The sequence below is a fragment of the Cololabis saira genome, chromosome 18 (genome assembly GCF_033807715.1).
Source record: "Cololabis saira isolate AMF1-May2022 chromosome 18, fColSai1.1, whole genome shotgun sequence".
In the NCBI taxonomy this organism is placed as follows: Eukaryota; Metazoa; Chordata; class Actinopteri; order Beloniformes; family Belonidae; genus Cololabis; species Cololabis saira.
The window spans coordinates 15,127,305-15,199,393 of record NC_084604.1 but is presented as its reverse complement, the minus strand read 5'-3'; the positions used below and the strand labels follow the sequence as shown (position 1 = coordinate 15,199,393).

The 72,089-nt window shown below is 43.3% G+C and overlaps 2 protein-coding genes across 4 annotated transcripts in view; one reads left to right on the top strand and one right to left on the bottom strand.

Annotated features, from left to right (window-relative positions):
- The window catches only part of hnrnpub (heterogeneous nuclear ribonucleoprotein Ub), an 11,529-nt gene extending 10,030 nt beyond the window's left edge, over positions 1 to 1,499 (bottom strand). Inside the window, exon 1 of the mRNA XM_061707449.1 lies at positions 936 to 1,499. Coding sequence (XP_061563433.1) covers positions 936 to 1,359 — 424 coding nt within the window. The 5' untranslated portion in view covers positions 1,360 to 1,499. The remainder of the gene's footprint in view (positions 1 to 935) is intronic.
- Positions 1,500 to 15,891: 14,392 nt separating this feature from the next.
- kif26bb (kinesin family member 26Bb) lies at positions 15,892 to 64,166 on the top strand. Of its 3 annotated transcripts, none has more exons than XM_061707140.1 (15): positions 15,892 to 16,123; positions 16,338 to 16,694; positions 19,379 to 19,786; positions 31,033 to 31,154; positions 33,535 to 33,706; positions 41,711 to 41,920; positions 43,979 to 44,072; positions 46,210 to 46,481; positions 48,554 to 48,731; positions 52,323 to 52,461; positions 52,693 to 52,852; positions 53,048 to 55,883; positions 57,741 to 57,910; positions 59,427 to 59,577; positions 63,540 to 64,166. In XM_061707140.1, exons 1-15 carry the CDS (start codon positions 16,064 to 16,066, stop codon positions 63,737 to 63,739), a joined length of 5,529 nt encoding a protein of 1,842 aa, XP_061563124.1. In that variant the 5' UTR covers positions 15,892 to 16,063; the 3' UTR covers positions 63,740 to 64,166. The 3 variants fall into 3 exon arrangements, with proteins under 3 accessions (XP_061563124.1, XP_061563122.1, XP_061563123.1); XM_061707138.1 differs by having other exon boundaries at positions 57,741 to 57,896; positions 63,540 to 63,668; XM_061707139.1 differs by lacking the exon at positions 57,741 to 57,910 and having other exon boundaries at positions 63,540 to 63,668.
- Positions 64,167 to 72,089: the final 7,923 nt, after the last annotated feature.

Here is a 72,089-nt window from a genome sequence, read left to right as displayed (position 1 = left end):
TATTTTGAACACTGCCAAAACTCAAAATCTTAAAGACTTTAACTTAAAACTTAACTAGAACTTAAAATTTGCTTGACACAAATGAAAGTTCAATTGAAACACATGGGAAAAACACCTAACCTTTTAAGTGATGCGTGTTATCAGGTGTAATGGCATTTTAAGGTTAGAAATAAGAACATTTCTTGGTAAGTTTTTTGAGTGAAGGCAGTTAATTTGGTCAACTGGTGTAAGTTCAGGGTTTTTAAATGCACAGCCATGAACCTACTGTATTATATAATTTAGTCTTAGTAATGTCAATTAACATCTTATGTATATTTATAATTGCTCTTTAACTAGACAAAAATATGTTTTATCCGATTAATCGATGGAATTTCCAATAGAATACTCGATTACTAAAATATTCGATAGCTGCAGCCCTAATTCTATATTATTGTATTCTATTCTATGTTATTGTATTATATTAAATTATGTTGTATTGTATTTTATTGTATTAAATTATATTCTATGTTATTGTATTCTATTTTATTCAATTCTATTGCATTGTATTCTATTGTATTCTACTCTAACCGGCTAATTAGCACTGCACCAGACACAAAGGAAATCGTGCTAAAAGGCTAACCAAACGGAGAAAAATGCGGTTTAGTGTCTAGATATATCAGAAATGATGTCAATTTCTACTTTCGCGTATAAAAAACGACTAAATACGGTAAGAGCGTGGATTTAACTCGACTTATTGTGGTTTTAGAGCTGCGGTGAGCGCGGGGCCTGCCTCCACATGGACGCCCTGCCGGTCGGTCGGCTCGGGTCGGCGGTGCGTTCACACCAGCCGAGCCGATTCCCTCCCGATCTCCCGGGGGGTAATAAAAAATAAATAAAAAGAATAAAAAATTAAAAAAAATCCCCCTTCCTTCCTTCCTTGCATCCAAGCGACTCACCCTCAGCGGGCGGGTCCCCGGGCTTGTCCTCCTCCTCCTCCTCCTCCTTCAGCATGGCGTCCATGTCGTCCTCCTCCTCCACCATCTCCTCGTCCGCCGCGGCCGCGCCGTTCTCCGGCTCCTCCTCGGTGGCGTCCATGCTCTCCTCGGCCTGCGGCTGCTCCGGCTCCCCCTGCTCCTCCTCCTCCTGCTCCTCCTGGTCCTCCTGGTCCAGCTCCTCCGGCTCCCCCTCCTGCTCCCCTTCCTGGTCCTCCGGGGCCGCCTCGGCCGCGTCGGCCGGCTCCCCGGCCAGCGCCTCGGCGTCCAGCGCGGCCTGCAGCCGGTCCATGAGCTCGGCCTTCAGCCCCTTGTCGGAGAGCTGGCGCCGCTTCAGCTCGTCCTTCAGCTCGTTCACCTTCAGCTTCTTCACGTTCATCGCGCTCATCGTGGTTTAGCTCGATTTAGTTATCTTAATTTGGATTCTTAGTTCTGAGTTAAAGCGTGTATTTTAGCTGGAGAGAAGAAGAAATGCGCCCAAATGGCCCCCGACCGACCAAAGCTTCCCGGCAGGAGCTGCGCTGTGTGTGTGCGGGGTGGGGGGAGCTACCGTAACGGCCCGCGCAGCCGCGCACCGCCTTTTGTAGCCCACGACCATCTGTCCTACCACACCACCTCTAGAGCAACACAGAAACAACACATGGGAGTCGTTGAGGCTGGAATATTCTTAAAAAATATCGTAAAATATTCTTAAGCCACCCCTAAATAATTATATATATATATATATATATATATATATATATATATATATATATATATATATATATATATATATATATATATATATATATATATATATATGTGTGTGTGTGTAAATATATACACACGACACGTACATATACATATATGAAACATACATATACAGGACTGTCTCAGAAAATTAGAATATTGTGATTTTCTGTAATGCAATTACAAAAACAAAAATGTCATACATTCTGGATTCATTACAAATCAACTGAAATATTGCAAGCCTTTTATTATTTTAATATTGCTGATCATGGCTTACAGCTTAAGAAAACTCAAATATCCTATCTAAAAAAAATAGAATATTCTGGGAATCTTAATCTTAAACTGTAAACCATAATCATTACATTTTTGTTTTTTTATTGCATTACAGAAAATAAAGAACTTTATCACATTATAACATTATATATATATACATACATACATATATATATATATATATATATATATATATATATATATATATATATATATATATATATATATATACACACATACATGTATGAAACATACATATATATATATATACATATATATATATATATATATATATATATATATATATATATATATATATGTATATATATGTATATATACACATACATATATGAAACAGACATACATATATATATATGTGTGTGTGTGTATATATATATATACACACACACACACACACACACATACACATACATATATATATACATACAAGTGCAGATACAATACAAAGACGCAGTAATATGAGTTGAAATAAATAACAATATAATCAAGGCCAAGCTTTTGAAATAATGTGACTCATAAAATGTTTCCCAAGCACTTGAACCAAGTAATCAGAATCAGAATCAGGTTTATTGGCAGAGTCAGGTCAAACAAGACAGGGAATTTGACTCCAGTTATTTTTGCTCACTGTACAGTAAATAGACAAATGACAGCTCTTATTAACATATATACAATTTTTTTTTAAGTGAAAGGTGCAGAAGTAAGAGGTAGACATGGTTATTGAAAGGTGCATTATTACAGCATATGATTGTGGTCATTATTATTATTGCACAGTGATTGATTACTCTGAGACTCTGAGATGATCATCCCCTGTACAGCTTTGAGAAGTAGCAGAAGTAAATGGCTTCTTTTGCCCAGATGCTCCACAGAGAGATTTAGGAAGTCCTTTGTTCCTGCAGGAACCAGACTTTTTAACTTGGACTGCTGATGTCATGTCTTGCTGCTATATTAACCCTTGTACTGCAAATTGCACTTTAAACTGCAGCTACTCTTTTAGACTGTCATAACTTGCTGCCATATTCTCTTGTACAGTGTACTTTTAATTGCAGCTATATTCTGGGGCTCCCACCATCCACCTGCTCCTGGATTAAGGACTTTTTGGTGAACCGACCCCAGCGCGTGAAGCTCCGTCCTCACCTCTCCTCCTCCCGCACTCTCAGCACTGGCTCTCCTCAGGGCTGTGTGCTGGGCCCACTTCTGTACTCGCTCTACACATCGGACTGCAGCCCCGCCCACCCAGAGAACGTCATTGTCAAGTTTGCTGATGACACAACGGTGGTGGGGCTGATCACAGGGGGAAACGAGGCGGCCTACAGAGATGAGGTCCTTAAACTTGGTGAGTGGTGCTCACTGAACAACCTGGCACTGAACACCACCAAAACCAAGGAGCTCATCTTGGATTTCAAGCGGAACCGAGCCGCCCCCGCCCCCCTGTACATCAACGGTGAATGTGTGGAGCAAGTGCAGTCCTTCAAGTTCCTGGGCGTCCACATCACTGCAGACCTCTCGTGGTCTGTCAACACCACTGCACTGGTGAAGAAGGCTCAGCAGCGGCTGCACTTCCTGAGGGTGCTCAGGAAGGAGAACTTGAACACACAGCTGCTGGTGGCCTTCTACCGGTCCACCATAGAGAGCCTGCTGACCCATGCCGTGACAGTGTGGCACTCCAGCAGCACAGAAGCAGACAGGAAGAGGCTGCAGAGGGTGGCAAACACAGCACGGAAGATCATCGACTAACCTCTGCCCTACCTGTCTGACATCTACAGCTCCCGCTGCCTCAACAGGGCAAAGAACATTTTAAAGGACAACACCCACCCCGGTTTCCACCTTTTCGACCTGTTGCCCTCTGGGAGGCGCTTCAGGTCCTTACGATCCCGTACAAAAAGATTCAGGGACAGCTTCTTCCCCAAAGCTGTGAACTTTCTCAACCTATAAGCTACCTCATATTTTTCTGTGCAATATTTTCTACCTTCTATCCACAATATGCCAATATTCTACTGCAGTGTTTCTCAATCCTGGTCCTTGAGTACCACTGTCCTGCATGTTTTAGATGTTTCCCTGCACCAACACACCTGATTCTAATTAAAGGTCCTAATTAGCTTGTCACCAAGGTCTGCACAGTTCTGTTGACGACACAGGTACTTGTATCACGGTGTGCTGAAGCAGGGTAGCATCTAAAACATGCAGGACAGTGGTACTCGAGGACCAGGATTGAGAAACACTGTTCTACTATCTATGTGCAATACTCCCATCCTTTCAAGGGCAATATTATTATTTTTCCATCCATTTAAGTGCAATATCCCTCCACCAGAGGTGGACAGAGTACTCGAGCCCAGTACTTGAGTAAGAGTACAAGTACAAGTAAAAGTAGCTCAGTCGAAATATTACTCGAGTAAGAGTAGAAAAGTACTTGCTTTTAAAGGTACTTAAGTATCCAAAAGTAAATGCTTTTAAATTTACTTTGAGTAAAAGTAAGAGTAAATTTCTTATTTTCCACATCAGTAAATTACTATATTTTTTCTAAATTTATTTAAGGATCTTTTAACTCTTGTTTCTGAGAATTAACTCTGTGAAACCAGCTGCACTGATGTGCTGCTTTTAGAACCACAATGTTATATAAAACCTGCAGAAACACCAAAAACAATTCAAATGAATGGGATCATAAGAGGACAACAGATGATGCAGAGTTTATTAACAATCATGAACTGAAACCAAATGAACCTGCACCATCCAACTAAGTCTGGATCCCCCTCAAAGACCACTGCTTTACAAAAAACTACATCTCTGCTTTCAATAACTCAATGTTGAAGTCACTTAACTTTACAGGAAGGACATGTACCAGTAGAATATAGCAATATAGAGCATAACAAACTGTCTCCCCATGTCTGTCTTGTCTGTCTCCCAATGTCTGTCTTGTCTGTCTCCCAATGTCCGTCTAAAAATAGGATTTTAGGGAAGAAGAAAAAAGAGCAGACCTGAAAGTAACGAGTACTTTTCAGCCTTCCTAGAAATTTACTCGAGTAAAAGTAAAAATATTTGTCTTGGAAATGTATTCAAGTAAGAGTAATAAGTACCAAAGAAATCTAATACTCAAGTAAAGTACAAATCCTATGGATATGTACTTAAGTACAGTACTCAAGTAAATTTACTCCGTTACTGTCCACCACTGCCCCCCACCCATTCATGTACATTTTTATCCTCCCATTCACTCTTGTTTATAGTGTGTATATATATATATATTTATGTTTCCTTGTTTACATTGTCTTTGCATGTGTGCAAGCTGCTGCCTAATTTCACTGTACCTGTACAATGATAATAAAGGCTTTCTATTCTATTCTATTCTTAGTTGTTTAATTTGCTGCTATGCTTGTCTTGCACATTGCACTTTTAAAATTGATTTGTATTCTTTTTCCTTTTATCTCCCTTTTTTGGGGGGTCATTTTCTGGTTATTTTTTTTGCTGTATTGATCCAATGCTGTCCCTAGGTGGAGACATGTTAATGTGTATTGTTGATTGTTTTATGTTGTATTGTTGTGGCCATGGTGGCAATGAAGTTTCCCCTTTGGGGATTAGTTGAATCCATCCATCCTATGGACTCCATAGACATCATATAGAACACTATTATGTTCTATATGATGTCTATGATGGACTCCATGAGTGATGAGAGTCCATCAGAGCAACAGCTTGGGGGAAGAAACTGTCTCTGAAGGCTGATTTATGGTTCCGCGTTACACCAACGCAGCGCCTACGCCGAAGGGTACGCAGCGACGCGCACCATACGTGCAGGTCGCTGCGTACCCTACGCCGTAACTTACGTCGATTTAACGCGGAACCATAATTCAGGCTTAATGCCGCGTTCCATTTACCTCGGAAATCAGAACTGGGAACTGGGAATGGCAGCCATCTTTGAATGGTAACTCGGGGGTGGTGAAGCTTCTCCAGCTTCTCCCACTTTCCCAGTAGGAAATCCCACTTCGAAGGGCGTTCCAGTTGAAAATTCCGACTGGGAACTGGTAAATTCCGACTTCCGAGGACAAATGGAAAGCGGCATAAGTCTGGAGGTTTTGGCGTACAGAGCTCTGTAGCGCCGTCCAGAGGGGAGGAGTTCAAACAGACTGTGTCCTGGGTGTGAGGGGTTTTCAATACAAAGACGAATTTCAATACAAATTCAATACAAAGACGCAGGAATATGAGTTTAAATAGATAATAATATATAACCAAGCCCAAGCTTTTTGAAATAATGTTTGACCGGCGAGGAGCCGCGCTGTGGGGGAGGAGGGCGGCGTGTCCTACCGTAACGCCCCGCGCAGCGGCGCAGCGCCTTTCTAGCCCGCTGACCATCTGTCGCTACCAAACCCCCTCTTCTACAGTAACGACACAAAAACACAACACATTAGCGTCGTTAGGCTCATTTTGAAATATTCTACAAATATTTTAAAATATTCTTAAGCCCCCCTATGGTATCGCAGCGGATCCTTTGTTTGCATTTGTCGCCGCAGTTATATTCTTTGTTCTTACATTTAGTTATAGTTAACGACAGTAACATGTATGATGCAGTACCAATAGTCCAGCCAGCAGGGGGCGTACTGAGGCTGTTAGAGGTGAGGGATGTGAGAAGAAGAAGACTGACCCAAGAGAAGACATGTATGTTGCAAATAAGTGACTTATTTTAGAAAGATGCAACACCCCCTAAATAATAATTTGGTGTTGTTTTAGTTAAAATGTGTGTGTGTGTGTGTGTGTGTATATATATATATATATATATATATATATATATATATATATATATATATATATATATATTATCCCCTCCTTGAACCGTCACCTTACTGTGGTGGAGGGGTTTGTGTTGCCCGAGTGATCCTAGGAGCTATGTTGTCTATGTTGTACCCAAAGATTGTACTCAAGTAAAAGTACTGTTACTTCAGAATAATATGACTCAAGTAGAAATAAAAAGTAGTCATCCAAATAATTACTTGAGTAAAAGTAAAAAATTACTTGGTGAAAAAACTACTCAAGTACTGAGTAACTGTTGAGTAACGTCTGATTTATTTTTTTAACACAACCATTCAAACAGACAAAACGTACAAAATAATCATCTTCAGGCAAATTAAATCAATAAAATAAATTAAAATTAATAAAAAATAAAAAATAGCTTAAATTAAAATAATCTTAAAGTAAATTCAAGTACTTTAATAAATAATAAAATAACAGAATAAAAAATTAATTAAGCACAAGTAGCACAAAATGTCAAGCCTTTGTACTTTTCTTTTTTAACCAGGCAGAACTAGAACAAGCCCATGAACTCATAGAAACTCTGTGTGTGTGTTTGAGTCTGTGTATATGTGACAAAACATGCAAAAACAAACATTTTCCCCAAAGAATCACTCAGTGATGTCATGAGATTAGTAAAAGAAAAGTAACAGCTCAACGTAGCCTAATGTAGCGGAGTAAGAGTAACAGTTTCATCTTCACAAATCTACTCAAGTAAAAGTAAAAAGTGTAGTGATTCAAAACTACTCCTAAAAGTACAACATTTCCCAAAACTTACTCAAGTAAATGTAACGGAGTAAATGTAACTCGTTACTATCCACCTCTGGTGACGGGCCAGACTAAAGGCCCTGACACACAAAGCTGATAATCGGCCGTCGGGCCGTCGATGAGCGTCGGTGCTCGTCTGTCGGCTTAGTTTCCCCGGTGTGTCCCGCACGTCACCACAGGTCGGCCGCCCGTCGGGACCTTTTCAACCGTTTCGACATGTTGAATCGGCGTCGGGACGTCGGTCACCAGCTCACTCTGTGATTGGCTGTTCCCAGAATTTCCCAGAATGCTTTTCGTCGTCATTTGCGGACTGAATAAAAAAAAAAACATGGCGGACATTTCTTATGAATAAAATCAATATTTTGAGTTAGTTTCTGCATAAAAATGCGTTTTGATTACATTTCTAGCGAGAAATAAATATTTTACTTTCATAATATTCACTCAGTGAATGTATATAATCACTCGCTTGTCTTTTTCAAACCGCGCCAGAATAAAGTCTGATTTATGGTTCTGCGTTACACCAACGCAAAGCCTACGGCATAGGTTACAGGGCGACGCGCGCCCTACGCCGTACCCTACGCCGTAGGCTCTGCGTCGATTTAACGCGGAACCATAAACCAGCTCCCGGGCCGGCAGGCAGAAATCCCGAAATTTTCGGAGCAAATTTCTTAACAGGCGTAGCTACAATTGTTAGATTTCATCTATTAAACAAACATTTATCTTCCTAAATGATTTATTTCAGCCAGCCATTTATTTTAATTCTCCACAGAGCTGCAGGTGGTTGTGCCGTCTGTTTTGTATTGCACTTGTGTTTTCTCAATAAAGCTTTGAAAAAAAAAAAGCGCTGTCCTCCTCCTTGAGCCCCTGAATACAGACTACCGCTGCCTGCTGGTATGGAAGGGAATTACCTCTCACGCATGCGCAGAACGTACGTGCTAGTCAGGCCGTCGGGTGTCGTCTTTGCAGTGTGTTCAAAGAGCCCGACCCAGCCCGACCGAGCCCGACCCAGCCCGACACAGGCGACGCGAGCCGACACAGCAGTCGGCAGAGAGCGGGGGAAGTTGGGTTGGTGTGTCAGGGCCTTACGAGCGGTTCACAAGCTAATCATGGCAAAGAAGAGATCAAGGACCGTAACGTCGCCCGGATCGGCGTCACCGGGGCCCCTCCCTGGGGCCAGGCCTGGGGTTGGGGCTCGAAGGCGAGTGCCTGGTGGCCGGGTCTTTGCCCGTGGGACCTGGCTGGGCTCAGCCCGAAATGGCGACGTGGACCCGCCTTCCCGTAGGCCAGGGGTGTCGGTCGGTCGTCGAGGGCCAGTGTCCTGCATATTTTAGATGTGTCCCTTTTTTTATCAAACCGTGATACAAGGAGCTTGGTCATCAACAGAAGTATCCAGACTTTAATGACAAGGTGGTGACGACCGTTAATTAGAATCAGGTGTTGATGCAGGGAAACAACTAAAACATGCAGGACTGCGGCCCTCGAGGACCGACTTTGGACACCCCTGCCGTAGGCTCACCACCCGCAGGAAGGACCGTGATGAGCTGGTGCCATGTGGATCAAGCCCAAGTTTTTGAAATAAAGTGACTCATAAAATGTTTCCCAAGCACTTGAACCAAGTAATCCAACTCTGGTGGAGAACTTTAGTAAGAAGAAATCTTCACTGTGCAGCAGTTTTAACATCAGAATCAGAATCAGAATCAGAATCAGGTTTATTGGCAGAGTCAGGTCAAACAAGACAGGGAATTTGACTCAGGTTATTTCGCTCACTGTACATAAACAAATGACTCTTATTAACAGATATACAATTTAAAAAAAAAAAGTAAAATATAGGTATCGGATAGGTGAATGGATGAATGAATGGGATGCCTGGGTCTGGGGCCCTCCGTTGTCGGGCCTGCGCGGGTGTCGCCCTGTTGGGGGGTTCCCTCTCTCCGGGCCCGTCTCCGGTCCCCCCCGCTGCCTCCGCGGCGGGGTGCCCCTCTGGTCTTGAGGGGCCACTTTCGTGGGGGCGGGTGCACCTGCCCGCGTCGGCGGCCAGGGCGGCTCTGTCTCTCCGGGCAGGCTGGCCCCCTGCCGGGTGGGGGTCGTTGGCCTGGAGGGTGAGGGCCACGTGTCCGGCCCGGACCGGGTGGCCGGGGGTTGCCTGGGTCGCGGTCCGCCGCTGCGGGATCCCTGGCTGCTTCTTTCCGCGCCGTGGGGGCCCCGCTGTTCATGTTTTAGTCAGCTCCGTGCCGGTTTCGTGCTTTGTTTGTGGTTTTTTGTTGCAGATTTCCAGTGCTTGACGTGTGTCTCCGTGTGTTCCTGCTTCCTGCTTCCTTCCCCCCCCCCCCCCCCCCCCCCCAAAAAAAAAAAATCACTGGGTTTGTATGTGTATATTTATGTATGTGTACGCATATGTGTGCATATATATATATGTATATATATTAAATATAGTAATAATGCACATATATATATACCTTTGGTTTCTACCGTCATGGTATCAATCATTAATATGTGTGCAGACAAGGTAAAAAAAAAAAAAAGTAAAAGGTGTAGCAGTATGAGGTAGACATGGTTATTGAAAGGTGCATTGTTACAGCATATGATTGTGGTTGTTATTAGGGCACAGTGATTGATTACTCTGAGACTCTATGAGTGATGAGAGTTCATCAGAGCAACAGCTCGGGGGAAGAAACTGTCTCTGAGTCTGGAGGTTTTGGCGTACAGAGCTCTGTAGCGCCGTCCAGAGTGGCCGATCCGAACAAGACAGTGTTTATTCACACTGAAATGCTGTGGACATTCCTGTGTATGTAATTCCTATAATAGAGCCTAAATGAAAACACAAAGAGGAATTAAAGCACATATTTATTTTAAATATTTTCTGTTTATATACACATTGATTGTGTTCAAGTGAAACATTTACATTTTCTTTTAATTTGTCATTTTCACTCGCTCTCTGACATTCATGACTGATGACACAGACGTATGTTTCTGTGTCTCCAGCTGAAATAACTTTCAGAACTCTTAACTCTTCCCCGTCCTGCTCTTTAGGAAAGTAACTTTGGTTTCCCATTTTTACAGATATTTACACAAAGTCTTCTCTTTTTTGGGCAGAAATGTCTTCTCTCTGGTTACATCCATCCATCTCTGATTTGTTGTTCCGAGTTTGTTCCCGTTGTTGCTACTAACCTCGCGAGAACTGCCACTCAGTCTACAGCAGGGGGCAGTTCTCGTGAGGCTAGTTCAGTTTGCAGTTTAAAAATGATTATAAAACGGGAAATTAACGGGAAAATACTAATACGGAAGGACAGTGGGAAAGAGAGAGGTAAAATACGACCAAAACGGGAGACTTGACAGGTATGGTTTTAGAGCAAAAACAAAAACAGAATATAAAGGAAAAATACACCCCCTATAAATTACTTAGATCGTTTTTATTTGGCAAGGTGGATTTTAGTGACGATATTTAGAAACCAAGAAAACAAAAGCAAAGCCAGTTTCTGCCTTTGCAACAGAGAGTTAATACTGTAATTTATTATATGTAGCGCAATTATTATTGATGCTTTTCTCTTTTGTGTTGTACACTAAGAAAATGGCAAAGTGTTTTCCTCCTGCAGCTTGTGGTTCCTGACACACTTAATGGTGCGACTTGGACACATGATCAGTGATGATGATATCATCAGGTCATATGGTGTTTGGGGTTTTAGATTATGAAACACCCGAGCCTGGATGATCGGTCAGTGCTGCGTCCAAGTGGCATGTTACTCTCTGGATTGTCTCTTTGGACCCACATCCACCTCGTAGCCTCAGCCTCTAGAGCCTCAGTGATATATCTGACTGGTCTGACATACTTATAGCTTCACTGCATGACCTAATTTAAGCCAGGATTTAGCTGTCAGACAGGTGACCTTACATGTGATGCAAACATAATGTAAACATAATGTAAACATACATTAGGAAGTCATGGTCCGCTCTATATATTACAACTCCAAAGGTCCAGTGGCTGAAAAACAAGCCAATATTATAATCTCTTCACTTTTGTGTTTGACAGGTGGCATAAAGTATTTGTGCCGGTGTGGTGTGTTTGGTTTTTATTTCAATTTTATTTTATTAACCTTTATTTATACAGGTAAAACCTCATTGAGACCCAGGGTCTCATTTACAAGAGAGACCTGTTTCAGGTTGTCAGAAACAAAACACAAAGTTACAGACTAACTGAACGTACAAGAGACAAAAACAAAACAGAAACATAAGTTAATTAATAATAATAAAATTAAGTAAAAAAGGAACTAGTTGGATACAGTACACGTGCAGACCCCCACTGACTGTCTCGCCAGCCTTCCTACAAGTCATTTGAAGTCCGCTAGCGACATAAAACTGGACAGCTTCAGCTTCTGTTTGAGATTCCAGGTTGAAGGCGCAGCATCGAAGATTTTTGCAAAGTTCAGGACGGACTGAGGGGCGAATGAGATGTAATCCAGGGACCGGAGACTATTATCAGACTGTTTCCATGTCAAGTATGTGGACCAATAGGAGGGGAGAAGTCCAATGATGGATTTATAGACAGATAGATACCTGTGGGTGGTTCTGCTCATGGAAAGTGAAAAGTGAAGACCAGTCAGTGAGAGAGTACGATGTGCAGTGATGTGTGAGGGGTTTACAACCAGATCTGTGATATGCAGCATCCAGTAGATGTGGGGAGTGAGCAGAGGCAATCGTATAAACATGTCCATAATCCAGGAGTGGATTTCTTGCTTTAAAAGAAAAACAGGCTCTATTTCTAAAGAAAAACCCTAGCTTTAATTTAAATTTCTTCAGTTATTAGTTAATATGGCATCTAAAAGAAAGGCTATCGTCCTATGTTATGCCAAGGTAACATGGATAAGTGGTCACAGACTTAATATAAGAACCCTGAGCAGACACAATAGGGGGTAAAACATCAGCCACCTTCTTTTTTTGGGGCTCTAGTTGTCACGCAGCGGTTGGAGTAGGACCCAGATGCAGGAGAGCAGGAGGCCCCAAAAAAACACTGAGATTTATTTAATCAAACAAAAGGCGTTGCTTTGCAGGATGGCAAAAAACTCAGAACAAGAATCAAAGAACTACAAACACATGGAAAACACGGAGGGAGGAAACAGTACGGACCAGCAGGGAGCAGGGGAAAGACAAGACCAGCGGTGCGTCCGAAATGCCATACTAAAAAGTATATACTAAAAAGTATACTTAAGTTCGGCACACTTTTTAGTAAATATCAGTAGTGTGCATTAATTCGGACGTACTATTAAGAGCGCACACGTCACTTCCTGCCGTTGGGAGAGTAGCAGTAGCAGCTCCGCTCCGCTCTTTCCCGTTTATTCTGGTCGAAACAAGATGACATTATATAATATTATTATTATATACGAATATTATAATATTAATATTATATAATAATATACTTAATATTATACTTATGACATATACGTATCTACGAACAAGCATGCTTGTGAATACGGAGGTGCAACAGACAGTGATGGATGAGTACATGCTTAAAAGATACTGGTAAGTTATTAATATAAGGTAACATGTTATAATATAATTCTGTTAGCATGTAAATACGTTTTTAAGACAAAAATAAATACTGTGGCTGATCAACTCCAGATTGCTTTAAAATGCCTTTAGATTGCTGCTATCTTTCCTCCTTTGCATTGTGTCAGTATGAATGCTCCAGACCAAACTGTCACAGAGGTCCCCACACTTTCTGATGACCACTTATTCAAATGCATTTGATTAGTAACACTGGGCTTTCTTATGCATTTGATAAATTCAGTGGAAGGAGTAAATGGTTTTAGAAGCAGCTACGTTTTTGTGGTGTAATATGTTGTGTTGTTGTTTATATAATGATGTATTTATTTAAGTTTAGTAAATATCCTATGAAGACCAGATGCCTTTTCATTGTGGGAAACCATAAAAGGTATAATTGGAGGGTTAAATACAACATCATAACCATCTAAAGGGGTTGGAAGATGCAAAACGATTGCAACACCTCGCTTAAAATGGGTCAGAAGTGAATGCGGAAACAAATGAGAAGACGTTTTAATGGCAACTTTAAGATGATGCTGATGAGTGCTGCAGTCGTTAAACAACTCCCAAGTATCCCCCAATCTAACGAAGCCCAAAAAGACTGATTTAAAAACTGTGACGGTGTATAAAAATAAGATAATATGAAATCGTCAGGTTCTAGCAGAACCGAGGCAGAGCGAGTGTGACTGAAAAAAGAAATGGGACAAAGCCTCGGGAATCCCCCGAGAGTTGAACAGACCTGTTCCCAAGTTTGAAGCGAGTCTCGGCTGGTGCAGATGAATGCTGCGGTATTATGGGCTGCGGTGCTGGTTGCAGTTAGGATTTTTCAAAGTAAGGTGCCAACAAGGGGCCACATTTCTCACAGAAGTCTCAGTATTTTTCCAAAATCATTCCACATGATCCCCCTTTTCAGCAGGGTGTACAGTGGGGCAAAAAAAGTATTTAGCCAGAAACCAATTGTGCAAGTTCTCCCACTTAAAAAGATGAGATATACATGTAATTTTCATTGCAGGTATATCTCAACTATGAGAGACAATTAAACAATTAAATCCAGAAAATAACATTGTCTGATTTTTAAAGAATGTATTTGCAAATTATAGTGGAAAATAAGTATTTGGTCCATAACAGAAGTTCATCCCAATACTTTGTTTTATACCCTCTGTTGGCAATGACAGAGGTGAAAAGTTTTCTGTAAGTCTTCACAAGGTTTTCACACACTGTTGCTGGTATTTTGGTCCGTTCCTCCATGCAGATCTCCTCCAGAGCAGTGATGTTTTGGGGCTGTCCCTGGGCAACACGGACTTTCAACTCCCTCCAAAGATTTTCTATGGGGTTGAGATCTGGGGACTGGCTAGGCCACTCCAGGACCTTGAAATGTTTCTTACGAAGCCACTCCATCATTGCCCGGGCGATGTGTTTGGGATCATTGTCATGCTGAAAGACCCAGCCACGTTTCATATTCAATGCCCTGCTGATGGAAGGAGGTTTTCACTCTAAATCTCACGATACATGGCCCCATGGATGGAAGGAGGTTTTCACTCTAAATCTCACGATACATGGCCCCATTTATTCTTTCCCTTACACAGATCGGTCGTCCTGGTCCCCTTGCAGAAAATCATCCTACAATTTCCTGGATTCTTTCCCCCCATTCTGTCTCTCATAGTAGAAGTAAACCTATGATAAAAATTACAGGCCTCTCATCTTTTTAAGTGGGACAATTTGCACAATTGGTGGCTGACTAAATACGTTTTTGCCCCACTGTATATGCACCACTTGTTCAAACACTTTATGTAATTAAAATAGATGGAGCTTTCACGGGAAATGTCCTTTCCAATTTTACGTTTATCTTTACTGTCCACATACAAGATATGTTTTTACCAAAACCCATGCTTGTCCTCAGACTGCTGTTTGTTCATCACCATGATGGCTCATGGTTTGATCAAAAAAGAGAAAACAAAACAAACAAAAAAAAACCTTGCAAAAGACAAGATTTGGTGTTCAAACAATTGTTTTTGTTCGTTTTTTTTCTCCACAAAAGAGGTTTTTATAACCGTATGAAACAATACACAGAAAACACAATATTTTTTATTTGAAGTGTTTGTTATATATTGACATTGTAACAATTTATATATATATATATATATATATATATATATATATATATATATATATCTATCTATCTATCTATCTATCTATCTATCTATCTATCTATCTATCTATCTATCTATCTATCTATATATATATATATATATATATATATATATATATATATATATATATATATATATATACATATCTATCTATCTATCTATCTATCTATCTATCTATCTATATATATATATATATATATATATATATATATATATATATATATATATATATATATATATATATACACATATACATATACATACATATACATACATACATACACACACACACATATGTATACATGCATACACATATGTAGGCATAAACCTTGTCAATTAAACTTCAGTCTATTAAAAACTATCCTCCATGCATCTGCTTAAAAAACATATTTGACTTTTCTTCTGTCGCTTCCATCTTTCTCCTCCAATCAATGTTCATCTTCTCCGCAGGAAGTTTTTCTGCTCTGTTGCATGAAGACGCAGTAAGAGCAGCAACACTTATAGGACGTTATCTGTTTATGGATCACGTCATAAATAGCAGTAAATAATCCCTCAACACGGAGCATCCTTGTGCTTGTGCGCGTTGCTCCGCAGCGCCCCCCGGAGGAGGGAGCGCGCATCGTCCCGTCCATGAAGCGCTGCCCGGCGCGCTCCCGCACTCCCGCACCTCGGTCATCCCTCCACCTCCTCATTACCGAGTCTGCTGCCCTTCCTTCTGGGATATTTCTCCTCTAAACTTAACATGAGTCAGCAGCACTTGTTCAACACTGCCGGAGCTCCGACAGAAGTAACCAAACATGCCCCCTGCCTTTGTCCGGACGGCTTTTTAAATATTTACAAGTTGGCATGTCAGCTGTGAGGGGGAGAGGAGAGAGATTTCCTGCCTCGGTCCGAGGAGCTCACTTGGTAAGGCAGATTTATTTATCATCATCCACATTTTAATGTGTTTTCAAAGGCTTGTTCTGAGATTATTATAAGGAGTCGGAAATTGCATTGCAGGAGGAAATAGAGCAAAAACCCATTAGGGTGTGGTTACAGTTGCTGCCCACGTCAATTGATATTTAATATCTCGCTTCCAAAAGCCCACAGCATCCTCTTTATAATGTCTTTTATTTCTCAGGGCTCGGAAGTGCAGCATCACTGCTGTGAGCCAGGCGGGTTTTGTGCCCCGGGAAGAGAGCGCCACCCCAGGGAGCGCCCCGCACCTGAGGGTGCAGGGGGGTCCGCGGGTGACCCCACCATGTGCCAGAGAGGGGACGATGCCCCGTCCAGCCCCTACCGGTCCCTGCACGCCTCGGTGGGGGAGCGCATCAGGAGCTCCATGCTGTTCGGCAGCAGGACCGTCTGCAGGGGCTCCAGTCCCGGCTCCGGGGGGTCCGACAGGAAAGCCGGCTGCTGTGAGAAGTGCTCGGCGACCCTCGTGGCTCTGAAGAAGCAGGCGCTGAGCCTGGCCGTCCACCATCACTTCTCCTGCAAGGTCAGTGACACATGATGCGCTCATGCGGAGCGCGCACGGACGGATCAATCTGCCTCCTCTCAGCGGAGAAACGAGACCGTCATGTTTGGGCTCCAGTGAAATATAATTCAAGTAATCTCATCTGAACTTTTCATAGCTGATAGATTCATGAGACAAAAAAAAAAGTCACAATTGATTTGATTTATTGATTTATTTATTCAGCACAGTATAAAAAACAGAACAAGTAACATACAAATGTAAGAAAGAGATTGGTAATGTGCTAGGCTGAGGCAAAAAGCCCAATGGGCTTATACGAGACCTCTACCTATGTAAAATACAGCAAAAGATTTAAAATATGCAGAATACACGATTGCAGTCTAAAAACAAAGACAAAGCAAATAAACAGCAGCATGAATATAATACATGGTATCTACATGATTAAAGAAAAAAATAACAAATCTAGAAATATCATTAGGTAATCTGATCAATTGTGTCCTGAGTTTATGTTTAAAATGATTGAATGCAGTAGAGGTAGACGAGATTGCTGTATAGGTGTTCCATAACTGGGCACCCCTGTATTAAGTAATTTAACAGTAAAGGTGAGAAAAATCTTCCTGCTTAATATTAAAAAAGTTGAATTAATCTATTTAAAGTGCATTATCACATGCTGTAACGATGCACCTTCCAACAATAATCATGTCTACCTCATACTGCTGCACCTTCAGTTTTTTAATTGTATATTTGTTAATAAGTGCCACGTTTGTTTATTTACTGTTTGCTATTTTTAAATCTGGGTACAGTGAGCGAAATAACCGGAGTCAAATTCGGGCAATGTTCAAACTTGGCCAATCAAGCTGATTCTGATTTCTGGTAACTGGTTCCAGCTACCGAAATTTGAATATTTGTCTTTCTTTGTCTCCTGGTGCAGCTTAGTTTTGAACAGACATCCAACCACTTCCAGCTTAAAAAACAAACAAAAAACTGGAATTTGAATTAAAAAAAAAGAAAAAGGATCTTATATTAATATTAACCAGAACCAAGAATTTCTGAACTGAAAAATCTGAACTTTTCATAGCTGATAGATTAATGAGACAAAAAAAATCACAATTTAACAGTAAAGGTGAGAAACTTTCTTGGAGGAAGATTTTTAATTAATCTATTTCTTAAAAAAAAAGTATGAATGGTTCCAGCTACTGAAATTTGAATATTTGATGGCTTTCTTTGTCTCCTGTGGCAGCTTAGTGTTGAACAGACATCTAACTACTTCCAGCTAGAATAAATGTTTTTTTTTTAAATGATCTTATATTAATATTAGACCCAAGAATTTCTGAACTGAAGAATCAACCCTATGTTGCAGTCAACAAAACTGACCCCTGACACATTCTCCTCTCAAGTGCTGCATGTTCAAGGCCATTAACTGGTGTTTTAATGCTCATGTGGCCACATCAGTCTCATACGTCGCTGCCTTTTAGTAGGAGCGCGCGTCCACGCGCTCGTCGGCACCCACATCCATCACTCAGCCACTCAGACCCCAATCGACAAAGTAAAAGCAGCCACATTCTTGCGCGAGTGGTTTTAAATGGGCATGAATATTTCATTGTGACATCCCTGTGTCATCTTCATTCCTCCCCACTGAGGACAGGCTATTTATTTTTGTCCTCTTAAGTGGGCTGGGGGCTTGGCCACAGTCGTGTTTGCAGAGCGGGACCACTGAAGAAGAGGCACAGAGAGAGAGATGGGCTCCTGCAGAAATCCGATAAGCCAGTTAGTTCCTTTTAGGCTTATTGATCAGAGTGTGATTTCTGAAAAGCATCGTGACACCATGATATCATCTTCATATGATGGGCTAAGAAGGAAAGACCGGTCACATTAAACATTTTAAATATAGATGAACCGGGAGGCTACCCGCCCTGAACCCGCAGAACACGACCTCCTGATGTCACCTCATGTAACAACTGTACAGCATCAGCAGGCTGGCTTTTGTTGGGGTAATATGGAGTATTGTCAGCATGGTTAGAGACAAGCATGGAGGGAGTGTGAGCGCTGGATGTTTGTTTGTGTCTTTGTCAGCATGAAAAATAAGATGACTGTGGAATTCATGTTGTTAGACCTGACAGCTCGGGTCCAGGCAGGGAACTTGGATGTCAACGTATTTGAGCCTGGATGATTTCAACACTCTCACAAAGCTTCTTCTGGCACAGTGTTATAATTAAATTAGGTGAGCCGTCCATCCAGATAACAGTTATTTGTCATGGACATAACAATGGCTGAAGGAGATAATACTGATTTACGGCTTCACTTGATCACAGAAGGTAGGAGGCCGTTTCTGATTTATGGTTTTTAAAATGATCTGATCTCTATTTTTTTGTCCAAACTTTATTGGTTTTTGTACAGAACCAAACAGAATCACAAGCACGTAGAACAACAAATACATCCCACAATACTTCTGTTATAACATTCCCTCAAATTCCCCTGATCTCACCCATATCACCCCCCCCCCCCCCGAGTTATCACATTCATTCAATCCTTTCATACCATCACAAACCCTGAATAATCAGACATGCACAGATTATTATACCTACAAGAAACTAAATAATGGTGAAATAAGAAAAAGAAAGACACAAATAAATAAATAAATTAAAAAATAATCCAAGAATAAAATGAATTGAATCGTGATCTCTCTTTTAAATTTTTCGTCCTCCCAGGAACCAAGCGATCTCGCTGGATTCCTTCACGACAACCTTCGTGTCCAGGGACGCAGCAACTCGGAGTCCAGGGAGAGGGACCGGGAGCTGGGCCAGTGTGGAGCCTGCGGTGCGAACATGAGCCACCTGAAACAGGAGGCCATCCACCTGGCTCTGAGTCGCGGCCAGGCCCTGGCCAGACCGCCTCACGAAGCCGGCCTTGGCGCCGGCGCCGTGCATCAACCACGCAGCCAGACCTACGCCCCCCCGAGCCCCAGGACTCCACAGAGGACCCCTCAGACCCTGAGGAGACGGGGAGCCAAGCTCCCCAACCCGGACATGGACCGCTGGGTGGAGGAGCAGCAGCAGCTGCTGGCCTACAAGTCTGCATCCAACACTGACGGCGCCGCCATGAATCTTTACAATCAGGTACCAGGGGCGCCTCCAAAACGTTTTCATAGCGGTGGCCAGATGGGGAAACTTAAAGGGGACCTATTATGGTATCTAATACCTATTTTAAACAGGCCTTGAATGTCTTAAAAACAAGCTTTTGATTGTTTTTGCTAAATAAATTTGAAATTCAGCCTCTGAGCTGAATGTCTTTATCTTCCCATTCTCTAACCTCATTATCTATGCGGGATTCTGAGTGGGCGGGGCTATGATAATGAGGCTCTGTGCTGATTGGCTGCCTGAATGACGCGATACACCGCTACGAAAAAATGGCGGAAGCTCCGGCCGGCGGAGTTAGTTGTGGGCGTGGTTTCACGCATCGGAGGCCAACCTATGTAAATCACATTTTCGTTACGTAACAAAAGGGAGCAGAATCTGAACGGCTCGTAGATCCACATCACACTGGATGGCTCATCCGGGCGGCTGTACAGACACTGCAGAATTTGGTTGCTTTCCTCCTTCTCTGAGTTGGCAGGCTGAGGGGAGACCACTTTATATATGTTAAAGCAAGAAAAAACATGTTTTTTATAATAGGTCTACTTTAAATTCTTGGGGTGGACACCAAAACTAAAAGCCATCATTACAGGATTTTATTATACTGTTGTGGTATAAAGGCTCAGAAGTACTTAAAGAAACGCCTACTGCTATACTTAGGTTTATTGTGTTACATTTAATGTTACTAATGGTCTAATGTGCAAAGACTAATAGTACTACTGTGAGTGATGGCAGCTCAAGAGTGGCTTCCTGGACCTGGCTGGCTGTGCATTTGGCCCAAATGATTTGGGATGAAATGCATAACTGACAATAGAATCTACGTGGCCGGCAAGTGTTTTTCTTTTTTTTATTGAGGCCAGTGGGGTGGCCAGCAAATTTGTATGGGGGGCCGTGGCCACCCCTGGCCCCCCCCCCTGGTTGCGCCACTGTCAGGTACCCCTAAAAGCCTTCTCTCAGCCTTCAATTACATACGACCCATTCCCCGGTGAGCCCCCACCTTTTAATGAGCGATATCGGTAATGCTCATCTTTATGAGTGCATGTGTCAGCAAGCCAATGATTCATGGAGGCTAATCAGAGGATATTCTGATGCCGTGTTCTGTAAAAGTACTTCTGCTAATGGAAAGGAATCGGGTCATGATTTACCCGTCATAAAAGCCGCTCAAAAGCACTTGTGATCAATAACGGAGAAGCCATATTTAAAATTGAGGCTGGTGAAATATGCATTACAGTGATGGAAGTTGCTGCAGATGAAGCACGTCCCTCCTCAGTCCTGCGTGGATGAAGGTTGTAACTAAACCGGACCCGCCGAGCGAGAGGACAGCTCTTCATTACGGTTGAGTTAAAGCTGTTTTATTATCATGAGGCATCAAGTTAACCCATCAAATCTAATTTACTTCAGTGAATCGGTGTCTCATCATATTGATAGACGAAAATATTTGTATTTATTTAAAATTTTGTTAATTGGCAAATATAAAAACCTGTCAAATCAGGAGTCTTTAGTGACCACTTGCTTGAAATCAAAGACACAAAGTTTTGTTCATGATGTGCAGCGTCAGATTCACAAAAACTTAACACAATGAGCTGAAAAAAAATATTTAAAACCAAAGCCATGAATTAAGAAATTGAGAACAGATGCCAATTTTAAATTAAAGCTGCAAGCAGCAATGAACGGGCCCTCGCACTCACGGCCACCGCCCCCCATAAGTATCAGAAATGACACCACCCACGACTTCCTATGTCAAACCATTGAAAAGTTATAGCAGAAAAAAGGGACAACCAATCAGAAGAAGGGGCGGGGCTAATTCAAGCCAATGAAGGTCAAGGACTCCATACCGAATCTGATGACACCACCCACGACTCTCTATGTCAAACCATTCCAAAGTTATAGCAGAAAATCGGGACAACCAATCAGAAGAAGGGGCGGGGCTAATTAAGGCCAACGAAGCTTAAGAACTCATTACAGAGTCCCATGATACCACCCATGACTTCCTATGTCAAACCATTCAAAAGTTATAGCAGAAAAAAGGGACAACCAATCAGAAGAAGGGGCGGGGCTAATTAAGGCCAACGAAGCTTAAGGACTCATTACAGAGTCCCATGACACCACCCACAACTCTCTATGTCAAACCATTCAAAAGTTATGGCAGAGAAAAGTATTCTAGGGGGCGCTGTTGAGCCGTTAGGCCACGCCCATTAATGCAAGCCATGAAATATCAAATGTATCGCCAAGTCTGGCTTGCATGCAAAATTTGGTGACTTTTGGAGAACTATCAAATATGGACCAATCACATGAAGGGGGGGCGCGCCTTTTGGCGTCTAGCGTCGCCACGGTAACACTTTTGAAAGAGAAAAGTAATGCGTGGTGTCGCAGGATGTAGACGCACATTTTGATGTATAACACACCTGGATGCACGTTACGGTTCGGGCTGAATTAACTGCCGAAGGAATGGCATAAATTTCGCCAAAATGACACAATGTATTCAAAATGGCCGACATCCTGTTCGGTTTCGGCCATAGCTCCAAGAGACTTTTCTTTAAGTTGTGCCATGATAGAGGTGTGTAGCGATTTACGTGCATGTACGTCAAACCGTATTGTGGGGCTTGAGGCACAAAGTTTTCCGGGGGGCGCTGTTGAGCCATTTTGCCACGCCCATTAATGCAAACCATGAAATATCAAATTTATCGCCAGGCCTGGCTTGCATGCCAAATTTGGTGCCTTTTGGGGAACTATCAAATATGGACCAATCAGATGAAGGGGGGGTGCGCTTGTTGGCGTCTAGCGTCGCCACGGTAACACTTTTGAAAGAGAAAAGTAATGCGTGTAGTCGCAGGATGGAGACGCACATTTTGATGTATAACACATCTGGGTTCACGATACGGTTCGGGCTGAATTAACTCTCGAAGGAATGGCATATATTGCTCCAAAATTACGCAATTAATTCAGAATGTTCAAAATGGCCGACTTCCTGTTCGGTTTCGGCCATGGCGCCAAGAGACTTTTCTTTTAGTTGCGACATGATACAGGTGTGTACCGATTTTCGTTCATGTACGTCAAACCGTATTATGGGGCTTGAGGCACAAAGTTTTTTCTGTCGAACCAATCAGATGAAGGGTGGGCGCGCTTTTTGGTGTCTAGCGTCGCCACGGTAACGCTTTTGAAAGAGAAAAGTAATGCGTGTTGTCGCAGGATGGAGACGCACATTTTGATGTATAACACACTTGGGGGCACGTTACGGTTCGGGCTGAATTAACTTTCGAAGGAATGGCATAAATTTCGCCAAAATGACACGATTAATTCAAAATGGCCGACATCCTGTTCGGTTTCGGGCATGACCCCAACAGACTTTTCTTTAAGTTGTCCCATGATACAGGTGTGTAGCGATTTTCGTGCATGTACGTCTAACCGTATCGTGGGGCTTGGGGCACAAAGTTTTCAAGGGGGCGCTGTTGAGCCATTTTGCCACGCCCATTAATGCAAACCATGAAATATCAAATTTTTCGCCAGGCCTGACTTGCATGCCAAATTTGGTGACTTTTTGGGGACGTTTAGGGGGGCAAAAAGGCCCTCCTTTCGTCAGAAGAAAAAGAAAGAAAGAAAGAAAGAAAGAAAGAAAAAATTCCTACAGATACAATAGGGCCTTCGCACTGCAAGTGCTCGGGCCCTAATGAGACAATAGCAAGGTGGGTTGGGGAATGTTCTGGGCTCGGACTGCGTGGGCAGAAATGTCAAACAGACAACAGTTTCTCAGGATTATTGTTGAAACAATGGGGATTTAATCTTCTGTGTTGTATCATATAATCTGTCACAGTATCACGGGTCAGGACACCGAGAGGCGGGAAGCAGGGGTTTGCAAAACAACAGGTTTACATGAAGAAAAAACATGTTTAAATAAGCAGGAAACCCAAAGAGAAAAGTACTGAAAACAGAGCAGCCATAACCTGAACAGAGACGGGGGCGTGATACAGGACGGACTACCAGGGACAGAGGTGCAAATGACTGGCCGGGATCGGTTAAGGGAAGTAAAACGGGTCAAACTAAAGACAGACTTTCACAATAAGAGACCAAACCATGACACAAAGTGAAAAACACACAAACGTCCATCATCTTTGGGCTCTGCAGCAGTAATGCACTGATGTGATTGTAGTGAAAATCAGTGTGTCGCTTCAGGAAACCTTCTTGTCTTTGGAAAAAAGCATCTAAAGGAGAGAATATGCGGTAGTTCAGGGGTCAGCATCTGGGTTTGGGTACATTAGAGGGGAATAACTTCTGCAAAGGCAACACTAAGGGTTAACATCTCCGGTTTTGGTGCAACATAAGCTGAACTGGACAACGTCCCTTCCTTTGTAGGTCTTGCTTCTTCAGCAAGACGATGGCGAGCTGCCCTCTCAGTGAATTAAAAGACAACGTGGCGCTGTTGTAAGATGGTCCAGGTGTTGATCTGGACTGGAGTTCAGATCCTCCAAACCTCTGGGGCCTGGCGAGGAGAAAAGATGGGCTGGATTATAAAGCAGAGGAAACTCTAGGAAGACCAACATGTCAGGGACCGGTTTAGTGGAGGAGCCAGATGCATTCACAGGTGGGGGCAGGTTGATTATAAACATCTAGCCACCAATTCATTTCCTCTCATCTGGGTTTTCATCGTGGGGGTAGTGGACTAAGCAAATCCCCCTTGGGGAGCAAGGTGTTCCCTGTTCAGCTAAGAGAAATCCCTCCAGTGTGTCCTGGGGCGCCTCCAGGCCTCCTCCCAGCTGCAGCCAGGAGACTAAACAGATGCATGAACCCCCCTGCAGTCTGGACTGTAGTTTGAGTCTCTCCCAGACGACTGCTCTTCCTACCCCATCTCTAAAAGAGACCCCAGCCACCCTGCAGAGGAAACTCGTATCAGCTGCTTGTGTCCTTGAAGTCGTTCCCTACTTGGTGACGATAGGTGAGGACAGGAACTAGGGATGGGCGGTATGGACTAAAAAATGTATCACGATAATTTCTGGCATTTATCCCGATAACGATAAAAATGACGATAAAAAAAATCATTTCTTTCTTTCTGGCTCATTTCTTTCTTTCTTTCTTTCTTTCTTTCTTCCTCGCTCATTTCTTTCTTTCTTTCTTTCTTTCTTTCTTTCTTTCTTTCTTTCTTTCTTTCTGGCTCATTTCTTTCTTTCTTTCTTTCTGGCTCATTTCTTTCAGGCTAATTTCTTTCTTTCTTTCTTTCTTTCTTTCTGGCTCATTTCTTTCTTTCTTTCTTTCTTTCTTTCTTTCTTTCTTCCTTTCTTTCTTTCTCGCTCATTTCTTTCTTTCTGGCTCATTTCTTTCTTTCTGGCTCATTTCTTTCTTTCTTTCTGGCTCATTTCTTTCTTTCTTTCTTTCTTTCTTTCTTTCTTTCTTTCTTTCTTTCTTTCTTCCTCGCTCATTTCTTTCTTTCTTTCTTTCTTTCTTTCTTTCTTTCTTTCTTTCTTTCTTTCTTTCTTTCTTTCTTTCTTTCTTTCTTTCTTTCTTTCTTTCTGGCTCATGTCTTTCTTTCATCTTCCTTCCTTCCTTTATCGTTTTTACCGCGAGATGGCAATTTCTTACCGTGGGGAATTTTTTTGACGGTATATCGTGAACGGTAAAATATTGCCCATTCCTAGCAGGAACATCTGCCCGTTGATCTTCCCACACTTGTACATGAAACCCAGAGACACTTGAGCTGCTCTACTAGAGACAGTGCCTCACTTCTGACTCAGAGAGGACCCTCCACCTTTTCCTGGCTGAGAATCGCCTAAAGAGCAGAGATGGGATCCTGAGGTCTTCAAACTGGACCCTGCTGTTGCGACTTGACTTGATTTGGCACAAACACAAAAAAACCTACAAGTCAGTGAGGCGCTGATTTACCGGTAACAGATGACGCGTCTCCTTGGGGCAGCATGTCAGCTGAATGAATGATTGTCCATAAATATCCTCCGTGCTGCTCAAAAAAGGGTATTTATTTGTACACATGAGCTCCTTTATATACAGCGAACTATATGCACTTATAAGGCTATAACTTGCATGAAACCAGTAAAGCTGTAAGACAAAAAACTGCAACAATGCAACGCCAAAGTTAAGACGGTCAAAAAACCGTGTGCTCACCGGCAACCAGCACACCTGCCCGTGATTAGCCTCACCTTTCTGAAACCTATTCCCCCAAACTCCATATACCACCTACTGTGCAAAAATGGCACTACAACAATTCACGTGCACACACAAGTTATTAAATGGGGAGCACAACACAATACAAAATTGGGTCTAACACCTGCCTCTTAGTTGTGCCTAGAAAATCCTCCCAGAAAGGCTACGAACAGAGCCATAACCCAACTTCCACTCAGAGTGCATCCATTCAACATACGTAGAACAACTCCTAGCTGTGTTTGAATAAGGACTGAATAGCCTGCGATGATGGAGCATCCAATTCCCAAGCAGCTCCTGCAGAAAACTCCAAGGGACAAAGTTGAATGATTTCCTCAAGTCCGAATAGCAGATGTGGACCAGTTGTGCAAACTCCCTGACATATGAAAACAATATTTATTATTTGGCGTCTTTATTATAAATTGAAATGAAAAACAGCCCCAATTTAATCTTTAATAGTTTCCAAATTTTAACTTATCAGTTTTTGAATTTCAAAATAAAATAGAATCCAAAGCTCAAGAACACGGGCAGGAACCAGGCCTTAAATGTCACCAGGTCCAAACCAAATAAACCAAGATGAACATCTGGCACCGAACAAAGGAAACAGGTCTAAAAAGGCAATTTAAGAAGAAAAAAATGAAGTAAATAGGTTTTTATTGACATTTTTATTGGTGTGGATATAACTTAAAAACCCTGACATTCAATAATGATGATGACACCACCCCATATTCCTCCAACAGTGGGTTTGAAAACTTCTCCAGGATCAAACTGGACTGAAAGTCTGGATCAGCACTTAATTTCCAGCACACACTTTGCATGCGAGTATCTTTCATCCTGCCGGTTCAGATCAGTGTCTAAATGGAGACAGAAGGAGCGACAGCTAATCACAGATGGCACTTGAGAGTGATGTGTCCCACGAAGTCCTCGGAGCTGTCCTCTTCTGTCCGGATCACTCAGGGAATCATTGATGTGCGCGTACAGAGGGATCGTCTCACTTAACCGTAATTAACCCGTCCTTTTCCATTGACCTGTGTAATAAAATCAAACAGCAGCATCGCATCGCAGGGAGGCATCAGCTGCTGTGTGCGAGGACGTGGAGGACAGTCACGGGGCGTGGGGGGCAGTCTGGGGGCAGATTAGTGGAGTTTCTGCTGCGGAGATCCAATAATACAGGACAAGGAAATGTGGAGGCAAGGGGGGGGGGGGGGGGGGGGGGGGGCTAAAATATCCTCCTACAAGAGAAAATACAGAGCAAGAATGAGAGCAGAGACAAAGTGGAGATATAAGAGGTTTGGACAGAGACTGTGACTCATAAAGAGGAGAAAGCAGCGGCAGAGAAATATCTATACATTATCCCTCCTTACCTTCCGTCTCCATCATCCCCGTCGTATTCCCAAACCAGCGCCACAGATCTCCTCTGGCACTAATTGGCGCGTAATGGTTAGATGTTACTGAAAGAAAGCTGCCCTGATGTTGTTATCCTCCCTCGCAAACAGGCCGAGACGCTGAGCAGAAGCGGAGGGATGCAGCGATGCAGCGGGGCTTCGGGCTGCAACAGATGATGCTGAGACGTGTTAAAACCACACTTTACACTCATGACGGAGTGGCTGAAACACGTTACAGCTGGGATATGTTTTCCCTTTACTCAACAGCGTATGCATGTGTCTCCAAAATATGGAGAAAAAATTGACTCAAAACATTTGTGTGTGCGTATTATTAGATTTTCGCATATTATCTGATTTGTGCTCGAAGTTGCGGACAAAATGATAATGCACGATATGTGTTTTTTCAAGCCGATACCGATAACTTCCTGCTTTTTAAGACCGATACCGATAACTTCCTGCTTCTTAAGACCGATACAGATAACTTCCTGCTTCTTAAGACTGATACCGATACCGATAACTTCCTGCTTCTTAAGAACCGATACCGATAATCTCCATGGAGGAATGAAAACAACACTCTCTGCTCCCTCCCTTCTCCTCTCCTCAGGACATCTGTGGACCTGTATCAGAACTATACCGAGCCGTCTGATAACATCAAGGTCAATGGCTGAGGAGTAGATATGGGGCATAGTTCACAGACTTACCACTCACACACACACCCAATGATAAATACACCTCCCTCATTCTTCAATGCCTTCCCCGGCCCCCTAACAGTCACCAGGTTAGAGAGCTGCACCACGAGGGCTGCAGGGCTCACTTGGATGTTCTGTGCCGAGATCCCCCCCGCCCCCTAGACACCCACCCACCCCCACACACAAGCAAGTCTTCGTTATGATGTTTGTTAGATTTGTTATGAGTATGTTGCTTTTCTGTGCTAAGGTGTTTTTTGCACTTTCACACTGTGTATTTATACACAGTGTGAAGATGCCTTTTTTCCCTCCTCCATCCCAGTGTCATCCTTTCTCAGCTAATTGAACCAGTGGACCCATGTCATATGTTTTGTCTTTATTTTTCTGTTGTCTTGATGGGTTGTACTGGCAGAAATTTCACTGTGCTGGGACGCTAGCCACGAGACGAAATAAAGCTCATTCCTTCTTAAGACCGATACCGATAACCAATAACATATTCATATTTATTCATTTTTTAAATTTTGATTCACCTGTAGTTTGTGCACACCGGGAGACAAAAGAGATGGAAGAAAAACTGTGCAATCTTTACTGGAACTTTCATTATTGGATATCGGAGCTATTTTTAATATTATCAGATTTATTGATATTACGTCATAATTCCTGATATCGGCCCGATAAATATCGCATCAACATTTATCATGCACCCTTAATAATTACGAATTCAAAAAGCCTACACACACAAATCCTTAAATGCGCATGCACGAATCAACTGATACACACGCACAAAGCTATAGATACACACAGATGGTTTTGAGACTCTCCTCACGCTTCCAAGAAGCCTCACAGATTCGTCCGTACATGTTGCGTTTAAGGACTGGTAGAAAGCTGGGTCATCTGAACTTTCATCTGAGTCCAGCGTTATTTCCCTCGATACCCTAAGAAGGTAAACCTACTTCAGACCACCTCAGACCACCGTGATGCTGTCCTTACCGTCTTCTTGCCTCCCGATTTGACCGTCAGTTTTTCCACCTAGCGGTCGTTGCTTTAAAAACATCTAATTACATTTGTATACCTCATAAATGCATATCTGTCCATATAAGGATTTATAGACTATTAAAAAGTAAAGGTGTTATAACCACGGGGTGCTAAGATATAGGTAACTAGGTATCGAGAGAAAATAACGCTGGACTCAGATGAAAATTCAGATGTCCCAGCTTTCCACCAGTCCTTGAATGTACCATGTAAGAACGAATCTGTGAGGCTTCTTGGAGGCGTGAAAGGAGTCTCAAAACTATTTTTATATATTTATAGCTTTGTGCGATTCGTGCACACGTATTTAACGAGTTGTGTGTAGGAGGCTTTTTGAATTCGTAATTATCATTGTGTACTGTGGCAGGGAGGAGGAGCTGCAGCCACTCAGGCTGACGGGACACAGGTGTGTCCCATCAGCCTCTCCACCCTGCCAGCCTTGATAAGGAGGACTGGGAGACTGCAGCTGGGGAAGACTGAGGCTGGAGCTGCTGTGCTGGAGCTGAAGCACGTGTGTCCTGTGTGTTGGGTGTTCGGCAATAAAGGGTTTTTCACAAAACTCCGTGTCCTCTATCCTGTCGGTCGGGCCCCCGTAGCACTAGCCTTGCTACACTGGCTCCCAACGTGGGGCCCGACGGGACGGGGGGCACGGAGCGGGCCCTGGAGGTGCTGGCCCTTGCCATGGCGGACCTGGCAGCCGTGCTTCAGAGCCAGGGGGAGCGGCAGCTTGCGGTGCTAGAAGCGCTGGTGGCCACGGAGCGACCCACCCCTGCGCCACGCTCGAGGTTCGTCGCAGCAGCGCGGGAGGAGCTGGTGGCGCCGCAGCTGAGAGGCCGGGGGGCAGAAGCTGCGGGCCGCCAAGCAACGGCTCCCGAGGAGGTGGGACCCGCGGAGCTGCCCACCCCGGCTCCACGCCTGAGGTTCGCCGCGGCAGAGCTGGTGGCGCTGCAGCCGACCGGCCGGGAGGCAGTGGCTGCAGGTCGCCAGGCGACGGCTCCTGGGACAGAGTCAGAGGCGGCTGTGGAGGTGGAGTCAGAGGCGGACCAGCAGGGCTGCGCCATGGAGGAGGCGGTCCCGGAGGGGGACCAGCAGCTGGCGCGGGGCCGCAGCACGGAGGAGGGGGTGATCCTGTACGCACCGTCTGGCCCGAGGCCACCATGGGCCCGGCCCCGAGAGCGGCTTTCTCGGCGGTCGGCCCGACGCCGGGGGCGGCCCCCCGACCGTTCCCGCTGGTCGACCGGACGCAGAGGGCGGCCTCCCGACAGCTCCCGGCAGCCGTCCGGGCCAGGAAGGCCCGGGGCGCAGTCGGCGGTTCCGGGCTTCCTCTCCCGCTCCGAGGGGGCGGGGGGGGGAGTAGGCTCGGCCGGACGGACCCCGGCACGAGTTTGACGTTGGGGGTGTGTGGCAGGGTGGAGGAGCTGCAGCCACTCAGGCTGACGGGACACAGGTGTGTCCCATCAGCCTCTCCACCCTGCCAGCCTTGATAAGGAGGACTGGGAGACTGCAGCTGGGGAAGACTGAGGCTGGAGCTGCTGTGCTGGAGCTGAAGCACGTGTGTCCTGTGTGTTGGGTGTTCGGCAATAAAGGGTTCTTCACAAAACTCTGTGTCCTCTATCCTGTCGGTCAGGCCCCCGTAGCACTAGCCTTGCTACATGTACATCATTTCTCGCAAGTCTAATAATACGCACAAATCAAGTACTACGGACACGCAAATGTTTTGTCTCCATAGCAAAAAGGCCTTGGCAGCCGGTTTACGAGTCATGCATTAAACTCAGTGCTCACAAACTATTCCTCACTCTCTAAATGCATTTAGCAGCATCCATGGTATGAGGAATGGTGTATGTTAACCTTGTGTGCCCTCAGCCCCAAAATGTCCTACTTGCACAGATGCACTCAATGTTTCCTGCCCACGTAATTCCCCCGACAGCAGCCTCTTTGGGATGGTACACCTGTGGATACTCATGTAATCAGACTTCTCCTCTGGCAGGCTGCAGATGAGGCCACGCTGATCTGCGGGGACACCGGCACCGTGCAGACGAGCTCCAGGATCCCTCACATCTCCAGAGTGGTGACCATCGCCAACACTGCCGCCATGTCGCTTCTGGCCAGGTGAGACTGTAGACGTCTACAAACCCCATGTACAAGGAGATCTGGGATGTTTTCTAAACTGTTGCTCAAACTTAAAGCAGCAAAAACTCATTTTAAGGAATACTGGATTACTTTTACGAAGCAACGTCTAGGTCTTGCAGCGTCCCAATCTTATCATCTCTGGACCGCTGTCCTGCTCGTCTCTTGGGACAGCTGCTACTTGCTTTATGGGATTGTGTTATACATCAATTGCTATGAACGTAGCTCATGGAGCTGCAGTGGATATAATTGAAGAGGCAAGACAGAGACTTTACAGTACGGAGAAATAATTCGCTCTGGCCGATTACCTTTCAGCAGCAGGTGAGGGTATGAAAGGAACATCCTTTTTACTGCCTTTAAAGTAACCAGATTAGGTTTTTCAGCATCTGCGGGGCATTATCTCAATGTGTATCAGAATCAGAATCAATAATCAATACATTTACATACAAAATATTAAGTAGTTTATATAAAGACTAGTCTTTCTTGATCTACATAATAATCTCATGCAAAAAGTTGACTTATTTCTTTTTAAGTAGATCAAGCACAATATTTGTATCAGTGAAGTTTATTGCCAAGTAATTTAACACACACAAGGGATTTTGGTGATTGGTGCAATACAAAAGAACAAATAATATTAAAAGAAAAAATGTACAACATGTTGGTTTAAAAGTGCCAGAGTAATGAGTCTGTACAAAGGTGACCTAGGATGTGCGTTAATGTGACGCATAAGGTCAGAAGTGGAGTCTTTACGTTAATGAAACATAGAGTGGGATGGAGGGGCAGTCTGTGGTCGACGGGGGAAAGGGACCCCCTTCATCCTGGACCTTCATCCTGGACCTTCATCCTGGACCTTCATCCTGGACCTTCATCCTGGACCTTCATCCTGGACCTTCATCCTGGACCCCCTTCATCCTGGACCTTCATCCTGGACCCCCCTAGTCCTGGACCTTCATCCTGGACCCCCTTCATCCTGGACCTTCATCCTGGACCCCCTTCATCCTGGACCTTCATCCTGGACCCCCCTAGTCCTGGACCTTCATCCTGGACCCCCTTCATCCTGGACCCCCCTCATCCTGGACCCCCCTCATCCTGGACCCCCTTCATCCTGGACCCCCCTCATCCTGGACCCCCTTCATCCTGGACCCCCCTCATCCTGGACCCCCCTCATCCTGGACCCCCTTCATCCTGGACCCCCCTCATCCTGGACCCCCTCATCCTGGACCCCCCTCATCCTGGACCCCCCTCATCCTGAAAGAGAAAAGAAAATGAACAGGACAATCAGGGGATAATGTCGGTGGTCGCTTGAGCAGCTGAAATCTTTGATCCAGCAGCTATAGAAACAGTTTCATCGCTGACTCTGCAACAATGTGTGTCCAGTTTCTGGAAATTGGATTTTCATAAAACAGCTGGAGCTTTTAGTAAATTGGTTTTACATGTTACACCACAACTTTCAGTTGGATCTCATGTGACACACGTCTTTCATACTCACCCATCATACAAAACTAGATATATTGTACCTGTGCTTAAGTAAGAATTAACATTTTTCTTAACCCTTGTGCTGTCTTCAGGTCGAGGAAGGAGGAAGAGAATAAAAGGAGGAAAGAAGGAAGGAAGGAAGGAAGGAAGGAAGGAAGGATGGGAGGATGGGAGAAAAGGAAGGAAGGAAGGAAGGAAGGAAGGAAGGAAGGAAGGAAGGAAGGAAGGAAGGAAGGAAGGAAGGAAGGAAGGAAGGAAGGAAGGAAGGAAGGAAGGAAGGAAGGAAGGAAGGAAGGAAGGAAGGAAGGAAGGAAGGAAGGAAGGGACGGAGAAGAGAGGAAGGGAAGAAGGAAGGAGAGAGCAGGAGGAAGGAAGGAAGGAAGGAAGGAAGGAAGGGAGAAAATAGGAAGGAAGGAAGGAAGGAAGGAAGGAAGGAAGGAAGGAAGGAAATAGGAAGGGAAGAAGGAAGGAAGGAAGGAAGGAAGGAAGGAAGGAAGGAAATAGGAAGGGAAGAAGGAAGGAAAGAGCAGGAGGAAAGAAGGATAGGAGAATGAGGTCATTTTGACCCGAAGACAGCACAAGGGTTAAAAAAAGGAAAAAATAGGAAGAAAAAGAGACAAAAAAACAATCCTCACGTTTCATGAACGCATGAAAAAATTCCCGTGTCTTTTTATAGATGAAAATAATTAGAAGATGTGGTTAAAGGCTGAACTGATTTGAAGAAATGACCGACTCAGTTATCATTTACCAAAAATGTAGGAATCACAAATCGATTTTTGTACAGAGAAACCACCCCCTTTCTGTCATTTAATAGATGACGGAGTTTTAAGGAGCCTTTTTGAAGTGTTTTCCATGCCGCTGATGCCAGCTCTTTCCTTTCCTGCAGGGCGGCCGAGAAGCTCAACCTGACGCTGAGGAAGAAAGGCCAGGCCTCTGATCCAGCTCCCTCCCATCTCTCCACCTGCTTCAGGGAGCTGGTCCAGAAAAACCCTCCGCCGGTGCCCCCCTGCCTGCTCCAAGCTGCCACGCGGACCAAAGACATGCCCGATGTCGCCAAGGTTGGCTTCACATTCTCACACATCCCGTGCAGATTTACATGGAATCACATTTACTTCCTATGTTACTGCTTTTACCTGCATGTGTGCTGAAAAACTACATTCAAGCACAATTTATTGTAAAGTTTACAGGACTTGCAGATGCTCCTTATGCAGCTTTTACACTGATATTAAAGAAATCACCTACAGTCCAGAACCACTGGGTGAAACACCCACTAAACCTTGATACCTGGAACCGGGCTTTCTGTTTCCACTGACTAGGAACTGGCTCCGGGCCAGAAAAACCAGTTCCAAGGTAGCACCAACTCTTTGCTGGGCTAAGAGGAAAGAACCGCTTACGTAAGCGAGAGGATTGGAGTTATTAAGACCAACGGCAATAGCAAGACTGGGAGACGGAGACATTTTCAAATAAGCCACGACTTAATACCGATGCAGCAAAGCAGCAGTGGTCGGAGTGATGTGGTCCACGGAGGTGCTACATGGACCAAGTCCGTATCAGAGCAAATATGTTGTTATTGCTTCAACTATTGCACCAATGCAAATGCAGCGACGTAACTGACGTTTGCAGGGACGTAACTGACGTTTGCAGCGACGTAACTGACGTTTGCGGAGACATAACTGACGTTTGCGGAGACGTAACTGACGTTTGCGGAGACGTAATGACGTAGCTCCCCTTAACACGCCGAGCTATGGAAAAACAAACCGGTTCTCAGCTGGTTCACAAGTTGAACGAGTTGTGAACCAGAACCAGTACTGGCCCAGAACCAGCTCTGGAACCGGTTTGGTGGAAAAGGGGTATCAGAGGGTAACTAGTAAGTCAGTAAGAGCCATGTGCAGCTTATCAAATGCACATAATTCATTATTAACACATGTGAGCACTTCTGTAAGATCAAAGGTTTTGTCAGTTGCAGTTTTTGACGTATTTAGAGGTGTGACAATTGAAGTGCTGAGGAGGAAAGACATCAGCAATGATCTTAGAGAAGCACTAGTTGCTGTCCATCAGCGTGGGAAGAGTTATAAAGTCAGTTAGAAAGGGTCTGGTTTATTCATGAGGGGTTTTAGCAAGTTTGAACAAGTTTGGGGTACTTGGAAGGGCGGCCCGGAGAAAATGTCTCAACTTATGTCTGCGAAGCTGCATCTGAACAAACCAACACATTTCTGGAATCACGCACTTTGGAAACGAGACCGAAATTGAGATGTTTGGCCGTAATGCATCTCTCCACGTTGAATGGAAACCAAACACTGCACGTGATTGAAAACCCTCCCAACTGCCAGGCACGGGGGCGGAGGGGTGATGATATGGGCTTGTTTTGAAGCCACAGGATCATGGCACCTTGCAGTCACTGAATCCAAGCCATCAGTCTGACAGCTACGGTGATCTCAAACACAACAGCAGATCATCAGCAGAACGACTGAACAATAAGAGAATCGAGGTGATGCTGAAGCAACATGGTAAAAAAGGGCGGACCAAGATTTTTCCACGGTGATGTAAAAAACTAAAAGCGTCATACAGATTAGGCAAGGCAAGTTTATTTGTATAGCACAATTCAACACAAGGTAATTCAAAGTGCTTTACATCAACATTAAAAGCGGCAAGACACAAATAAACAGTAAATAACAAATAAAATTATAAGAAAAGAGGTAAAAGAATAAAAAGAACAAGTTATTCAAAAATAAGGGTAGTAGAATACTAAGTATTTAATTTAACAGTACGCTTCAGTAAACAGTAATGTTTTTAACCCTGATTTAAAGGAGCTGACAGTTGGAGCAGACCTCAGGTCTACAGGAACCAACAGATCAAACATGTATTTTGGTCCAAGACCATTCAGGTCTTTGTAGACCAGCAGTAAGATTTTAAACTCTATCCTCAACTCACTGGAAGCCAGTGTAGTGATTTCATGACCGGTGTAATATTGTCCAGTTTCCTGGTGTTTGTAAGGACTCTGGCGGCATTCTGGATCAGCTGCCTTTTTATAAAGTAATTTTGCATTAAATTTGACAGGATATGCTACCGCCCTTTCCCACAAACTCCATCTGGGAAGTGTTTTTTTTTTCACCACCAGCGTGGCGGCCTAAAGAGATCTCAGTCAATTTGGAAGAGATCCTATATCCCGCCGCCTCCGTGATACACTGTTATGTGGTGCTAATGCCTCCATCTTGTTCCTCCCCTCCCTCCTTCTCGCCTCCTCTGGGAGAGAAACTGAGGAGATCAATACGGCTGCCGGCCCTCCCTTTGTCTCAGAGATGGACTCTGGGGTTTAGTCTCAGGTTTCAGACGGGAGCTCAGACAAACCACACCTGCTAGAGCGCCCGGCCTCGTCGCGTGCTTCTGTGTTGGAGCGGCGGAGGCCTTTCCTGCTCGTTAATGGCTCTCTTGAATAATTAAACCTTCTTGAAAAGAGTTGGACACATATTCAATGCAGTTAGGAACCCACTTCTTGAACAAAGCATCAAACACATTAGGAATAAAGGGGAAAAGAAAAGAAGAAGCTATCCTGTCACCATGGCAGTCAGGTTTTCAGATTCAGTCGATGGGGGATGATGATGTCATCATCAACCGCAGCGATCTAGGTCATGATGCACAGATCTACTTTCAAGACTCGCAGAACAATATTCTGAGTAGAGAACATGGCGGTATGCAGTTTCTTGGGGACGTGGGAGCATCATCTTGTGAAGAACGCTGTTGCCATGGCTGTTTTGCTCTGATTGGCCTAGAAGGTGGACTAAAATGGTCAATATGATTGGGAAAATGGAAATGTCCCAGAGGAAGCAGTAACCTCTACGACAGCTCGTGCTGCCGTCCTGCACATCACTACCTACAAGCCTTGTTGAACGACTGCCAGAGTTAGGGCCAATCCCAATGTTCCCCCTACTCACTACCACTAGCCCTCACCCACTACCACTTCACCCTCATAATGAAGCCACAGGCGTAGGGCCCTCGTAATCTTCCCTAGGGATTGGGACACCACTTGCTACGTCACTGCGTGGTTTACGTTCGGGTACGTAAGCAACTGCGTTTACGTTTGCACATACGTTACACCATATCAGGAAGCTGAGACCCAAAAGCTGTTTTAATTTCCGCTGTAGCGCTGTTAATATGCCACTTTATTAAGTTTTAATATTTTTTCAGGCGTAAAAGTAACTGTTAAGATCCCCAACCTGGGCTCAGTTTATCCAAATAACGCCTGTTAAGAAATTAGCTCCGATGTTTTCCGGGATGAGAAGAGCCGCCGGCTCGGGAGCAGCAGCAGCTCACGGCTGGAGTTCAGACGGGATCGCCGGGTCCCGGGGAGAAAGTGATCCAACGAACTGACCTGCAACTCTGTGGCTGAAATAAATCATTTAGGAAGATAAATGTTGGTTTAATAGATGAAATCTAACAGTTGTAGCTGCCACATTAGTTTGTCTGAATATAAAGTGAAGCAATAAAAAATATAATATAATATATTATAAAGTGATAATAATATAAAGTGAATATAAAGTGAAATTTTCTCTGGCCCTCCAGAAGTTGTGAAGTTTTTTCAGATCTCGCCGGAATAAAGGCTGATTTATGGTTCCGCGTTAAATCGACGCAGAGCCTGCGGCGTAGGGTACACGGCTCTGCGCGGTGTAACGCGGAACCATAAATCCGCCTTTATTCTGGCGAAATCTGAAAAAACTTCGCAACAACGGGCAAGCGAGTGATTATGTACATTCACTGAGTGAATATTATGAAAGTAAAATATATATTTCTCGCTAGAAATGTAATCAAAATGCATTTTTATGCAGAAACTAACTCAAAATATTGATTTTATTTACTAAAAAATGAGAAATGTCACCATGTTTTTTTGTTTGATTCAGTATGCAAATGGTGACGTAAAGCATTCTGGGAAATTTTTCTGGCCCTAGATCAACTAGTGTGCAACTGAAATCCCTAGCTCTGAAGGGCTAGATTCATACACACTAGCCCTCGTTATGCCCACTACCCCTACATGCAAAGAGGAATTGGGACACCACTACCCTCACGGGAACGTGCAAAATTTAGGGGTAGGGCTGAAAAGTAGGGTTAGGGGGGGGATTGGGACTGGCCCTTAGACTCTGACGTAGAAGACTTAAAAGGGTCTAAATCTGATACTTCCTGCGGAGAACTGCTTAAATCTGGTCCAGTAGAGTCCGAGTCTTTCAAGATTCAAGATTCTTTATTGTCATTGTTCATACTAGCTGTTGGCACAACAAAATTACAGGTGCTTCGAAGGTGCTGGTCCTTATATGGATAAAGTGCAGAGAAAAATAAAAGTAAGGTTAGTAAAATATAAATATGTAAGAATAAAAAATAAATAAATAAATTAAAAAAAGTTTCATAATTGTAAGTTTATGCATTTAGAAACCGGGGTCTACTTATAAACGTACACTGGGGTGCACATTTGATGTCACTTGTAAACGTTTGCAGCAGCAGAGACTTATTTCAGGTCACCATGTTGACGCTTTGTTCTGCCTCCACACTGCAGGAAAACAACTGTGCTCATATTTATGTCGGGCTCCAGAGATAAAACACTGGTTTTGATGAACATAAATTCTTAAACCACTTCTCAAAATCCCAACATAAGAATCTGCCGGATGCGTTCAGGTTTGGGGCAGATCCTGCGGTGCCGACACACAGGTATCTTTAAAACTCGCAGCTCGGGAGCTCATCCATTTTTCATGGCCTTCTGTTTACTTCACTTACTTATTCTTTTCATATTTTGCCCCCCAAAAGTTGGGAGTCACAGATCAGCTGATGCTCGGTGAAAGCAGATGTCACTTCACGTGTTTAATAAGTAATGGGGGAAGACTTTTCTCCTCCAGGTGTCTCAGAGTAGTTTAAAGTGCCTGTTCAGTTCATATTCAAGGTAAATATTCAAGAGAAAGCAAAACAGCAACCTTCAAATTCATCAGTGTGTGGATGCATAAGAATTTAGTGGTCCGCAAATAACTTTGCATTTGCCTATGAATGGTCCGTCTGATGGTCGTTTAGAGGATGGTGAGGGGGTTTTAAGTGGTTTTCAGACGCACCAGTCTGGCACTTAAATAGGATTTATGTCTGTGAACCAATGTCGGTGACGGCAGAGCTTGAAACAGTAAAAATGTAACTAAACTGACCTAAAAAACAAACATGTATAAACAAGGACCTGAGACGTCCCCGACCTGTTTGGACCCGAGTTCATTTGGGATGATGTCAGGTGAGATAGTACACCTGTGTGGTGGTCTGACCTGTCAGATCTGGCTAGATGGACCTTCTGTTTTAATCACGTCACACTGCTGAAGACTGCATACCCCAGAGTGCAGCATTGCACGATTTACACATATGTGAAGGAAATGCGAATGAAAAACATCAACCCTTGTTTTGGAGATGCAGCCAAGTTTTTGCTTATTTCAGCAAGACAAATCCAGAGCGTGTTAAAGTGGCCCGCCTGCAGTCTGGACCTGTAATTTAATTTAATTTAATTTAATTTATTTTAATTTAATTAAATGATATTTAAATGTATGCCAATAATTACATTATATGTACTAGTATTACTATCATTAATATGAAACATGTATTAATGATATAAATAATAATATAATATAATTTTATTAATAGAGTGCTTACAAGATTAAAACGAGTTAAAAACAGGTAAAAAAATAAATAAATCAATAAATATCAATCCAAATCAATAAAATTAAGAAAATTTGAAAACTCAGAGACGGAGAAGCGGCGAACAAACATGCCAGCATCCTCTCCTCTCTACTCTCCTTAACAGTTAAAAGCTTTCTTGAATAGGAAGGTTTTTAGGCCTGTTTTAAAATTGTCCAAGTTCTGCGGAGCCCTGAACTGGGCGGGGAGACGGTTCCACAGGCTGGTGCTGATGAGCAGAAGGCTCCGTCCCCCATGGTGGAGTCTTGTTTTTGGGACTCGGAGGAGCAGCTGCCTGTATATCTGAGGGAACGGGTGCAGATTTGTGGAGTGATGAGGTCTTGTAGATATGGTGGTGCGTGTCCATTGATGCATTTATGGGTGAGTAGCAGGATTTTGTAGTTGATCCGGGAAGAGACAGGGAGCCTGTGCAGCGTGTGAAGAATGGGAGTGATGTGTTTGTATTTACGGACTCTCATCAGGACCCTGGCTATTACTACTACAGTTACTATTTTATATTATTAGGGCCCGAGCACTGACAGTGCGAAGGCCCTATTGTATCTGTAGGAATAGTTTTTATTTTCCTCGTTTTTCTTCTGACGAAATGAGGGCCTTTTTGCCCCCCTAAACATGCCCCAAAAGTCACCAAATTTTGCACCCAAGCCAGGCCTGGCGAAAAATTTGATATTTAATGGTTTGCATTAATGGGCGTGGCAAAATGGCTCAACATCACCCCCTAGAAAACTTTGTGCCTCAAGCCCCACAATACGGTTTGACGTAGACACACGGAAATCGCTACACACCTGTATCATGGCACAACTTAAAGAAAAGTCTCTTGGCGCCATGGCCGAAACCAAACAGGAAGTCGGCCATTTTTAATTAATCGTGTAATTTTTGTGCCATTTATGCCATTTCTTCGGCCGTTAATGCGGCCCGAACCGTAACGTGCACCCAGGTGTGTTATACATCAAAATGTGCGTCTCCATCCTGCGACGATGGGCATTACTTTTCTCAGTCAAAAGCGTTACCTTGGCGATGCTAGACACCAAAAAGTGCGCCCCCCTTCATCTGATTGGTCCATATTTGAAAGTTCCTACTTTCTGCCATAACTTTTGAATGGTTTGACATAGAGTCGTGGGTGGTTTCATTGGACTCGGTTTTGAGCCCTTGAACATAATTGGTGCAAATTAGCCCCGCCCCTTCTTCTGATTGGTCGATATTTGATAGTTCCTTTTTTCTGCCATAACTTTTGAAAGGTTTGACATAAAGAGTCATGGGTGGTGTCATCGGACTTAGTTTTGAGTCCTTGACTTTTATTGGTGAAAATTGCACGCCCGAGGGCCCGTTCATCGCTGCTTGCTGCTTTAATTGTTCTTGTTTTTACTCCATAGATTATATATTTAGTAAGCATAATATCATGTGTGGGGTAGGGTTTAAACAAGCATTGGCTTCTTCCCACCCTGTTGAACAAGGATATGGTCTTTCATAGCATTTTCCATCTTTTATTCTCTGTTTTAATTTATTTTATTTTCCTTCTATTCAAATAAACCTTCAAATCAAATCACATTTTTAGACACGACCACCCGGGTGGACCGACTCGGGACGCCTTGTTCTGCCAAAAGAGCACTAACCTGTCTGGGCATGGACATGAGACACTCGGTGGGGGGGTCTCGTGGGACGCTGGCATCGGATCCTCGGGGATCCAGTGTCGGCGTCCTGATGCCATATGGTGCCTGTGGGAGTTGGGATTTGTGGCGGCAACTCCTGCACGCCTGAGACTCTGAAGTCTGGATCTATCTGTCGTGTTACTCAAGGTGGTTCTGGGTATTTTTTTTCCTAGTGGTGATGGTGGTGTCCTCTTGCTGTGCTCTATAATCTGTCCATTTTTCCTGAAATTGTGTCTCTTGTAATCGTAGTTTATATGTAATTTTTTCCATTATAAATATTTCTTCCGCGGTGCTCAGCCACTGCCCCACGGTCGCTGGTTCTGCTTTATACCATAACCTTGTTATTGCTTTTTTACTTGCCGATAGCAGAACTTTAACAAGATATTCATCCTCTTTTTGTATTATATCTTGTGTCAAATTTCCCAAATAAAGTATCTTACAAGATTTGGGAATCTCATATCCTATTATTTACACTGCATATTTTATCCCAATATCCTATTATCTTTTGGCAAGACCAGAAAATATGCATATGTGCCACATCCATGACACTTGACCCCTTGGATGCCAGGACTCCAGGTTTCCCAGTAAACTATTTTGGCAGCGTTTTCAGTTTTGAGACGAACCAGCAAGTCTTCTGGGCTCTGATGGAGGAATTCATAAGGAGTTGCGTGTAGCACTAACGCCAACACGGTTTCCTGTGGTGCGCAGGTCAAAGTGGTGCTGAGGGTGAGCAGAATGCTGGCGGACGGCCAAGGGCAGCCACCTGTCCTCCGGATCGACCCCTCCAGGAGGAGAGTCACCGTGCTGGAGCCGGTCTCCAGGAACCTGCCGTACACCAGCATGACCCTGGGAAGGTCGGGCAAGAGTCCGCTCAAGACGTTCAACGTGGATGCCGCGTACTCTCAAGACTCAAGCCAGGTTTGGTTCTTCATCTGCAGCATCTGGAAATACTTATTAAATGTTTCTATTGCTACTTTTTTTTCTTTTTTCCACAATATGTTTATTGTTGTTTTTTTTTAAAAAAAAAATGTAAAACATAGCCTACATTATGCATACATTACACAGACACAAACATACATAACTTAAATACAAACATAAATAATTATATTGGATTAACCCAGGGGTCGGCAACCCGCGGCTCTAGAGCCTTTAGCGCCGCCCTAGTGGCTCCTGGAGCTTTTTCAAAAATGAAAGAAAATTTTTTTCTCCTTTTTTTTTTCTTCTTTTTCCCCTTTTTTCTTCTTTTTTTCCTTTTTTTCTTCCTTTTTCCTTTCGTTTTTAATCTAGAAATTTTGACTTTTTTCTCGACATTTCGACTTTTCTCAAGATTGTACTTCAACATTAATCTTGACATTTCGACTTTCTTCTCGACATTTCGACTTTTTTCTCGAAGTGCATAATGATCATTCCAAGGCTTATACAAGACTTTTCATTTTTCGCGGCTCCAGACATATTTGTTTATTGTGTTTTTGATCCAATATGGCTCTTTCAACATTTTGGGTTGCCGACCCCTGGATTAACCAATTGGGAGGAAAAATAAAATAAATAAATGAAATATACAATTATAAAATAAATAAAAATGATATTCTAAGTTGTTTTCAGGTAAATCTTGCACTTTCATCTGTCATAATGTTCATATATGGTTCCCAGAGTTAGCAATGTACGTTAGTCTTTCCAGTCCAATACCGTTAGAAAGCTCCATTATCCACATTCTCAATGTAGGAGTATCCACACTTTTCCAACATAATGCAGGCTCTCCTGGCCTGAAGAAGTCCAAAGTCCAGAACGGTATATTGCTTTGATGTTTGTAGGAAGTTCCCTGGGTATATTCCAAGCACACACAGTTTGGCCTTTAGGGGGACTTTAGCATCTCTGACAAGCAATTTATAACATCTTCACACATTCCTGTAAGCAGGGAAATAATGTTCGTATCTCATTCAAACATTTAGTACATCTGGAGTGTTAGTAAAGTTGCTTTCGTCAACGAAAAGTATGACTAAATATCGTCGTCAACAAACCTTTATCACCTGAGGAAAATGAGATGAGACGCAACAAAAATGCTGGTCATGTGACAATAACGATAATTAAATATATAATGCAATATCATAGACGAATAAAAACAAGACTAAAATGTAGATTACAAAATAAAAACTCTGCTAAAATGTGTCTTCATCTTAGATCCTTAATGTCCATGTTTTCAGTAGTTTCTCTGGTTTAGTTCTGCTGGGTGACTGCAGAGTTAGAGGCTGATGCCGTTAACGCAGAGCTCTAGGTTCACGTCAATTAAAAACAAAGTTACATAGAGAAACACGGGGATCTGCTCTGGGGCTGGGAGAAGAAGAAGATCCATCTTTGGATACACTTTCCTACATAGAGGTGGAAAAGAAAACCCAATGTGCCGTAGAAAAAGAAAAAGATGGGGAGAAATGCAGAAAAATAAACATGTTGTAAACTCAAATTAGAGTCTTCTGTATCTGGAATGAATGCATTCTTGAGTCTATATGGTAACAATAATATAATAATAAGATAACCTTGTTTAAATTGTAAAATGGGTTTGGCTAAATACAATCTTTGACTAAAACTAGACTAAAATGATCCTGGACAATTCTGACTAAAATAAGACTAAAAATGCTCAGACTTTTAGTCGACTGAAACTTGACACGACTAACAGGAGAATGAACGTGACTAAAACTAATAAAAACTAAAATGATAGCTGGACCCAAAGACTAGACTAAAACTAAAATTGAAACAGGCTGACAGGAGTTTATTGCTACCTTAATGAACTTAATGAGGTTCATTTCTGCAGTACACGGCAGTCTTCGGGTCGCAGGGTGTGTCTGACGACCCGAAAGCCGCCCTTTTTCCAGCTCTGATTACAGCGTCTGAGCTCAGGGGAATCTTGAACATCAGTTTCTTCACCGGTGCCCATGAGGCGACTCTCAAGATGCCCGCTTGTCCTTTGTTCTGTCCGCCCAGGCCGAGCTGAGCGCCGGCGTCCTGGCTGACGTCATCCGCTGCGTGCTGAGTGGCAGCGATGGATGTGTCCTGGGCCTGGGGTCCACCGACGTGGGTGAGTCACCGGCTGCTGCGGGGGGGGGGCACGGGTTCAACTCTGGAGATGGGAGTGGGGCGCTTTCATCCCCTCTCCTCCTCCTCCTCTACTCTCCTATCACTTAACCCCCCGTCCTTGTATCCGTCCTTGTATCCGTCTTGATACAAATCTCCACCCTCCTCTTGTTTTCTGACTTCTGTTTAACAATCACGACAGGGAGCTCGCCCCCCCCCCCCCCTGCCTTGTCATTCATCTTTCACGTGTGTCTATATAAAAGCCTATTCATCAATTATACAACACAGATGTTATTTAAGAGCCTCCATCTTCCCGGGACTTCAGTGTCGCCGCCTCAAAAGACACAGGCAGTTTTTGGGTCTTTTCTTTTTGCTTAACCGGAGAGACAGAGATGGACTGTAAACAAAGGGGACTGTAATGCGGAGCTATTAGAGAGATGGGACCCTGCACTTAGCGCTGCTGAAGGGGTTTAATAGATTTGTGGCTCTCTTTCTGGCTCGCACACAAACAAACACACACGAGGTAAGGACAGCGTCTCCTTGTAGCTGCTCTTTCACATGACGCCACTCTCTGTAGCGCTGATTGAATTAGTTGGCCGACACAGAGTACATGTGGCCCGCGGCCAGAGGGATATCAATCTCCTGCACAAAACGCCCTTCCCTCTGAATAACGGAGGGCAGCTCAGCCTTTAATTGGGGTAAACCAATTCTCTTATCCTCATCCAATTAGAGTTGGGATAAGACAAGAGAAGGTAAAGCAGGCCCATCATTTGAAATAAACGTGCACGAGGAGATACAACATGCATCCTCGTGAGTTCATGCTTTCTTACTGATCAATACTTTAGATGCATTGCAGCGGTTGCCACAGCAGTTCATTCGTTTCTATCTGCCCTCCTCGTCTCCCTCTGATACCCCTTTTCCACCAAACCGGTTCCAGGGCTGGTTCTGGTTCTGGGCCAGTGCTGAGTTTGGAACTGGTCTTTCTGTTCCCACTGACAAAGAACTGGCTCCGGGCCAGAAAACCCGGTTCCAAGGTACCAACTCTTTACTGGACTAGAGGAAAGAACCGCTTACGTAATCGGAGGGGGCGGAGTTGTTAAGACCAACGGCAATAGCAAGACTGGGAGACGGAGACATTTTCAAATAAGAATGAATCTGGATGCAGCAAAGCATCATGGGTCTGAGGAGGAGACAACCTGTCTTTTAGAGATGTGTCCACAGAGGAGCTACGTGGACCAAGTCCTATTAGAGCAAATACCCGTATTTTCCGCACTATAAGGCGCACATAAAATCGTAATTTTTTTTCAAAAGCTGACCATAATAATAATAGTCCGGTGCGCCTTATATATGGATCAGTTCCGAAACAGTTTTTTTTCTCTTCTCCCTCTGGATATTTTTCAGCAAAGGCTCTGTGTGTATTGTTGAAATGTCTTGCGACATTTGACCGTTTATTGTTAGACAGTTTTTCTCCACAAATTAGGCGTACTGGTAGGCCACTCTCATCAGAGGTAAATGCAAATGAATCTGCCCAGGCATCATTGAATGTTCAATTTTCTTAAGATATTTTTCTTTTCTTACATTTCTCGCCGCAGTATAAGGATGAAAAAGCCGCATGCGGCTCTGGAGCCGCGGGTTGCAGACTCTTGGTCTAATGGATGCATAACGTAACCCCAGCCTGTACTGTAGCGCCTTATAATGCGGTGCGCCTTATATATGGAAACAGTTTTAAAATACGTCATTCTTTGAAGGTGCGCCTTATAGTGCAAAAAATACGGTACCTTGTTGTTGCTTCAACTTTCACGCAAACGCAGCGACGTAAATGACGTTTGCAGTGATGTAATGACGTGGCTCCCCTTAACACCCCGAGCTGTGGAAAAGCAAACCAGTTCTCAGCTGGTTTGCAAGTTGTGAACCAGCACCAGCACTGGCCCAGAACCAGCCCTGGAACTGGTTTGGTGGAAAAGCGGTATAAGAGACCAAACAAGTGCTTATTCTCTTCTCTTTCACTACATCCAGGAATCTCCTCGTTAACCTCCTTCAGCATCCTTCCCTCCTCCTCGTGTGTCCAAACCATCTCAATCTAGCCCTTCTTACTGTAGGTCTGTGTTCATGTGCATGTGTGCTTCTCCCGTCCGCCCCAGGGTCCTGGTCCAGCATGGTGGGGAGCGGCGAGAGCCACCAGAAGCTGGGGCTGATTCCCTGTGCCATCTCCTGGCTGTACAGCGCCATCGAGCGGCGCCGGGAGAAGACCTGGACCGACCTGTCGGTGTCGGTGTCGGCCGTGGAGCTGTGCTGCGGAGAGGAGGACACGCTCAGGGACCTGCTGGGGGAGGTGGTCCTCTCGTCAGGCGGGGTCCAGGACAGCCCCAAGGCCCACGTTAGGATCCAGGACGACCCGGTCTACGGGTTACAGGTATGGAAAAGACTGGGGTTCGTTAGGGGAAACTGAATTATTAAATCTACTTTTTAAAAGAGAAAGCTTTTAAATAATACAGATCCTCAAATGTGTTTTCATTTTGTCATTGACGACCCGTGATATTATGTCGGACGTCTTGTTGGGGATCCCCGTAAGGAGACGTCTCAGTGTGATATGATGTTTATTAGATCAGATGCAGACAGTCAGCTGTGATAATGGTGCACAGGAGGAGATTATGATGCCACTGAGTGAAACCAATTACACTGCAGCCCAGATTACATCTGATTACACAACACTCGTGCCGTTCATCCTCCTCGTGTCAGCATCAGGCTGGGATTTCCACGGTTGACTTTTGAACTTTGCTGCATGATTGGAGCAGATCCATCAAACATTACAGGACTGTCTCAGAAAATTAGAATATTGTGATTTTCTGTAATGCAATTACAAAAACAAAAATTCTGGATTCATTACAAATCAACTGAAATATTGCAAACCTTTTATTATTTTAATATTGCTGATCATGGCTTACAGCTTAAGAAAACTCAAATATCCTATCTCAAAAAATTCGAATATTCTGGGAATCTTAATCTTAAACTGTAAGACATAATTAATATTGCTGATTATGTCTTACAGTTTAAGATTAAGATTCCCAGAATATTCAAATTTTTGACATTTTTGTTTTTTTTAATTGCATAACAGAGAATAAAGAAGTTTATCACAATATTCAAATTTTCTGAGACAGTCCTGTATGTTGCTGAGATTAATGGAATGACTAAAACCACTAATCATCATTCAAATTTGTTATCTGCTTGTCATGCAAATGTCTTTTTCAAACGATGGTGGAATGTGACATAGATAAAAGTCATATGGGAAATTTTATGCAAACACAAAACTATCACTTGATAGATAATTGCGATGCCACGCCTACTTTTGAAAACCATAAAAAAATAATTTTCTAAAGTGTTTATGATATATGTTGTGGGCCAAACTATGGACCCTAACCCTACCTAATCTACCCACTTCAAGGTGCAACATACTTCATGTTGGGTGCAAATAAAGATGATTTTAGGCTGTGACATCACAGCTCCCTGCAAATCTAAAAACCTCACTAAGTAAGAAAGCTTTTAAACTTTTAGTAAACCTATCCTGTCCAAAATAAAAGTCCCACACTCTAATATTTTGTTGGATCGTCCTTTAACCTTGGTCACGGTCCGATAAGCTTCAGTAATGTCACATTTACTTCATTAATTTTTCAGCGAGAGCTTGTATTGATGATGGAAAGGTCCCAAAGTTTCTCAATGGGGTTCAGGTCTGGACTCTGTTGGGGGCCAGTTCATGTGTGAAAATGATGTCACACGCTCCCTGAACCAGTCGTCCACAGTTTGAGTCTGATGACTCCTGACATCGTCATCTTGGAATAGGTTTTCGCCATCTGGGAAGAAAAAAATCCATTGATGGAAAAACCTGGTAATTCGGTATCTTCAGGTGGTCAGCTGACCTCATAACGCTGCTGAACCTAGACCGTAGCACGGCCCCCACGGCCTTGTACGGTCGCGACTCGGCATGATGGCTCTCTTCTTACCCTGATGCGCCCATCACTCTTGAACTCTGGCCTCATCAGACCACATGACCCAGAGTCCAATCTTTATGCTCCCGAGCAGATTCAAGGCTCTATTTTAGATTAAGTGGAGAAGTGGTTTTCTTAAGGCTACATCACATTGTGTGTGTGGAAACACTCTAACTTTCACTCTTGTGTAGTTGTTTATGATTTAATTTCACCAAAGTGATCATGACCATCCTTGTCCTTGAAGATGATGGACGATGGGAACCATCATCATCCTCAAGGACGATGGTTCTCCACTATCCTCCCAGTTTTTAGTAAGGCGTCAGACAGATGTTAACACAAATTTAATAGTTTCATTGATCTCCTTAGACGTTTTCTTTGCTTGATGTCAATAATTGGACCCTTCTGATATGGTTGTTTAAGTAATTTATTTCGAACAGGCAGAGTTTGTCCTTATTAAGAGGAGTATGTATCATATGTTGTCCCGTCCTGTCCTTCCTTTCAGCTACGCAACCACAATCGGGTGAAGGCCCCCACCGCTGAGCGTGCCGCTTCTCTCCTGGACGCCGCCATCGCAGCACGTCGACACGCTGACTTTATTACATATCTGTGCGACAGCTCAATCATGTTCTTCACTCTGTACGTCCAGCCTCCTCGTACAGAAAGCAGCACCATTGGGAAAGGTTGTAATTCATTCATGAGCTTTCTCCTCGTCACACTGTTATATTTTAGGGCTTTTAAAGTTCAAACGATAGGAATAAAATCTCCTTTTTATTGCATAAAGACAATTGTGCATGAATGTATAAATACATTTCTGATCAACACTTTATTTCAAGTCTCAGTGACGTTTCCAACCGCAAAATTTATCAAGGGCAAAAAAATAGCTCCAAGTTTATTTACATATGAATATAATAAATAAATATTTCATATTATAACTTGTCTTGTTGCGCTTGATACATAATGCCCAAGGATGCCAGCTCCTACAAATAAGTGAACAGTATTGTTATTGGTAAAGTCATGTGATCTATAGATAGTCAAAAAAGATATCCATTGAATCCGTTGATTTTTTTCTTTTTAAATATTCATTTTCTGTCTTTCTTTCTTTTTAAAAATAATTTTATACAAGTTAGTTGTACCAAGTTTTTGTGCATTTTTAAATGCAGTCTTAGTTACTCCAGCATGGAGTTGGATGCAGTCTGCAAACTGGCCACTAAATGTCTCCACATCCAACACACACAAAGCTAATTTGGGGGGAAAAGCATAAAGAAAACACGAAAAAAGAACTTTACTAAAGGAATGGAGCCCAGGAAAATATAAACAAACAATATAATAATAATGCATTTGGTTTGCAAAAACAACCAGCATTTTTCAATTCAATTTTTCAATTCAATTCAATTTTATTTATATAGCGTCTAATACAACAGAGTTGTCTCTAGACGCTTTCCAGAGAGCCATACCCAGAACATGACCCCCGAGCAGTTATTACATAAACAATGGCAGGTAAAAACTCCCCTAGTGGGAGAAAAACCTTAAGCCAAACAGTGGCAAGGAAAAACTCCCCTTTAGGAGGGAAGAAAGATTTTTCATCGCACGCATGTCAGACCTGGGGCCTGTACTACGAAGCGGGATTTGGGGTTAGCGAGGTAACTTCAGGTTTAACCCTGGGTTTTCAGGACTACGACGGTGGTTCACTTCTCACCGGGGTACATCGCCATGGTAACTTATGCTGAACAGCTAACCTGCTCCGGAGCAGGTTATGTTCGAGATACAGATCGCCGGGTGTAAAAGCACCGCCCACTGACCAATCAGCTCTCTTGGAAAATGGCATGCCCTTTCGAAGAGAATCCAGTGGAGCTTGGTGCGCGGATCGTGAGAGGATCCCTCCGAAGAGAACGCGTATTCAGGGACCAACAAAACCCCTTTGCTTTCCCTGATGAGTACCTACCTGTATGAACGATCCAAAAAAAAAGGAAAAAAAGAAAAAAGAGGTGGAGGAGAAAATAAAAAAATCAATCAATCAATGAATAAATAAAACAAATCATCACCCAAAATCCGATGTACAGTCAATCCAAAACTAATACCAATTAAATAAATAAATCAAGAAGAAATCAAAAAGAAGATGCATTTGTAAGGGGATAGCAAAAAAGGGATTTTCAATTTCGTCCCTCGAACATTCTGAGAAGTCACTTTAAAATACTAAATACCCCCCTCCTGAAAAAATAAAAAATTAAATAAAATAAATAAAAAAACCCAATTCTTTGGTACAGCATCAGCACAAGTTATCGGTCAACAACAATAGTTATAGAACCAATATATACAGGACTGTCTCAGAAAATTAGCAAACTGTGCAAACACAAAAACAAAAAAATGTCATACATTCTGGATTCATTTCAAATCAACTGAAATATTGCAAGCCTTTTATTATTTTAATATTGCTGATCATGGTTTACAGTTTAAGATTAAGATTCCCAGAATATTCAAATATATGTTTATATCCCTATGAATTTACGCATTTATACAGTCAGCGATCTTTTGCCAGCTGTCTTTCCTGCATTTTGCAGCTGCAACTGTGTTGCTTTTTGCCTGTATTATATGCCTATACTCATCATATTTCCGTAAAATTATTGTTTGCTCTTCGCTACTGAAATAAGCGGCTCTGACAGCGGACTTCTCCATGCTTGCGATTGGTCATGCGCTGAAAACACCGCCCCTTTTATGTGCACGCGCTCATATCCAGATTGGAGAAACCTGGGTTGATATACCGAGTTGATAACCACCGTCGTGTGACCGCTTAGCGTGATTGCAATTGTCCGGGTTAGTGAATCTGGATAAGGAAAAGATATCCTGGGTATGTTGAACTTGCTTCGTAGTACAGGCCCCGGGTCACTCCAGACTCATTTGGGAACGCTTGCGCTCCGATTTCTCAGGACGCACGTTGATGAGCGATCTGAATGGGGCCAGAGAGATTAGAAACTGTAACTGGGGGGCTCCACAGGGGACCCCTCCCACCACCATGAGTGCTCCCTGATTGTGTGAGAGGGTCATAAATCCTGGAGAGCTCTTGGACTAGAAGGCTTTGATGGGATTCACTAAACGGCGCTTAACTGGACGACCTGCAGTTGATCCGGGTACGTCTGAGACTGTTATCGGCCAAAGAACAACTCTTCTTTTCAATCCAAAAAAAGAGACATTTACAGTAACAGGAGGTTTAAAAAAACAGAAATGGAACAAAATCCAATAAAGCCATTCATCATGACATCACAACAGCAGCATAGACCATGGCCACTTTGTACTTGTTTGTTTTTCACTTGGTCTCTCTCTCTGTCTCTCCTTTCTTCTCCTTTCTCTCTCATTTCTTCCTGCATTAATACTGACTCTCACTTTTAACCTTTTTTTTTTTTAAATTATTATTTATTTATCATTTTTCTTTTTTTTTTTCTGCTGTCTCTCTCCTGAAATAACCATCATTCTAGAAAACCATCATACTCATACACACCTACATACACGCCCACATATAGGAAGAAATCTGAGCAAAAACATTGATTTTTGTTAGGAATGAGGTTGGAGTAGGACCCAGATGCTGGAGGCAGGAGTTCCAAAAAAGGTGATTTATTTAACTTAAAATAAAAGCACAGCTTAGCAGGATTTCAAAACAAGACTACAAAAACCTGACATGAAAACACAGAGGGAGGAAACAGTAGGACCAGCAGCGAGCAAGGGAAAAACAAGACCAGATATACAGAAGGGTTAACGAGACACAGGTGCAGACAATCAGGGCAGATGGGAAACAGGAAAGTCAAAAGAAGAACTCAAACACAAAGACACAGGCTTCAAAATAAAACAGGAACTATCATAACCATAACAGATTTTGTTGTTTTGTTTTTGTACTGTTTAGTTTGTCTGTAAAAAAAAGACCTAAAAGGAGCATATTAGTTTAAAAATATAATCGGGGTAAAGTGCCAATAAACTACTAAAGGAAACAAATGCCAAATAGATTTTTTGTTGACTACAGAGACATAAAGTGTAAAATCACTGTAAGCCAAAACCTATAAACTATATTTCCAATTGTTTTTTTTCTCTACATTTGTGAGAATTTGGCAGCTTTTTCTTAAAACCGTCAGATATTAAGGCCTAAGGCATCCATATCACATATGCAGGCTTAAGCTGGCTAATGAGATGATGGTCTCAGGAGATCTAGAGAGATGAGAAGAAATGACTCGTTTCAGAGTGAGATTACTATCTGTCCTGCGCTGACTCTCTGATTTCATTCTCAGGTTCACGGAGCATCACCAAGTTGACCATGATAGATGTTTGTAGTGGCATGAGAGGTGTGAGCAAGAACAAACCTCCTCACTCTGACCTGGGACCCATCGTCTTGTCTCTTCTAAGTGGACATAAAACAACTCCCAGCAAGTAAGAATGAAACTCCATAAACAATGTTGGTGTAAATATTTAGTAAAATACAACGTATCTATGAAAATGCATGAGTTTTGACATTTATATCTTTTCATAATTCATTTTACAAGAGGTTGTATCACATTTATATTCTGCAAAGACAACTAAACTCATTTAAAATGTAAAAACTTGATTATTTGGCTGCGAAAGAATTGATGCATCTCTGAAGTTTGTCCTCTTTCTGCACAGGAACAGTAAGTTGACGATGCTCCTGCGAGACTCCTTGGCTCATGCAAACTGCCACATAACCGTGGTCGCTCAGGTTGCAGATTCCCCGGCACATCTTCAGGAGACCTTCTCCACCATCCAGCTGGCGTCTCGGATTCGCAGGACGCAGAAAAGGACAAAGGTAATATCTATGAAGCAGAAACACTGATGTAGAATAAAGGGTTATTTTGCAAAACAAAACAGGGAAAAGGATTTTCTGAACGCATAATTTGAAGACATAAATATGGCTTAGAACTATAATTATCACGTGATTATTACTGTTCGACCTCATTGACCGTCAATTGCTCTGACGGCACAAACTTTCTGTATCCAACAGCAATCCACGTCCTGTTCTCCTCGAGGGAGGAGTTTGACCAAAGACAAAAAGGGAGCCCAGTCTTTGTCCCTGCGAGCTTTCCACTCCACGGACGAGGTGGACGCCGACATCCGTCCTTTCCGGCTGCGCGGGGAACTGGAGCGCTCCAGCAGTGACCAGTCCTGCGACACCGTCATCCAGATCGACTCGGACGGCTTGGTCCATTCAAAGGCGGCTACGGCGTTGGTGCAACCCGAGTTTGTTCCCATCATCCCGTCGCTGCACCCTAACAAGGCCGACTTGGACGATCCGGAGTTCACAGCTCTCCTTCAAGAGCTTTTACGGATCCCGAAGCTGCACGGAGGAAAGAAGATGGAGGAAGGCGTCCAGAGGGATATCGAGATCCTGACTGCGGAGAGGAAGCAGCCGGAGAGGGAATGCCTCAAATGTGACACGTTTGCTGAGCTTCAAGAGCGTCTAGGGTGCATCGATGGGAGTGAGCTGACGATGGATATGATCAAGTCCTCCTTACAAGGTGCTTCTTTGAAGAACATTATGACCAAGTCGCTTCCCCGAAAGGAAGCATCATCAGCGCCTCAGTCTTTGTTGACTCGGGGTTTGGGCTGCAATCAGACCTCCGTCGGGGAAAAGCAGACAGATGGTGCCCTCCCTGGAGACAGCTTTCAGAGGGAGGACTCGGGGCTGTACGACTGCGAGGAGTGTAGTGCAACCAGCTCCAGCGAAGAGCTGCTGAATCAAAATACCTGCCGTTCTGACCCCCCCACTTCTGGGGCCGTTAAGTCGGTTAACGAGATATCCTCCCGGGGCGTTGATTCAAAGACTCAGGGCAAGGCTGCCGCCGGTTCCCCCGCGCGTCAGCCGTCTGAAAAACAAGAGAGTCGTGATGCTGCTGACTGGTTCAAACCGGGTAAAAGGGCCTCACCAGTTGGCAAATGCTCCCCCATGTCCCCCCCCTCCTCCTTCTCCCCGGCACACTCCTTGGCTAAAAGTGTAATACTGGAAGATGTCTTGCCCAATCGCACGGCAGAGGAAGTGAAGGAGATGAAAGCCACCATCACCGTGACCGTGCAACAGCCTCTGGACCTGATGGGGCAAGATGAGCTGGTCTTCTCCATGGTGGAGGAGGTGACATTCAGTGGAGCGTACGACACGGGGAATACAGGTGGAAACATAATTTGCTTAAGAGACCCGGTCCAATCACAAGGCCAAGGTCAAAGCAGCACCAGCTGCCAACCAATTAGGATTATCAGCAATGTTAGCGATGACTCTGCAGCCGCAGGAGCAAACAGTGAAAAACCCCTTAATCTATCCAGGAGAGAGAAAACGGTCTTGCCTTCATTTATAAACCCCATGTTGATGAATTCAGACGCGGACTGTGATCTAGGTGGTGTCAAAGGAAAGGAAAGTCTTGAAAATGTGAGCGTCAAATGTCCAGGTAACACTAAAGTTCACGAGAATGTATCCAAGACACAGGGTATCAAGACAATGTCTTTAGTCGTAGAAGAAAAAGCTTTCGGCATCAAACCTGCAGAAGACAGAATGTGTGAGAAGAGACAGCAAAACACAGGCAAGAGTCACCCCAGAGACTGCAAGCATGTCTGCACGACTAATGATCAAAGGGCCTCGGAGGGGGGAGGAATCGCTTGCAGACATGTCGGGAGTCTCCCCAAGAGGACTGGTGTTTCACCTGGTTGCCATGAGATCATTCTCGATCCCTCTGAAACGGGCAGTTTACCCAGAGTCTGGCAGAATCCCAACCACCGAGGCAACAGCGCGAGGGGGGTGACATCATCCACGCCGTGTAGCCCCGGGGGGACGCTGGAGAGGGGGAAGGGCCGACAACACATCCCCTCCCCTCAGAAACATGGGAGGGAGTTCAAACAGGCCTTCTCCGAGACGTCGAGCCTCACGAGAAAAGCCAACGGCTCGAGTGGACGGCACAAGTCGCCCACCGAGGACAGCGGCAGGCTTTTCAGCTGCAAACTAGAGCAGCTGGCTAGCAGGAACAACTCTCTCGGCAGGAACCCGAGGGACTCCCCGACGCTGGAGAGGAGCGGCAGTAAAGGATATAGTGACGAGGCTTGGAAAGGAGGTCACAAAGGAAGTTACGAGGGGGACTTCACCTTTCCAAGGGCGAGCAGGAGCCCTCGGAAAACCCCCCGGTACGACCAGGGTCACCACTTCTTCCACCCCGAGACTCTTCCCCCACAGTCCGCTAAGAACAGTCACACCAAGCTCTTGGCGGTTGGAAAGCTTAAGATAGGTAGCCCCAAAGTCCGTCGGACGTCCTCCCCGAGCATGAAGAACCTGCAGCACCCCCTCAACCGCAGTGCCAGTCTTTCCCCGGACAGTAAAGCGGTCAGCTTTGAGCGCATGTCCTCCTTTTGTTCTTCGTCCCCCCCGCGGTCCTATCGCTCCATCAGTCGGACGCCGAGCCAGAGCTCCACGTGCTCCTCTACGAAGTCCGTCATCCAGGGCTTCGTCAACGGCCGGATCTCAGACCTCCTCAAGGAGACGGCTCCCAGTCCCGATCACACAGTCTTGCTCCCATCGCCGTACAGCCAGGTGACGGCTCCCCGCTCGCCGGATCACCTGGGCGGCCACGCCAGCGACACCACCAGCGTGCTGAGCGGAGACCTGCCGCCGGCCATGGGGAAGACGTCGCTGCACTTCTCCAACCGGAGCAGCTTCGTCAGCAGCGGCTACGGCAGCATGATGAGGGACAGCGAGGCCGCCGGGAGCAGCACGTCCAACAGAGATTCGGTCAGCGACCGCAGCGGCTCCCTCCTCAGCGAGGCGCGCAGCAGTCGGTCGTCTCGGCGGCACGGGAACACAGGTAAAACCTACCAACTGAGCTCAATGAGGTTCCCTCTGCAACTTTAATCCACACTGTCAGGAGGATCAAAGCTGCTTCTGTAAAAGTACTTGAGCTGAAAAGCTGAAGATGGGTGAATTTGGTGTGAATTACTCCAATAAAACATGTTAATTAGTAGACTTGTAGTCAAGACCGCCTAAACCGAGACCATGACCGGAGAGTGTACAGACCAAGTCTAGTTCAGCTCAAGACCGAGACCAAAAAGAAACTAGTAATGTCCTGATCCTGCGTGAGTTGTAGAACATCAGAACCATCCTGGTTCAGCTAGTTTCCATATGAAGTTGATTCAACTGCAGCACAATAACACAGAGGATAAATGTTTTCATCAATCAGCTGAGATCAGATGTGTGGCGACTGCGCTACCGCTATTTCTACACTATTGGAGGATTGACTACAGTGCTTTTAAGGATTGACACGACTACTAACTAGTCCCAAAGTTCTCTACCAGAATAACCAGCCTCCAACACCCCCCTCCACCTCAGAAAAGTCATGAATAGTAAATGTTACTGATTTAAATTGGACTTAATTTGGAGATGAGACCTGAATTTTAAATATTAAAAATACAATTATCAACTTGAAATTACATTATTTACCATTATAGTAGCCAGATTATACCGAATATCAGTGTCACTGAAATGGACCTGATGCTTAATCAATCACAACAATATCAAATATCATTCATATATTTATTCAAACAAGGCCGTTATAAACAAAATACTGTAATTAAATACAGACACACATGGAGATGCACCAGAACATTAAATCAGATGCAAAATACAAATAGTTTACAAAACTGTACATTAACAAGAGGAAGAACTAACTCTCAGTTATCCGAGTCCGACACTTGGTGAGACCCGAGACCGAGACAAGACCAAGACCACAAAAAAGTGGTCTTGAGACCAAAACCGGTCTCAAGACCTCCAAGTCTATTAATTAGCAACAATATTTTGCCCCATTGAGGAATTTCTTTTGGTTTGCAATCTGACCCCATGACATATTAATGTGACATTAATTAAAGATGACGAGCATCTGTAGAGTGCTCGCAGACCTAGCTTTCCTCACTGGTGTTTAAAGCCCAAATGTGTGTTGGGTTGACATCATTAATATGTAAACCCCACGACGGCAGACACTGATGGAAGTATACAACCAGAAGAGTTAAGCGTGTCTAGCCGATAAATTATAAAAATATTCCTGTGCATTTACGAAAATAAGGACTTGATGGAAGCGAGCAACGAGGAGCTCCTGTAGGGGGTTTTATTTGCTGAATTATTATCGGTTTCATTCTATGTAGGATGTGGATGTTTGGATGTATGCTTCATATCTCTGTTTTTTTTCTTTATTAATGTTATCATTTTGATTTGCAAACCATAATTGTTCATAAAATAGGGAAATCATTACCATATTTGATGACTCAGATTTCCCTTAAACCTCTACTCAGCGTTTCAGTGGATGATTAAAATCGTTCTGTATTTGTTTTTTTGTCTCAAATTTGCTGCAATGAACTCAACTCGGCTTCGATGACACAAAGCATGTTGTTGTACGTCGACAACCTGAGCCGGTCTAGACAGACAGACAGACAGACAGACACCATGTCTCCAGCCTTCTGTCTTATGAATAATACGTGGCTGCTTTTGGCCTCAGGCGGACCGAACATAAGGCCACACATCAAACATCAAGGTTGAACTCTAAAAGGTTTAAGCTCCAGTAAAATACAACACTGCTTTAAAGAGCGTTGATTAGGTGTATTTTTTTAGAGAGAGAGAGAGAGAGAGAGAGAGAAAAGCAGGAATTCACAGGATCTTTAAAACAATCTCTTAGGCACTCCCCAGCGCCGTCTTTCCCACGATGCACCGCCGGCTCTGAAACGTTCGGCGAGCGGCCTGCGGTCGCGCTGGACGGACCGAGGAATCCCCGAGTCCTACGAGATCAAGGTCTATGAGATCGACAATGCGCAGAGGATGCAGAAAAGAGCAGGTGCTGGCAAACAGGTGCTGGGTTTTACTTTGATTTCTGCTTTTGGAGATTAAAGGGAAGCGCTAGAAATAAGACCGTCTTCAACCCTTCGACCCCGAAACCCACCGGGGAAAGAAAGGCTGATCGATAAAGGACCCTGACCCCAGTCTGAAGTCAGTTTAATACTCATACTCATTCACCGGCTTAACTAAACTCTAGCTCTTCTTTTTTCTTTTTTTAATTTACAAAGTATTGAATTAATCCTGTTAATTTTAGATAATTTTTTTTATAATGTTTTCACTTGTTAAAATGCTGCATGTCAATTCTGGTTTAGTGACATAAATCGATCACACAAGGAACACAAATCTACCATCAATCAATCATATCTATCTATCTATCTATCTATCTATCTATCTATCTATCTATCTATCTATCTATCTATCTATCTATCTATCTATCTATCTATCTATCTATCTATCTATCTATCTATCTATCTATCTATCTATCTATCTATCTATCTATCTATCTATCTATCTATCTATCTATCTATCTATCTATCTATCTATCTAAATTGGATGCTAACTGATTGTGATAATAAAACTACAATTATCTCTTATAATTTAATGAAATTGCTGTCGTTCATTGAGGTTTTTATGTATTTAATTATGTAAAGCTCCTAAATCCTGAGGAAACAGTAAAGATTTTTGCTTTCGCATTCAGTGAGATGAAAATACTGAAAGTATTCGACTGCCCAAGTAAAAGTTCTTTGACAAACTTTTTCAATGAACGTTACCTTATTAGCTCCAACTGCGTCAGCTGCTTAACTATGTGAAGTTAAAGCTGCAGACGGGTTTGTGTGATAAACTGAAATATACTCGAAAGCAGAACATGTGCATGATGTGACGTAACGGCCCCCCGACGCCAGGTCTGGCCCCCAGAGCCTTCACCCAGCCTCCACCATTCTCAGACGCGGTGATACAATTTTAATGACCACTTGGGGGGAAATTGGGTCAATGCACAGCAGCGGAAAACAAAGAAGATCGCTGAACGGCAGTGACCACAGAACCCTGCAGGGAGTCCTGTTTTCAGGAGGAAATAGTCAAGTCAGGGTTTATTTATATCACACATTCATAAAAAAACACATCAGCTGACTAAAACGCTGTGCAGACTGAAACTAATATGATATAATAAGCTAAAATGTGAGGCCTCCGTCCTGATCCTGGGAGCATCTTTCCTCCTTAAACTGACAGTGAGGTATTGACTTTAAAGGTAGCTTCTCCCATCAGTCGCAGGAGCGTGCAGACCTGCTCGGCTGTACTTCCCCAGAGGTGTCGTCTCTGGAGGTGCTGCTCTCCATCCAACCTTTAAAACCCGTCTATCCATGCAGAAGATTCAGACCAGACTCTGTGTTCCTGCCAGTCCATCGCACAATTTTTTATCTTCAATGAGAAAACACCCGAGTAAAGAGCGCGGAGTCCAAGTGTTTTTATTTCTTACTGATAATAAGCCAAGAGTATAGTGAAATGTGGGTCTGTGTGTTTGTCCGCTCAGGGCCGCGCATGCTTCAGCGCCAGGCTGAGGTTTCTGGAGCACCGTCAGCAGAGGATCTCCGAGGTGCGGCTCCGATACAACAACCTGAGGAGAGATTTGGAGGGGGCCAAGCTCAGCCTCATGCTGGACGCCACCAAGTGGAACCGAGAATGTTAGTAAGCTTTCATTTCTCTACGGACGCCGTTCACTTCTTATGTTTCAGGCAATATTTGGGCCCTGAGAAACTCTTTGTTTTACACCTCTGGCAGAGCAGAGGTTTGAAGAGATTAGTAATTAATTTAGAGAAACTTACTCCAATATGGAGAGAGTTATAAAGCCTTTTACAAGTAAGTAAGTAAAGTTTATTTGTATAGCACCTTTCACAGATGAGGGAATGCCACAAGGAGCTTCACAAAGAATAAAACACTACAATAAAAGTAAAAATACAATAAAAACAAGCCTTGCTGCAGAGTGTTGGACCTGCTGAAGACGAGACGGTTCCTTCTTACAAGCAACCAGGAGCTTCCTCTTCTCGCTCAGAAGAACGTAGCAGCACCGTTTCGATTTGCATAAGTCTATCTAAACAAATAAGACAAGTTCTGGATACAGACGTGGCTAAAATAAAGACGTCTGGTCACAAAACACATACTAGGTTTGGCATAAATCCAACATGACATGGCCTGTGGTCCTGGCTGAGTTTCTTTGTCTCTTGGTTTTAAGATTTTCACAATTAATGTTTTGGTTAACTTCTCTTCCCGTCTTATTTTGAAAGCGGTTCCTTCTGTGCGTTTCTGTTAATTCAGTCAATCAGCTCCTGCTCCAATAATCACTGCACGCAAGTTTCAGCGTCAATACTGCAGCAAACATTTATATCTTGGTGTCTAGGCTCCAACCTCATCACTACGGATTATAACCACACTGAGATGTTGAGAATGATGGACAACAGTTTATGGCGCTTTTCCACTAGTACCTACTCGGCTCGACTCAATTCGGCCTGGTTTCTTTTCCATAACAATTCAGCACCTGGGGCAGAAGTAGGAGGTTGGAGTGAAGCTGCTGTGACGTATTTGATTGTGTGATCTAAATGAAGAAGACAACAACACTAAAGATGTAGAACCTGGAGGAGATGATAGATGTGCTGCTGGGTCTGTGGCTCGTGTTCGATATCAATTTAAAAATGAGAGTGAGAGAAGCTTCAAGCGGCAACGCTTTTTTTTTTGTTTGTTTGTCTCGGCGCTGCTGAAAAGTCAGCTGGAGCCGCGAACAGCTATGAAGAGACAGAACTCCTGGTAGATCTGGTCGTTCCTTATCGCCCGTCTAGATCCCTTTTTAATTCTCTCCTCAGCCACCAGGTTTATGAACATCTGCACCTCAGAGTTGGATCACCAAACAGACTTTTGCGCTGCTGTTGCTGGTCGAATAAAATGAACCAAAAGCCGTCAGAGTTGCTCTTTCACTAATTTCCACATCCTGAATCGGTGGCCTGTAGTGTGATGATGTCAGATACAGCCGACTCAGCCGCTTAGAACCTCAGCAGAGTAGATACAGAAAAGTATCTACCCGGCACGTTAGACCCCTAGTGGGAAAGTGCAAAACCGAGGCGAGGTGAGTCGAGTCGGGCTGAGTAGGTACTAGTGGAAAAGCGCCATTAGTCTCCTGTCCTGAACCCTGGACCTGCAGCCAGCAGGTGGAGCTGCTCTTGAGCATCAGTCTGGGCTGATGTGCATTGGTTGGATCCTCATCAGGCTGAAAATAGGACAAAACACAGCACATCAGCTCCACCACCTCATACCAGCCATCAGGCATGGCAGAGGAAGAGTGATGGTTGGGGGTTTTGCAGCCACGGCCCCTGGGAACCTTGCGGTCATCGAATCTACCGTGAACTCCTCTGCACACCAAAATATGACCCAGTCGAAGTCCAGACCTCAGTCCAACTGAAGTGCTGTGGCAGGACGTTTAGAGGGACGTGCATAAACAAATGTCCACAAACTTCGATAAACTGATGCAAAAGTGTAAAAATGTGTCGAGGAAAACTCCAGAAACAACGTGGGAGACTGATGATGTCATAAATTGTGTTTCCATTACCACTAGAACCGTGCAAAATCTAAATATTGCAAAAAAAACCTGAAACACTGAGAATAAAAAACAAAAACCCATCAAATATCACAGGAACCTTTTTAGGCTTTCATGAGGTGGTTTATATAATCCAGTTTCTCACTACAGTGTACCGGAAACCCTTCTAGAGTCATCAAAATCTAGTTTCCAGCTGGTTTTGGCCTCATTTATATGATGCTCTTGTGCTTCTACCCGACTCGATCATTACGGATTACTGCATAACTTAAAGGTATAGTCTGTAATCGTATTCAAAAACATTTATTGTTATACTGGGTGAAATGGTCCTACCATCCTGAGAGTAGCCAGTGAATAATGTGTTCAGAAAAAGGAAAGAAAAAAATCCGACCTCTCTGACAGCTTTAATCCTGTAAAATCTGTTTTTTTGCGCACCGATTGGCACGGATTGGTCAGAGGACCAGAGATTGGCAGGGGGGAAAGAACCAATCAGATGCCTTCATTTTAAGTCCTGCCCACGCCCCCCTCTGTCCCATGCGCGCACTCGTCACGTCGAATGTAATGGCTCGCCCTGCTAAAAAAGCTAAAAAAAAGAAAGCCAAAGGCCGAGGCGTCTCCATCCCGGCGAGGGCGGAGAGCGCCGTGGCGGTGCGCTGCGGTGCCGTGCAGGCTCTGCTGCCACGGCTAAGCCGCAGGGTACGGCGTAGCCTACGGCGTAGGGTACGCAGCGACGCGCACCATTCTGCGTTGGTGTAACGCGGAACCATAAATCAGCCTGCAGTGTGTTCTGTTCTAAACTTCTCTATTGTGGTCATTTTGCTGCGACGTAGGGTCCCTCCGGGTCCCTCCGCCGTTCATTGTTGTGTCTAAAAATGATGCGCAGTGCCCACCCAATCAAAAATGGTACAGATATTCTGTGATTTTTTTTTTTTTTAACCTTGTCTGCACACATATTATTGATTGATACCATGACGGTAGAAACCAAAAGTGTATATATGTGCATTATTACTATATGTAATATATACATATATATACGCACACATATGCGTACACATACATATACATACAATATACACATACAAACCCAGTGTTTTTTTTTTTTTTTGTTTTTTTTTTTTTTGGGGGGGGGAGGGGGTGGGGGGGGGGTGACGACCTCCACTGCCAATCCAGGAAGCAGGAACACACGGAGACACACGTCAAGCACTGGAAATCTGCAACAAAAAACCACAAACAAAGCACGAAACCGGCACGGAGCCATCCAAAACACGAACAGCAATCGACCTAAATCTTGAGATCTGATCGCAGTCTGAGCTAAGCTATCGCTACTGTGATATTTTTTTATATTTATAAAAAAATTAAATTATAAAAAGATAAAGGATCCCCATAACTTTGATTGGGTGGGCAGCATGCACGTTTGGGTGGGCACAGCCCACCCTGCCCCCCCCCCTAAAACCGGCCTCGCTTACAGGTGAATGAGACATGGGGTAGTTTTGTTGAAAATGTGCTGTCCAAAATGTCCTGGAAAACTCGACTCCTGCAAATGCGCGTTCTCCAAAGTTTGTGGGGGCGTGGCTTTGGACGGAGCGCTGATGGGAGGGGGAGGAGGGGGCGGGGCTTAGAGGAGGTGCCACTTTCAAATCTTGCTAGCTCTCCAACATTACAGACTATACCTTTAAGGGCTTTGCCTCTGATCAATCATTAGTATGTTACAGTTACAATATTTTAAAATTTAAATTTGAGATCTTCTTTGTCTTTGTTTTAAAGAGGGCTCTTGCAGGAAGAGATACGGAGAGAAAAACCCCTTTTTTTCAGCCGTTGTTGCTTTTGTATTTTTCAAGTTATTCCTGTAAACAGAGGCTCAACAACCTCTGTAATCGAGGGGTGATTAGTTTCTCACCCTCTTTTTGTTGTTGTTGATGTTCAAGAGTCCTGTTAAGGACCCAATACGCTTTGTAAATGTGCTGATGGGTAAAAATCCCCATTTGAAAGGCCGTGGTCTCATGTTTCACGGCGGTACGAAGCAGTCTACCGTACGATAAGTGTTGTCCTGGTGTCCTCTCTCAGTTGACTTGTGGCGGACGTTCGAGGTGGACTCCCTGGAGCACCTGGAGGCCCTGGAGGAGGTGACGGCGCGGCTGGAGAGCAGGGTCAACCTCTGCAAGGCCAACGTCATGATGGTCACCTGCTTTGATGCTTCCACCAGGAAGCGACGGAAGAAGAGGAGGCGGAAGCTGCTCGAGCAGAGAACCTCGACAGGAGTCTAAACTTAAATATCAGATAAACACTCTCCCGATCGGTTGGTTTTTTTATGTACAGCTGGTTCACTGTCACGTAAACGTTTAAGATGAGTATTTAAAAATGTCTTGTCTACACTTATTTTCACTCTATGCACTCCATATGTTCTTTAGTGTAGTGTTGCCTCTTGCTTTAAACGAGCCAGGTGCTAAATGTCCCGGTCCTGAACGGGGATGAATGAAACATGCCAACATCTTTTTACCGACTGCTTTTGTTACAAGACGTTCATCTGTCCGAGCATTTTTTTCTCTGTTTGTTTCAGGATTGTGCAATATATATTTAAAGCCACCAGGTTAGCTCGGTGCAGCATCTAATGCAACCGAGAAGTTTTAGAGTAGCAAACAAGCGTATTGTAAGCTTTCCTATCCTTGTAAAGAATGTGCTGGGTATTAAAAACAAACATTTTGCTGTAAGAGACTCGGTCTTGGTTCTTAGATTCGGTAGAAATCGAAACCTCATCCATCTAAACAATTAAAAAAACACGCTTCATATTGGCCATAAATGGTAGTTACGGCCCTGAAATGAAGCTCCACCCCAAGATTCGTTAAAAAGCTGTTTCTGAAATTGACGGGGCATTAAAAATACACGCAGCTTAGTTGGAAATAAAATGTCAGTGAGTATTTATTGGCTTTTTGGTTTATTGGTACTTTACAAATTTATTGGTACCATTCTATTAAAGAAAGAAAATCCCACAATGTTCAGTGACGTAATTCAAAACTGACATATAATAATTTATCGACTAAAAGAATCTGACTTTTCTCTTTAATTGTGGTTCAGCAAAATCAAATAAACCTTTTGGGGGGAAATAGTTAGGAGTCCTTTAAATGATGGACAATAATATGGTCATAGTGACATGTTGAACCCAAGTGTGTCTGTAATTATCAGTTTGATTACTTAAAGGGTTAAAAGTCCTCCCTGATGAACCCGAACCAGAGAAGGCAGAGGTGAGAGTAGTCTGAGATGATCAAAAGGAGCATTTGAGACCTAGGACCGTCTACCGTCTCCGAGCAGCTGAATGTTCCCGTGACTACACCTTTCTGACTGTTGACATCCTCCCAACACCTGGACACGGGAGGAAACAAGCGGACAAACGGAGGAGATGGGCAATACGAATGGAAACTGAAGGGGCACCAGGACAACTTCAAGGTGAACTCCAAGGTCAAGGTTTGGACCAGAGTGAAGGACTGAGGAGGACTCGTCACATCAGCTTCAAGGATAGGAAGACTGCAGCTACCGTGAAACACGGAGGAGGCTAGGTTCTGTTCTGGAGACGCTTTGCTGCGTCTGGTACCGGGGCTCTTGAAACCTCAAGACCCTTGTGGAGACAAGTGTCCTGCCCAGTGTCAGAAAGCTCGGTCTCAGTCGCAGGTCGGGACGATGACCCAAAACACCCAACTGAAACCAGCTAAGAATGACCAGGAACAAGTTATTGAACTATTCTGGGGTGTCTTTCTGATCTACATCCTGTTGAACATCCGTGGACCGATCTGAAACCTGCAGTCTGGACAAGAAACCCTTCAAACCCGAGACAGCTGGAGCTGGTTCAGGAGGACCATAAGAGGACTCATTAAAGGTTACAGGAACGGCTGCGTTTGCTTTAAAGTTTTGTGCAACAATATATTAGGTAAGTTCTTTTTTAAATGATCCTCCTACTTCCATTGGTCAAGGTTCAGTAGATTATTATTGATTACTTTGATCCTTTTTAAGTTATTAAGTTGGTCATGGTGAGTTTTTAACTTCTTAACTGGGGGGGTACCAGCACCACACTAAAAACTTTCAAAGGGTTCCACAAAAGTGTTTCATGTTAGTTAAAAGCAAAAATGTTCAGGTCATCTTACTTTATTAACTTGTGTTACATCAACACAATGTGAATTGACCCAACTATATACGATTACTTATGATCAACAACAGGTATTAAAGCTTATCCAACCTAATTCAGCTATGTTACATGGACATTAATGATATAGTTACAGGCTGCATATTTTACATTTATCCTTTAAACATGTATCTTATTAGAAGTAAAATAATATTTAAGTTCAATTTATTAAAATAAGTTTTAATCCAATGTATTTTATACTAATTAGTGTGACCTAATTCTAGCTTGTCAACAGGTTGCAAACAAATGAAATTGGTACACCCAACATATTTTTGGTGTTTCCTTTATTCACCAATATTCCTGTAACATGTTGCCACTGGGTTCAAAATACAACCCCAGAATAACCCTGGACATCAGGGGGCCGCAGGGTTCAACACTAACAGTTGTAAACCGCCTCCAGTCAGCTCTTTACGCTCGAAGTAATGTTTCTTCTTGGCTTCCTTGTCATCTTTGGTTGAAATGCTGTATTGTGTTATTCCAAACTAATGCGTGGGCATTCGGGGGGGGGGGGGGTTGCAGCATCTGTGCAGCATCTGTACAGCGACTAGGCGGTCTGAAGCTCCTTCAGAATAAACAACTGATGTTGCTCCTTGATCGATAAACTCACCGTTTAAACGCGCAAATGGAGGATTAAAACGTGAATCCAACTTCCAGAGTAATGGAGGAGCGATAGTTTACGAGAAATAACGTCATTATGTCTGAAGAGCATCAGCTCCGAGCGAGTTGCAGCGGACGCACCGATGCGCAGTAATCAGGGAACCACGTCGGTCCCCATCAGCACATCTGCAGAGAGGAGACGCAAAGAAAGGATGTCGGTCGGTGGATCACATACATCTGCACATGCATCAAACATCTGGTTCAGATATGTTGGAATATCTGCATCTTAGATGAGCTCAAAGGGAAGCCTTCACGCTGTTCCTCCCGGGTCAGTGGGTGGGGGTGAGAGGTTTGGCGTGTGCGTGTTTCTGAGCAGAGAAGAAGTGAAGTTTCTCCTGTGTTCTTGGGACGCAGCGTTTTCCAGACATCTCTGGCTAGTGAAAAGGTAATGGGAGCGAGCAGAGTTCAGCCCTGCAGCGGTCCAATTAGGACAATTATGAAGTCAGCGTTGTTAAAGCAGAGAGAGGGAGAGAGAAACACACACATGCGTCCTCCCGCTTCCTCTCTTTCTGCTCTACTTCCTCATCGTTTTTCTCCATCTGAAGTTCACCAGAAGAAACTGCAAGAGACCACAGTTGTTTATTCGGCACATGAGCGGTTGCCACAGACACACACATGTAAACATGCACACAGTCCTTCTGCTGAAATCTGCAAAATTGAACGCGTGAAAATGTGATTTGCCAGAAATCTGTACTCGTGTGGAAGCAGATTAAGTTCAGGGAATGCAGATGAGGCCTCCCTGGGCTTAAGGGTTTAAGGATGCGAACATGGGAATGATGGTAAAGGTGTGTTCATAGTGGGGAAACCGTGGGGTAACAGGAGCAACACAGCTGGAAGAGTAAAGGAGGAGGAACTAGAGTCCTTGCTGACAGCTGATGGTGGAATCCTCGACTCTTGTGAAGAAGCAATATTAAAACACTGAGTTCTCATGTTGCTGAGCTCAGTAACATGAAAACTAACCCTAACCACAACCCATACAGCCAAATATGTTAAATCAATGTTGAATTACGGTCAAAAAGGTTGATTTTTGGTTAAGGTTGACGATTGATGGGAGATCAACCATCAATCCAGCCGAGTAGAACGCTTGAAGCAGTCCACTGACCCAAGACACCGTCTCTACGGGAGAACTGCTGCGACCCAAAGACTGAAATCAAGAAAAAAGCTTCCTCCGCCACACAACAGCCTTGGGTACTGCACCTTCTGAGGAAAGGCTGAATCTGTGGAGAGCTCCTAGCTCCTAGCTCCACAAAAGTGGAAATGGTAAAATGGGGATATACTACAAATCCAACTACCTGCATTTGTGGCACTGACCCCCAGGATATCACCCATCTCCTTACCTGCCCACTCCTACCTGCCCCCTGCAACGGAATACAACACCTGCGCACAAAATTGTGTGGAAAAATGGATGTCATCTCTCTCGACCTTACCCCCATGAAGACTTGACAAGAAGAAGAACCATCAATCAATCATCAAATTCTAACCTGTAATCAATGTTGAATCAACGTATTATTTTTGTCAAGGACCAGGATTCAACATGGATTCAACATGGATTCAATGTTTCTGCCTATTTCAAATGTTGATTCACTCACATTTGGCCATCAGAGAGTCCATCTGTGTTATAATGACTTTCTTTACAAAGTCAGAAATGCAGCATTTGCATCGTCCTTCTTACACATTAGTTTATCTATAAAGTCATAAATGTACAGTTTTTTTTTATTTGTAGGTTTATAAAGACTATTTTCCGAGTTTAATTTTGCAAATATGATCTTCTACAAGGTCAAAAGTGCAGAGTCGGGAGTGATAAGCAGACTTCAGTCCTCAGGTAGGTGGTCCGGGTTCAGCCTCGGTCGGTGTCCTTCACCGTGTGTCTTACCCCTCTGAGCCCAGGTGCTATCTCCATACTGTTAATAAAAGGCCACTAGAGCCAAAAAAACAACAAAAACAACAAGAAGATCTGTTTGCTGGAGGTTTCTCTGACAAATGTGAGCCTTTATTATTGCCCTGCCTTTGAGCCAGGCTTCGACAGGCCTCAGACCAGGTACAGGTCTGGGTCAAAACCCACAATACTTAAAATATATTTTAAATAGCAAAGAATATATAAAACTCATGTTTGCAACATATTTATTCAATTTGTGAACAATAGAGCCATTCATTTAGGCTTTCAGTGGTATTAAAAACATTTTGTATGACCAGTATTTTTATTCAAAACAACCAATCATCTTCTTTGGATTTGTATAACCTTCATTGTTTTACCAGTAATTTCTCTTTTGACCTATATGTCTGAGATTGAGGTAATATATCCATTTATTGATGATGTAGAAGTAGCCCAATTTTGTCAAATTGTGTAACAATTTAAAAAAAGAAAAAAAAGAGCAACTTTGTAGGAGTATTAGGTATGCCATTTTTCTGCAATTAGAGTAAATACTGAAAATAGCACCCATGCTATGGAGGATTTTTTGTGCCAAAATGAAATAAATAAATACATCATTGATTAATTAAAATAGAATTAAATATGTCATTAATTAATTAAAATAATTAATTTTAAGTAAAAACATATATTTATTATTTCAGCATTTAATTAATTAATGACACATTTAATTAATGACTTTGTGTTGCGTGTGAATCATGAAATGTAAAACTGTCAGTTTCACTCTCAAACTCAGTGGGCGGATTCCAAACACCTCATTGGTTCCCCTGCACATCAAGTCAAGGCAAATCGAATCCACATAATGGATTGTTGCAGGGCTTGTGAACACATTACGATAAACTAGGTGGCGCTATTCACCTCTACGTTGGTTAGGATACTCTACTCCAAACTTTTTACTCTACTCCAAAATGTTATTGGCAACTACTGAAGACTCGGTCCTCTAACCACAAATGTTGAAACAGCAAGGTGTACAAAATGTCAAAATCCTGCCCAGAGCTGCTGAGAGAAGCAGCAAGTTTAATTGAAGAAGCTCTGAGCAGAACTCCTCCGGCTCCAGCGGCTCCGTCACAGCAGATACCTGCTGCTGCATCACGCAACTCTCTACAACACGTAACTCACAGATGTCATGTTTAGAAAGGCTCCTCTTCTACCTCCAGTTTCAGACCAAAGCAGTGGATTCTACTAGATTCGCGTTAGTCCCGCCCACTGAGTTTGATGAGTGAAACTGACAGTTTTATGTTTCATGATTCACACACAGCAACACGAAATCATTAATTAAATGTCTCATTAATTAATTAAAGGCAGTATTACATTTCATTATTCACACGCAACACAAAATCATTAATTAAATGTGTCATTAATTAATTAAATGCTGAAATAATAAATATATTTTTTTACTTAAAATTAATTATATTTTAATTAATTAATGTCATATTTAATTCTAATTTTAATTAATTAATGACACATTTAATTAATTAATGATATATTTAATTCCCATTTTAATTAATTAATGATGTATTTATTTATTTAATTTTGGCACAAAAAATCCTCCATACCATTCATCGTAGTCTTTATGTATATAAAATAACTGTAGTGATCATAAAATATATTTGGACCATCATCTTACCGTTATTTTTTTGTTTAAAAAAAAATACTTTATTAGCAAATCTTGCTATACAAACACCAACAAGGTATACAATAGTGTGGAACAGCACATACAATGATGGAGTAAATTATAAAATATCTAGTATGAATAAGAAGTCTTAATATAGATCATGAAGGTAACAGTAATAATAATAATAATAATAAAGATGAGTAAGTAAATAAATAGAGAATAAAATAAATACATTAATAAATAAAACAGGAGAATAAAACAGGTGAGGAACAGAATCAGATGCATAGAAAACAATACGGAAAGGTCAAGACAGTTATAAATAAAAGGTTAGTCAGAGGATACAGGGAAAAACGTTTCATAGTTGATTAAAAATATATATATTGCTTTTTTTGTTGTTTATCAAATAAAGAGATTTACTGAGAGAATTTAATTCTAGTAGAAAAGGGGCAAATTTAGGAGTAGCACCAGCAAATGTTTGTTTGTGAATAAAGAATTTTGCGTAAATAATGATAAAATAATTCAATGGGTGTTCAAGAGCACGATCTTTAGGATAATCAAAGTAACAAATAATATATTTAATGTTAAGTAAATAAACAGATTTAGGACCATCATCCTACCGTTTTTTTTAATTATTTATTTAACATTTGCAGAAAGTACAATGTTTACAAATCTTCACATTATGCAATTTCAAGTGGAATTATAACATATAAAGAGTATAACTTAAATAAAAAACAAAACAAAAAGCACAACACATTATAACCAACCAGGGGGGGTGAAATTATAACAGAAAGCCAAGTAATATTTTGACTGAGCTACTTTTACTTGTAACGGAGTAAATTTTGACCAGTAGTATTTGTACTCTTACTCAAGTACTGGGGTCAAGTACTCTGTCCACCTCTGTATATTTATGGGGAGAGAAATTGTGTTTGAAGATGAACCATCATCCTTCTGTTACGTAACCAGTGGCGTCACCGGGGTGTAGTACGACACGGCCGCCACTAGATGGCAGCCTCGACACGAGCTCTAATAGAAAAACCAGTCTGCCATGTAGGAATATATATTCTTGCAGAAGTTGGGGGGGGGGGGCAGGCATACAAATCCCCGGATAGAAGCGTAAACAAGCGGCATGACAGAGTGCGAGAGGCGGACGGCTCACGACGGAGTGCGGTTTCTGCGGATCCTGGTGTAGGCCGGCGGACAGAGAGGAGGAGACCGGCGGGGAGACAGATCTCCATCATCCTCACCCTCCCCGGTGGGTCCTCCGTTTCTTACATGGCGTGAAGTTTCAGAGATGATCTGTTCTGGGTGTTTTCACCGCCTCCGCGGCCAGATGTGAACGGGTTAACTGGTGGTGTCACAGCACACGGAGGAAGTGCTGGTTGTTCCGGCTGGAGGAAGGAGGATGGAGGATGGAGGGACTCGGCAGCTGGAGATGCGCCTCGGACCAGCGTGGGGATGCTGGGATGGGGGGGTGTCTGCATGTTATCTGTTAAACTAGGAAATGATCAGAAAAACGAGCGGTGGGTTTAGACCAAGGCCGGCACACTACGCCCACAAACACACAAGGCAAGGCAAGTTTATTTATATAGCACAATTCAACACAAGGTAATTCAAAGTGCTTTACATTGACATTAAAAGTGACAAGACATAATTAGACAGTAAATAACAAATAAGATTGAATAAAATTATGAATAAGATGATAAGAAAAGAAGTAAAATAATAAAAAGCACAAGCTGTTAAAAAGTAAGGGCAGTAGAGTCCAGCAGTATTTAATTTAAGAGTACTCTTCAGTAAACAGTAATGTTTTTAACCCTGATTTAAAGGAGACAGTTGGAGCAGACCTCAGGTCTGCAGGAAGTTTGTTCCACCGGTGAAGAGCAGAATAACTGAACGCTGCCTCACGTAAATAATACATTTTGCAAGTACAGTCAACTTAATTGAGTTAAGTTTACTGACTTTACTTGCAAATTAATTTTGTACATACTAAAAATTAAGTAGTTTATACAAAGACTAGTCTTTCTTGATCTACATAAAAATCTCATGCGTGTAGTCAAGTAGACTGTGGTGTTCTACTTAAACAAAAACATAAATACTTCTTGTTAAGGAAAAAATGCACAATGTCTTGTTTTTTGAACAAATGCAGATTTTGTTCAAAACTAAATGTATTCATATAATGCAACAAACTTCATTTTTAGTTGTTAATATCACAGATTTAAATATGTTATATTTACATGCTCTTAGATT

What these genes read in the sequence shown, in the direction of transcription:
- kif26bb (XM_061707140.1), top strand. Translation starts at nt 16,064, where the DNA reads ATGTCAGCTGTGAGGGGGAGAGGAGAGAGATTTCCTGCCTCGGTCCGA. An exon ending in ACCCGGTCTACGGGTTACAG is followed by an intron (nt 46,482 to 48,553) that starts GTATGGAAAAGA and finishes CCTTCCTTTCAG; the next exon opens with CTACGCAACCACAATCGGGT. An exon ending in GAGCAGGTGCTGGCAAACAG is followed by an intron (nt 57,911 to 59,426) that starts GTGCTGGGTTTT and finishes TTGTCCGCTCAG; the next exon opens with GGCCGCGCATGCTTCAGCGC.